This window comes from Aegilops tauschii, chromosome 3, assembly GCF_002575655.3.
Source record: "Aegilops tauschii subsp. strangulata cultivar AL8/78 chromosome 3, Aet v6.0, whole genome shotgun sequence".
Classification (NCBI taxonomy): domain Eukaryota; kingdom Viridiplantae; phylum Streptophyta; class Magnoliopsida; order Poales; family Poaceae; genus Aegilops; species Aegilops tauschii.
In genome coordinates this window covers 18,540,129-18,595,262 of record NC_053037.3, presented here as the reverse complement: position 1 = coordinate 18,595,262, position 55,134 = coordinate 18,540,129, and the positions used below count along the sequence as shown (strand labels likewise).

Below are 55,134 nucleotides of genomic sequence, written 5' to 3'. Positions count from 1 at the left end.
GAGCTGGAAAAGCTACGTAAGGCCACCTATTCTGCACAACTCCAAACAAGCAGAAACTTGACGTGGATCTTTTATGGAATATATAAGAAATATTGGAGCCAATAACAACTAGAGGGGGGCCACCAGGTGGGCACAGCCGACCTTGGCGCGCCAGGCCCCCCAGGCGTGCCCTGGTGGGTTGTGGCCTCCTCGGCCCACCTCCGGTGCCCATCTTCTGGTACATAAGTCATTTTGACCTAGAAAAATAAATAATAAGAAGTCTTTAGGGATGGAGCGCCGCCATCTCGAGGTGGAACTTGGGCAGGAGCACTTTTGCCCTCCGGCAGAGCGATTCCGCCGGGGGAACTTCCCTCCGTGAGGGGGAAATCATCATCATCATCATCATCACCAACAACTCTCCCATCTTGGGGAGGGCAATCTCCATCAACATCTTCAACAACACCATCTCATCTCAAACCCTAGTTCATCTCTTGTATTCAATCTTGTTACCGGAACTATAGATTGGTGCTTGTGGGTGACTAGTAGTGTTGATTACATCTTGTAGTCGATTACTATATGGTTTATTTGGTGGAAGATTATATGTTCAGATCCATTATGATATTTAATACCCCTCTGATCATGAGCATGTTTATCATTTGTGAGTAGTTACTTTTGTTCTTAAGGTCACGAGAGAAATCATGTTGCAAGTAATCATGTGAACTTGATATGTGTTCGATATTTTGATAGTATGAATGTTGTTATTCCCTTAGTGGTGTCATGTGAACGTTGACTACATGACACTTCACCATATTTGGGCCTAAGGGAATGCATTGTGGAGTAGCAATTAGATGGTGGGTTGCAAGAGTGACATAAGCTTAAACCCCAGTTTATGCGCTATTCCGTAAGGGACCGATTGGATCCTAGAGTTAATGCTATGGTTAGAATTTATTCTTAATACTTTTCTCGTATTTTACGGATGCTTGCGGGAGGGTTAATCATAAGTAGGAGGTTTGTTCAGGTAAGAACAACCCCTAAGCACCGGTCCACCCACATATCAAATTATCAAAGTAGCGAACACAAATCAAACCAACATGATGAAATTGACTAGATGAAATTCCCGTGTACCCTCAAGAACGCTTTGCTTATCAAGAGACCGTTTTGGCCTGTACTTTGCCTCAAAAGGATTGGGCTACCTTGCTGCATACTTGTTACTATTATCGTTACTTGCTCGTTACAAATTATCTTGCTATCAAACTACTTACAATTTCAGCACTTGCAGACATTACCTTACCGAAAACTACTTGTCTTTTCCTTCTGCTCCTCGTTGGGTTCGACACTCTTACTTATCGAAAATATCTACAATTGATACCCTATACTTGTGGGTCATCAAGGCTATTTTCTGGCGCCGTTGCCGGGGATTGATGCGCCTTTGGTAAGTGGAATTCGGTAAGGAAACATTTATATAGTGTGCTGAAATTTATTGTCACTTGTTACTATGGAAAACAATCCTTTGAGGGGTTTGTTCGGGGTATCTTCACCTCTTATGGAACCACAATTAGTTACCCCTCAACCTACTGCACCTACTGAAAATATTGAATATGAAATTCCTTCGGGTATGGTAGAACAACTGCTAGCTAATCCTTATGCAGGAGATGGAACCGAACATCCTGATATGCACTTGATATATGTGGAACAAATTTGTGGATTGTTTAAGCTTGCAGGTTTACCCGGAGATGAGGTGATGAAAAAGGTTTTCCCTTAATATTTGAAGGGAAAAGCATTGGCATGGTATAGGCTATGCGATGATATTGGATCATGGAATTGGAATCGTTTGAAATTGGAGTTCCACCAAAACATTTATCCTATGCATCTAGTTCATCGTGATCAGAATTATATATATAATGTTTGGCCTCGTGAAGGAGAAAGTATCGCTCTAGCTTGGGGGAGGCTTAAGTCAATGTTATATTCATGCCCCAATCATGAGCTCTCAAGAGAAATTATTATCCAGTTTTTTATGCTTGGCTTTCTCGTAGTGATCAAACCATGCTTGATACTTCTTGTGCTGGTTCTTTTATGAAGAGGACTATTGAATTCCGGTGGGACCTTTTGGAAAGAACTAAACGCAACTCTGAAGATTGGGAACTCGACGAAGGTAAAGAGTCAGGTATTAAGCTTAAGTATGATTGTGTTAAATCTTTTATAGATACCGATGCTTTTCAAAAGTTTAGCACTAAATATGGACTTGACTCTGAGATAGTAGCCTCCTTTTGTGAATCATTTGCTACTCATGTTGAACTCCCCAAAGAGAAGTGGTTTAAATATCACCCACCTATTAAAGAAGAAATTAAAGAACCGGTACCCGTTAAAGAAGAAACTATACTTTATATTGTTGATCCAGTTGTTCCCTCTGCTTATATTGAGAACCCACCTTTTCCTGTTAGGATAAAGGAACATGCTAAAGTTTCAACTGTGGTTAACAAAAGCTATATTAGAACACCTAAACCTGATGAACAAATTAAAGTAGAACCTAGCATTTGGTTAAAGATCTCTTGGAAGAAGATATTGATGGGCATGTTATTTACTTTTGTGAGGAAGCTGCTAGAATTGCTAAACCTGATAGAAAAGATAAACACAGACCTGTTATTGGCATGCCTGTTATTTCAGTTAAAATAGGAGATCACTGTTATCATGGTTTATGTGACATGGGTGCTAGTGTGAGTGCTATTCCTTACACTTTATATCAAGAAATTATGAAAGACATAGCACCTGCTGAGATAGAAGAAATAGATGTTACTATTAAACTTGCTAATATAGACACCATATCACCAATTGGGATTGTTAGAGATGTTGAAGTCTTGTGTGGGAAAATAAAATACCCTACTGATTTTCTTGTTCTTGGTTCCCCACAAGGTGACTTCTGTCCCATTATCTTTGGTAGACCTTTCTTGAACACAGTTAATGCTAAGATAGATTATAAGAAACAAACTGTCCAGCTCTTCATGAAAAGATAGACCAATTAATAGTTAGCTTTGGTGATGAGTCTCATGAGTTTAATTTTTCCAAGTTTAGTAGAAATCTTCATGAAAAGGAATTGGCTAGTAAGGATGAATTAATTGGTCTTGCTTCTATTGTCATGTCACATACTGATCCTTTAGAACAATACTTGCTAGACCATGAAAATGATTTACATATGCATGAAAGAAATGAAATAGATAAGATTTTCTTTGAACAACGTCCTCTGCTTAAACACAATTTGCCTATTGAAACTCTTGGAGGTCCTCCTCCACCTAAAGGTGATCCTGTGTTTGAATTAAAACAATTGCCAGGCACTTTGAAATATGTTATCTTGATGAAAAGAAAATATATCCTGTTATTATCAGTGCTAACCTTTCCGAACATGAAGAAGAAAGATTGTTGAAAGTTCTAAGGAAGCACCGGGCTGCTATTGGATATACTCTCGACGATTTAAAGGGCACTAGTCCCACTCTATGTTAGCACAAAATTAATATGGAACCTGATGCTAAACCCGTTGTAGATCACCAACGTCGGTTAAATCCGAAGATGAAAGAAGTGGTAAGAACGGAAATATTAAAACTTCTGGAAGCAGGTATAATTTATCCTATAGCTGATAGTAGATGGGTAAGTCATGTTCATTGTGTCCCTAAGAAAGGAGGTATAACTGTTGTTCCTAATGATAAGAATGAACTTATTCCACAAAGAATTGTTACAGGCTATAGAATGGTAATTGATTTTAGAAAATTAAACAAAGCAACTAGAAAATATCATTACCGTCTGCCTTTTATTGATCAAATGCTTGAAAGATTATCTAAGCACACACAGTTTTCTTCCTTGATGGATATTCTGGCTTTTCACAAATACCTGTTTCTCAACCTGATCAAGAAAAGACCACTTTTACTTGTCCTTTTGGAACCTATGCTTATAGACGTATGCCTTTTGGTTTATGTAATGCACCTGCTACCTTTCAAAGATGCATGATGGCTATATTCTCTGACTTTTGTGAAAACATTGTTGAGGTTTTCATGTATGAATTCTCTTTCTATGGGAAGTCTTTTGATGATTGTTTAAGCAATCTTGATCGAGTTTTGCAGAGATGTGAACAAACAAATCTTGTCTTGAATTGGGAGAAGTGCCACTTTATGGTTAATGAAGGCATTGTCTTGGGTCATAAAATTTCTGAAAGAGGTATTGAAGTGGACCAAGCTAAGGTTGATGCAATTGAGAAAATGCCATGTCCTAAGGACATCAAAGGTATTCGTAGTTTCCTAGGTCATGCTGGTTTCTATAGGAGATTTATCAAAGACTATTCTAAAATTTCTAGGCCTCTTACTAATCTTTTACAAAAGGATATTCCTTTTGTTTTTGATGATGATTGTCTTGAAGCCTTTGAAACACTCAAGAAAGCCTTAATTTCTGCACCTATTGTTCAACCACCTGATTGGAACTTGCCTTTTGAAATTATGTGTGATGCTAGTGATTATGCTGTTGGTGCTGTTCTAGGACAAAGAGTTGATAAGAAATTGAATGTTATTCATTATGCTAGTAAAACTCTAGACAGTGCGCAAAGAAATTATGCTACTACTGAAAAAGAATTCTTAGCAGTGGTGTTTGCTTGTGATAAATTTACATCTTATATTGTTGATTCCAAAGTAACTGTTGACACAGACCATGCTGCTGTTAAATATCTTATGGAAAAGAAAGATGCTAAACCTAGACTTATTCATTGGGTTCTCTTGTTACAAGAATTTGATTTAGATATCATTGATAGGAAAGGAGATGAGAACCCCGTAGCTGATAACTTGTCTAGGCTTGAAAATGTGCTTGACGACCCACTACCTATTGATGATAGTTTTCCTGATGAGAAGTTAGCTGCAATAAATGTTGCTAATGGTACTCCTTAGTATGCTTACTATGCTAATTACATTGTTGCTAAATATTTTCCACCTAGCTTTACATACCAACAAAAGAAAAAAAATTCTTCTATGATTTAAGACATTACTTTTGGGATGACCCACATCTTTATAAAGAAGGAGTAGATGGTATTATTAGACATTGTGTACCTGAGCATGAACAGGATCAAATCCTATGGAAATGTCACTCCGAGGCTTATGGAGGGCATCACGCTGGAGATAGAACTGCTCACAAGGTACTGCAATCTGGATTTTATTGGCCTACTCTCTTCAAGGATGCCCGTAAGTTTGTCTCATCTTGCGACGAATGACAAAGAATTGGTAATATCGGTAAGCGTCAAAAAATGCCTATGAATTATTCACTTGTTGTTGAACCATTTCATGTTTGGGGATTTGATTACATGGGACCTTTTCCTTCCTCTAATGGGTATACACATATTTTGGTTGTTGTTGATTATGTTACTAAATGGGTAGAAGCTAGTCCAACCAGTAGTGCTGATCACAACACCTCTATTAAAATGCTTAAGGAAGTTATTTTCCCAAGGTATGGAGTCCCTAGATATTTAATGACTGATGGTGGTTCACACTTTATTCATGGTGCTTTCCGTAAAATGCTTGCTAAGTATGATGTTAATCATAGAATTGCATCACCCTATCATCCTCAGTCTAGTGGTCAAGTTGAACTTAGCAATAGACAAACAAAATTAGTTTTGCAAAAGACTGTCAATAGGTCCAGGAAGAATTGGTCTAAGAAATTAGATGATGTACTTTGGGCTTATAGAACAGCATATAAAAATCCTATGGGTATGTCTCCTTATAAAATGGTTTATGGAAAAGCTTGTCATTTGCCTCTTGAGTTAGAACATAAAGCATTTTGGGCAGTGAAAGAGTTGAACTATGATTTCAAACTTGTTGGTGAAAACAGGTTATTTGATATTAGCTCATTAGATGAATGGAGAACCCAAGCATATGAAAATGCAAAGTTATTCGAAGAAAAAGTTAAAAGATGGCATGACAAAAGAATCCAAAAGCGTGAGTTTAAAGTCGGAGAATATGTTCTTTTGTACAACTCTCGTTTTAGTTTTTTTGCAGGAAAGCTCCTCTCAAAATGGGAAGGCCCATATGTCATCGAGGAGGTTTACCGGTCTGGTGCCATGAAAATAAATAATTCTGAAGGTACTAACCCGAAGGTTGTCAATGGACAACAAATAAAGCATTATATCTTAGGTACGCCTATTAATGTTGAAAGTAATATTATCCAAACTCTGACACTGGAAGAACATATAAAAGAGTCCTTCAGGAACAATCCAGAATCGTGAAAATAAGGAGGTACGTGATACGGTAAGTAAACGGAATTTTGGAAATAAAGAAACTCCCAGGAAGCGTCCCCTGGTGGGCACAAGACATTAGGGCGCGCCAGGCTTGCCTGGCGCGCCCAGGTGGGTTGTGCCCACCTGGGACACCTTCCGTACTCCGTTTTTCTTCCATGTACTTGTCCTCCAAGATATAAAATCTATATATACTTCCCGAACCTGTTAACCATCGTATCGCGGAGAAAATGCTCTGTTCTCTTTTTCCTTGCTATTTTCTGTCAGATCCCATCTACCATGGCTGCTTCAAGCTCCTCCAAGGACAAGTTCTTCAAGAACGTCATCAACCCATATTTGCGGGGGGTGGTGCAGCACCCTCAGGTCATTGAGATGCATGAGGGGGTGCTTCACCTTTGCAATGTGCCCTGCCCCAAGGGTACGGGAACCATGGAGTCTAGGATTGAAGCTTTGGAGCAAGATGTCTTCCGGTGCAAGGGGATGGTGGAGCGTGGACTCCATGCCAATCACCTCATGATCACGGACTTCTCCCGTGATCTCAAGGTGGATGGCAAGCCCATGAAGGACATCGTCTTCACCTTCAACGAGCAAATCAACTTTCTCCAAAGCCAGATCTATGACCTCCAGAACCATGTCTTTGAATATGAGGCGAGGTTTTAAGGTATGAGTTTGGCTGCTAGTTGCAGGACCCGTGAGATTCACTCTTCCTCTTACGATGGTGGACCACTGCCATGGAAATCCGAGGACAAGACCTCTTCTTCTTCACCACCACCATCTTCTTCACCACCAAAGGAGAACTGAGTATTGGGTATGGGCACTCCCCTTGGCTTCCGCCAAGCTTGGGGGAGGTGCCCCGGTATCGTATCATCCCACTATCCTTTTGCTTTTACTTATCTTAGTTTGATCTTTTGGCTTTAGATGAAATAAAGTTTAGTTCGATCCTTTCTTATTTGAGAGTTTGCTTAGTGATCTATCATTGTAATCATGTGCAAGTTATATAATAAAGCTTAGTTTGAGTTTTTGCTTTCTTTACTTTCATGTTGCAAATAAATAAAAGAAATAAGAAATAAAGAAAAAGAGAAGGGAAATAAATAAAAGAAAGGAAATAAATCAATAAGATCATATACTAATCCTATGGTAGGTGATGGCACCACATAAGGAAAAGTATAAGTAGGAAATTTTATTAAAGATTGACAAATATAGCATTAGTCAATGATGCAACTCATGAAAGAATTAATAAGGGAAGAGAAGATTCACATATAAATATACTATCCTAGAAATCTTTTGTGATTGTGAGCCCTCATCAAAATATTATATCCCAAAATTGTTGACGTTGGACAAGGAAGACAACTTAATGGTTTATGTTTGTTTATATTCACATAGAAGCCATATTGTCATAGATCCTTCAACATGTGGTGCTTGCCCCCTATCTTTGCTAGCCAAAAATTCCGCACTAAGTAGAGATACTACTTGTGCATCCAAAAACCCTTAAACCCAAATCTTTTTCAAGTGTCCACCATACCTACCTAGGGATTGAGCAAGATCCCTCAAGTAAGTTGTCATCGGTGCAAAAAGGCAATAAAAATTGCTTCTAAATATGTAGATCATTTAGTGTAAGAGAAAACTGAGCGTTGTACGAACTTGGATGACAAAGAATAAAAGCGACAAACTGCATAATAAAGGTTGTCATCTTAAGGGGCAATACAACGTGACGTTCTCTTGCACTAAGGGATTGAGCATGCAAACAAATAAGCGCATGGCAATCTCTGCTTCCCTCTGCGAAGGCCCTATCCTTTACTTTTATGTATTTACCTTTATGCAAAGAGTCAAAGTTTTCCTTCTATTCCTTTTTATTTTCTCTTTTGGCAAGCATCATGTGGTGAGGAAAGATCTAGACACATATGTCCAGTTGAATATAGATAGCATGCGTTATTATTGTTGACATCACCCTTGAGGTGAGCATGTTGGGAGGTGAAACTATAAGCCCCTATCTTTCTATGTGTCCGGTTGAAACGTTTTGCTCATGGGTACAAGGTGAGTGTTAGCAATCATAGAAGACTATATGATGGTTGAGTATGTGGACTTGCCTAAAGGCTCTGACATGTGACCGTTCCTGAAAAGATGATGAATTGTAGTTGCAAAGTTGACTGAGAACATAGTTTGTTGGTTTCTAATAGAGTTTTTGCTTCATACTTTGATTATGTGATGAACTGTTACTTATTCATGAGAAGTATATGATAAAAAATTCTATGATAAAAGTCCTATGTTTAATTTTGTTGTTGTTATAATAATCAACATGATGCTTCTATGTCCGTATTTTGTTTTTATCGACACCTCTCTCTCAAAGCATGTGGACATGTTTTTCGATTTCGGTTTTCACTTGAGGACAAGCGGGGTCTAAGCTTGGGGGAGTTGATACGTCCATTTTGCATCATGTTTTCTTACTGTTATTTATAATGTTTTTATCCATAATAATGCTTTTTGGAGTAATTCTAATGCTTTTTCTCTCATAATTTACAAGGTACACACAAAGAGGGAGAATTTCGGCAGCTGGAAAGCCGGACCTGGAAAAGCTATGTCAGGCCACCTATTCTGCACAACTCCAAACAAGCTGAAACTTGACGGGGATTTTTTATGGAATATATAAGAAATATTGGAGCCAATAACAACCAAAGGGGGGCCACCAGGTGGGCACAACCCACCTGGGCGCGCCAGGCCCCCCAAGTGCGCCCTGGTGGGTTGTGGCCTCCTCGGCCCACCTCCGGTGCCCATCTTCTGGTACATAAGTCATTTTGACCTAGAAAAAATTAGAAGAAGGTTTTAGGGATGGAGCGCCGCCGTCTCGAGGCGGAACTTGGGCAGGAGCACTTTTGCCCTCCGGCGGAGCGATTCCGCCGGGGGAGCTTCCCTCCCGGAGGGGGAAATCATCGTCATCATCATCACCAACAACTCTCCCATCTTGGGGAGGGCAATCTCCATCAACATCTTCAACAGCACCATCTCATCTCAAACCCTAGTTCATCTCTTGTATTCAATCTTGTTACCGGGACTATAGATTGGTGCTTGTGGGTGACTAGTAGTGTTGATTACATCTTGTAGTTGAATACTATATGGTTTATTTGGTGGAAGATTATATGTTCAGATCCATTATGCTATTTAATACCCCTCTGATCATGAGCATGTTTATCATTTGTGAGTACTTACTTTTGTTCTTGAGGTCACGTGAGAAATCATGTTGCAAGTAATCATGTGAACTTGATATGTGTTCGGTATTTTGATAGTATATATGTATGTTGTTATTCCCTTAGTGGTGTCATGTGAACATCGACTACATGACACTTCACCATATTTCGGCCTAAGTAAATGCATTGTGGAGTAGCAATTAGATGGTGGGTTGCGAGAGTGACAGAATCTTAAATCCCAGTTTATGCGCTATTCCGTAAGGGACCGATTGGATCCTAGAGTTTAATGCTATGGTTAGAATTTATTCTTAATACTTTTCCTGTAGTTGTTGATGCTTGCGGGAGGGTTAATCATAAGTAGGAGGTTTGTTCAAGTAAGAACAACACCTAAGCACTGGTCCACCCACATATCAAATTATCAAAGTAGCGAACACAAATCAAACCAACATGATGAAAGTGACTAGATGAAATTCCCGTCTACCCTCAAGAACGCTTTGCTTATCATAAGAGACCATTTTGGCCTCGTTGGGTTCGACACTCTTACTTATCGAAAAGAGCTACAATTGACCCCCTATACTTGTGGGTCATCAGTACTTTTGATGGTTATCTCAATTAGGGACAATTAGCGTTTTTGAGAAACAGTGCTAATTTTGTTGTTACATGCAACCATTACAGGCACACTGCTTTCAATCTAAGATCCAAAAGAAATACAAAGAAACTTAAAGACATCTTCTTTGCAAGATAGATAAAGTACTCCTAAGACCAAAATGCCCCTACCTACAAGACTGCACTGTCTTTTAGAAAATTAATTGGAAAATTATGCCACCAGGATAGATCATGATGCCAAGAGCAGCATCAACAACATCAAGTACGTTGAGGCAGGGGTGATGATGGAAGAACATGGGGCAACAGAGTTGGGCAGGTAAGGGTAGGAGTTTGGCGGCGGCATCTTGCACTCATCGCTGTTGAAGTAGATCTTGGGCGGGAAGGCCCACCCTTGGCTGAAGGGGAAGGTCTTGTTGTCCTTGCGCATGAGCACCTCCGACTCCACGTTGCCAAACGGGCTAGCCTCCATGAGCATGTCGTTGTAGAGCTTGAGGCCGTAGAACATGCCGATGTTGTTGATGTTCCCATAGGGGAGTAGGGGCTTGTACTGGAAGCTGAAGACCTTGGTGACATTGTTGAGGTTGGGGTGTTGCACGACGAGTGTCCATTGTGTGTAGTTCATTCGGTAGTTGAAGTTGGTGACGGCGATCTTGGCGCACCAGTAGTCCTTGTAGTTGAGCTAGACGTGTCGGTGCATGTAGATGGGGCACATGTGGTTGGTGCAATGCAGCAGCTACGCGATGTCCTTCTTGGGCGTGCTCATGCCGGGGGTCAGCGCCCGCTTGGAGTCACCGGCGATACGCCCGTCGCAGTGGCTCTTGCCGCCGGCATGCGCTGATTGCAGCTCGTCGTACTTGATACACATCACCAACATGGCAAGTTTGGTTGTCTCCGCATGGCCTTCCGTCGATGTAGCCCTCTACATTCTGCGTCGCACCACCATTCTAGGAGGTACCCACTCCCCCCCCCCAAAACAGATTACAGCCGGGTTTGGTAAATCCTTTGGATGGTTATCTCAATTACAGACAATTAGCATTTTTGAGAAATAGTGCTAATCTTGTTCATACATGCGACCACTATAGGTACACTGCTTTCGATTTAAAATCCGAAAATAAAAATACAAAGAATGTTGCATCTAGTTAAGGATTTGTAGGATCGAAAGTATGTCTAGAGGGGGGGGGGATTAGACTACTTGACCAAATAAAAATCTAGCCTTTTCCCAATTTTAATTCTTGGCAGATTTTAGCAACTTAGCACAAGTCAAGCAATCAACCTACACATGCAATTCTAAGAGTGTGGCAGCGGAATGTAAAACAATTGCATATGAAGGTAAATGGAGGAGTTTGAGGGAGCAAACACAATGTTGACACGGAGATTTTTTATCCGTGGTTCCGATAGGTGGTGCTATCGTACATCCACGTTGATGGAGACTTCAACCCACGAAGGCTAACGGTTGCGCGAGTCCACGGAGGGCTCCACCCATGAAGGGTCCACGAAGAAGCAACCTTGTCTATCCACCATGGCCGTCGCCCATGAAGGACTTGCCTCACTCGGGTAGATCTTCACGAAGTAGGCGATCTCCTTGCCCTTACAAACTTCTTGGTTCAACTCCACAATCTTGACGGAGGCTCCCAAGTAACACCTGGCCAATCTAGGAGACACCACTCTCCAAGAGGTAACAAATGGTGTGTTGTTGATGAACTCCTTGCTCTTGTGCTTCAAATGATAGTCTCCCCAACACTCAACTCTCTCTCATAGGATTGGATTTGGTGGAAAGATGATTTGATTGGAAAGCAACTTGGGGAAGGCTAGAGATCAATAATTATGTGGTTGGAATGGAATATCTTGACCTCAACACAAGTGTAGGTGGTTCTCTCTCAGAAAATATATGTTTGAAATGTAAGCATGTTCTGATGGCTCTCTCCACGGATGAAGAGTGGGTGGAGGGGTATATATAGCCTCCATACAAAATCTAACCGTTACACATAATTTACCGAACTCGGTGGGACCGAATCGTGAAACTCGGTCAGACCGATTTAGTTCATAATGTGACCGTTAGGCATTTCGGTGGGACCGACACGTCAACTCGGTGAGACGGATTTCATTAGGGTTATGGCATAACGTAATCTCGGTGAGACCGATTACACAAACTCGGTGAGACCGATTTTGGTAATAGACAAACAGATAGTTGGTCAGGCAAACTCGGTGGGACCGATTCGCTCATCTCGGTTGGACTGAAATGTTACGAAAGGGAAACAAAGTGTTTGCATTGCAATCTCGGTGGGACCGATCGCTCATCTCGGTTTGACCGAAACGTTACAAAGGGAAACAGAGAGATTACAATCCTATCTTGGTGAGGCCGAAAAGACTAGGGTTTCTGGCAGTGGCTATGTCAACTGAATTCGGTGGCGCCGGATAGAAAGTTTCGGTGGGGCCGAGTTTGACTTTTGGTTTGGGACATATGTGGATGTGAGAAAGTAGTTGCGGGTTTTTGGAGCATATCACTAAGCATTTTGAGCAAGAAACTCATTAAGCAACACCTCACCCCCTCTTGATAGTATTGGCTTTTCCTATGGACTCAATGTGATCTTGGATCACTTAAAATGAAAAATGCAGAGTCCCGAGCTTTGGGCTTGAACCAATCCTTTGTCCTTAGCATTTTGAGGGGTCCACTTTTCTCATCCATGCCATGCCAGTCATTGAGCTTTCCTGAAATGTTTATCTTGAAATAGCATTAGCTCAATGAGCTATATGTTTTTAGGAATTACCAAAACCACCCAGGGATAGTTGCACTTTCAGGATTACACTGGAATCATGTGAAGATATCTTCTTTGCAAGATAGATAAAGTACTCGCAAGACAAAAATGCTCCTACCTACCAGACTACATTGTCTTTTACAAAATTAATTGGAAAATTATGCCACCAGGGATAGATCATGATGCCAGGAGCAACAACAACATCAAGCACGTCGAGGCAGCGGTGATGATGGAAGAACACGGCAGAGCGGAGTTGGGCAGGTAGTAGGAGTCTGGCGGCAACATCTTGCACTCATCGCCTTTGAAGTAGATCTTGCATGGGAACATCCATCCCTGGCTGAAAGTGAAGGTGTTGTCGTCCTTGCGCATGAGCACCTATGACTGCACATTGCCAAATGGGCGGGCCTCCATGAGCAGGTCGTTGTAGAGCTTGAGGCCGTAGAACTTGCCGGTGTCATTGATGTTAACGTAGGGTAGTAGGGGCTTGTACTGGAAGCTGAAGACCTCGGTGACGTTGTTGAGGTTGGGGTGTTGTGCGACGAGCGTGCACTACGTGTAGTTCATGCGTGGTAGTTGAAGTTGGTGACGACGATCTTGACACACCAGTAGTCCTTGTAGTTGAGTTTGACGTGCCAGTGCACGCGGATGGGGCACATGTGGTTGGTGCAATGCAGCAGCTGCACGCCGTCCTTCTTTGGCGTGTTCACGCTAGGGGTCAGCACTCGCTTGGAGTCGCCGGCGATGCACTTGTCGCTGTTTCTCTTGCCGCCACCATGCGCCATGGCAAGTGTGGCTATCTCCGCATGGCCTACCGTCGGTGTTGGCCTCCACATTCTGCGTCGCACCGCCATTCTAGGAGGTACCCCCCTAATAGATTAGAGCGGGGATTGCTAAGTACTTTTGATGGTTTTCTCAATTAGGGACAATTAGCATTTTTTTAGAAATAGTGGTAATTTTGATCGTACATGCAACCAATACAGGTACATTGCTTTCGATCTAAGATCCAAAAATAAAAAAATACAAAGAAACTTGCATCTAATTAAGGATTACAATGGAATCAGTTGAAGATATCTTCTTTGGAAGATAGATAATGTACTTGCAAGACCAAAATGCCCCTCCCTACTAGACTGCATTGTCTTTTACAAAATTAATGTGAAACTTATGCCACCTGGATAGATCATGATGCCAGTAGCAACAGCAACAACATCAAGCACGTCGAGGAAACGGTGATGATGGAAGAACGCAGCGGAGCGGAGTTGGGCAGGTAAGGGTAGGAGTCCGGCGGCGGCATCTTGCACTCATCGCCGTTGAAGTAGATCTTGCGCGGGAATGCCCACCCTTGGCTTAGGGTGAAGGTGGCATCGTCCTTTCGGATGAGCAACTCCGACTGCACGTTGCCGAAGGGGCCGGCCTCCATGAGCAGGTTGTTGCAGATCTTGAGGCCGTAGAACATGGCGGTGTCGTTGATGTTGCCGTAGGGCAGGAGGGGCTTGTACTGGAAGCTGAAGACCTTGGTGACGTTGTTGAGGTTGGGGTGTCGCGCGACGAGCGTCCACTGTGTGTAGTTCATGCGGTAGTTGAAGTTGGTGACGGCGATCTTGGCGTGCCAGTAGTCCTTATAGTTGAGCTTGACGTGCCAGTGCGCGTGGATGGGCCACATGTGGTTGGTGCACTGCAGCAGTTGTGCGCCGTCCTTCTTGGGCCTGTTCACGCCGGGGGTCAACGCGCGCTTGGAGTCGCCAGCGATGCACCCATCGCTGTGGCTCTTGCCGCCGCGCCCGCTGGTGCTTTTATGGGGGGTGCACCCGCACGCGCACCGGGCGCACGGCACGATGGTGCTGTTGTAGAAGGAGGAGAAGGAGACGCAGCAGGTCGAGTACCTTGACACCAGCTGCTCCGAGTAGGTGCACGTCACCGTCCACGTCATCAGCGCCTGAGTCTTGCGGCGGTGGTCGGCGCTCCAGTACACGGTGGAGGGGACGACGGTGGCCGGGCCGTAGGTGTAGCCTAGCCCTGGGCCCATGAGCGTGAAGTTCTTGGGCAGCTTAACCGTCTTGTTGGTGGTGCCCGCGAGCCCCACGGAGACCTGGAACGCGGAGAGCGAGCCGGCGGGGTCCTGGCCGTAGGCAGAGACGCCGCCGCCGCGACAACAGTTGGCGATCTGCTGGTTGTAGGGCATGCCGGGGAGGAGGCCGATGGCGGACGGAGGGCGTGTGTGTTGGAAATATGTGCAATTTACCGAATGATTTTAATAACAGAAATACTAGATGAAGCATGACTAATATAGTAGAAATAAAACAAGTCACGCGATCTGACAGAGAGAAGGTAAATAGCATCTGCATATATGAATTGTAGCCAAACATATCTAGAGTAGATAGTAGAGCAAGGTGCATCTATGAAGTAGAACCTAACATATGTAGGGCAAACACTAGAACATGGAACTGAGGCAAGACCTCGAACAGAAAGAAGAAGAACACATACGGGATAGCAGCAGAAGAAGCACTAGACTTGGGGTCGGTGTCCTCGCCAGCCATGTTGTTGAGGAGGTTGTCAATGTCGGGGAAGAAGTCGTCTGTCGGGGAAGTAGTCGTCGAAGTCCGGGGCGTCCGTGACGAAGAATTTAGTAGTCGCGCGGAGCGCTCCCCAAAAACCTTATTACCCTTCTCCTGTACAGGAGTTAAAGAGGTGCGGCTTCGGAGGTCTACTGCCCCGACTCGCGGTGCACGCCGCAAGCCGGGATGAGGAAGACAGCAGTAGCTCATAGATTGGAACCGGTGGCGAGAGGAAGAGGAAGTTCTGGTGCGTTTCTCTGAGAGGAGCGACCTCCCTTTTATAGGCGCAAGAGAAGGAGGCGAGAGGGCAGCGACGGGAGGTGAAACGAAGAGAGGGAGGCGAAGTGAACAACCAGCAACCGAAGGGATGTGCCGTTCGCATTCAGTCTCCACTATAGCAAAAACCTTTTCAACTTCTGTGTGACCTTTTGTATACCAGTCGTGTGTGGCAAAAATTTAGACATCGGCTCGGCTCATTCCCACAACCCGCGGCGCGTCATTTGGTTCGGTTCTTAAAGGGCGAGATCCTAAAGGAATCACGAGGATGTGCGAGATGTAGTGGCTGGAGCGCCCATCCTCCATACAGGAGACCCAGGTTTTTGATCCCTGGTTGGTGCCCTTTTTCTTCCCTCTTTTCTCTCTTTATGCACCAAAGCTCTCCTCCTCCCCAGCATGGGTCCATGGGACGGCCCACGTTTTATTATTTTAATTTGTTTTTTCTTTTTTAAATTAATTCAGAATTTTTCAAAATTCAAACTTTAAAAATTTATGAGTTTTGAAAAAAGTTCATGAAATCATAAAATGTTCAAGAATTAAAAAAGGTTTAGGAAATAATGAAATGTTCGCGGATTCAAAAAATGTTGACGATTTCAAAAAGCTATTTCAATATTATAAAAAATTCATGATTTTTAAAAATATATTCAGCAAATATAAAACCTTCATGATTTTGAAAATGATCATTTATTCAACAAGTTCGTGAATTGGAAGAAAATGTCTATGTAATTTTAAAAAATGTTCACAAAAACTCAAAAACATCGCGAATTTCAAAATTTGTTGCCCAATTTTAAAAAGTTTACCGATTCAAAAATCGTTCGCTGAGTAAAAAACTGTCCATGCATTTCACAAAAAGATAAGTGGACATTAATCGATACAATTTGATCACATGGACACAACAGCCATCATTAACGAGGACGGGAAAAAAAGATAAGTGACAACATGATGGGCCACCGTGTTAAAATAGAAAAGCAGAGGACACTCATATGTCGGGGTATTAAGTCATACATATTTGGCTAGGGCGTAATACTTTTGTCTCCCGTCAACGCACGGGCATATTTGCTAGTTTGGATATAAAAATATTCACTTTTTTACTGCGGTCCAAAAAACATTGTGACGTTTGACTTTTTCCTACAAAAACTTGCGCACATATTACACAGAACTTGCATGGTTTCATAATATGCAAGTATAATTGCATATGAATTGCATAGTACTTGTGTGTATGTGTGTACAGTAATACCTCTCCACATAGCATATCATGTCAATGGTGTCGTCTCTTCTCTCTCTCTTTCTCTCTCTCTCTCTCTCTCTCTCTCTCTCTCTCTCTCTCTCTCTCTCTCTCGCTCTCTCTCTCTCTCACACACACACACAAAAGAGAAGAAAACTAAACAAAAGGGGTGACTATTTGACAAGCACCTAATTGATTTTGGCGTTCATTCAAACCTCTCTCTACCATCTGATCTAGATCCAAACGCCCAGCTGCACGAGAGTGTGGGTTGGGTATTTGTTATTCAGCTATGATCCTTGCTGAGAAGATGGAGATTATTGTTCATGTTAAACTAGCAAGGAGGCCCTCGCAAATGCGAGGGCATCATCTTTAACTATTCGCATATGTCTAAGAACTAATATTACATCAGAGAAATAAATTTATTGTGTCATGGTTATTCATATTATATGATATACGAATTTGTATGTTCCTATAACAACCGCAAATATTATGAGAAACAAAATATCACATGTACACGTGACATCTTTAATGACGTTGAATTTGTGGGTGAATCACATGATATTAGATTAATACCTAGATTTAAAATTCATCACATGTTTTTTATTACTATATATAGTTTCTTATATAATGTTTTTAACGGTGAGTTTCTTAATTATTTGATGTTAGATCGGTACACGGCTTTAGCATCCGATCATTGGTTGTCAGTACTACATCCGCATTGATGAAAGTCTATATGTTCGGATCCAAATAATTATGAGGTTCCAATAGAGTAATGGTGCTGGTGCGGACTTTTGAATTGATATAAATACGAACTTCCTTGATAAAATGAATAAAAAAATATTTCCATTAACAGATAGGATAAACATAACAGTTAGAAATTGCATTTTAATTACCTCTAATTTTTTATACATGAAAATAGTCTCCCCTAAGCAGAAGTTGGCAATTATTTTGTATGAATATTATTCTAGAAATTTAAGATAATTAATAAAGAAAATAGGTTTAACACAAATTTAGTAATATATTTTTTTCAACGGTTTCAGTACGTAGTATTACACATGGATATATAGTCAAAGTTATAGGACTTTGAATATAAAGTTTGTAGAATAGTGTCATTTAGTATCTGCATTTTCAGTAAATATCTCCCTGTTCTGCCCCACTCTTCAATCGAATATCGTGCGGTCACCTTTGTATGTAGTTATTGGTAGATAGTACTTGAATTCATATGGACACCTAACTGAGTATTCATTTTTAATGCATTACGTGCATGCATGTACTTATGATTGATGTAGGCATGATGTTAATCTCATCCATGTGATTACATGGTCTTCTCGGATAGAATGTTGTACCTTATATGTATATACGTGACAAATGATAATTTTATCATATCATGGTAAGGAAAGATTGTTCATCTCAGTCATTACAATTAAGTCCAACCATGATCAAATGGCTTATATCATAGAAAAATCATATGAATCCATGAGCCATATTTTTTGTAAGGTTAGGTGCAAAGTATTTTTTTAATGTAACACGTGAAACTATACTATTCTCCTGAACTGATATTTCCTGCATTTTCCTTCTGGTGCAACCAAACAACACTATGGTGGAATCATGTGTTTTCGATTCCTGTGGAAATAAAGATAGCATGTCATCTATCACGAATACTATAGGAAAATATATGTCATTTGGTTTACATGATAGGAACTTTTTTATCAGGTCGGAGCTAATGTATTTTTTTAGTTTGGAATGCGAAGGATAGGAGTTAATCCTATGTAGTAATAGGAATCCATTCTTGCAAACCAAAGGGTTTTAGAGGAATTTGTTTTGCATGAATCCTACACTACAAAATTCCTAGAAAATCCTATAAGCCAAAGGTCAACTTATTCGGTTCACGTGAAAACAATGCTAATGAGCTGGCTCCACCCAATTCCACATTTGTTAAAAGGAAAACTTGTTCCATCAAATTAACCTCTAAATATCATTCTTTATTTCAAGAAAAACTTTATTCATTTGTATGACTAAAACTACATGTTCTAAAGAATAGAAGAGTGGAAAAATTAATATAGAGTGAGAATTATCTCTCAATTACATTCGTAGCTCTTCGGTTATAATCTTCTCGTCTATCTGTAATTACATGAATTGGAATGATCGTATGTATGGTTCTTACTGCCAACTTCAGCAATCGGCGTTTCTTGGTCGACAAGAAATAAGAAAGTGTAATCTATATCTATGCCCAATATAAAAATCATGAGTTAGGATGTGATATTTGTCATATTAGCCATCCGAAATCAATAATCCATTTCTCTATATCTCAATATAATATGATTGTGAACAAAGTAGATCTCCTTGAAATTATACTTATTTTCTCGTAATTACTCCTGTATTTTAGATTGTTTTATGAGCTTACATATTTGGAAAAAACTGTTCATGTCCTTACTCTGAAGTTGTACATGCGTGTACGAATGTTTCAGGAAAAGTTAGTAGTTTTAGGTGAAATTGTACGGTGGTTATCAAATTCTTGTCCTTGTAATATTTTTATTTGATGTTTTTATTTTTTTAAAGCGTTCAAGACCAACCTCTAAAATAGGTAGGCAAATTTTCTAGCTTTGGCTTATATTATCAAAGTCAACAAAAGATTGTTTGATTTTGGCAATGTTAAATATTTCAATAATAAGATACGTTTGACATTTATTAAGATATGTGTATGAATGGCGGCCATGGCAACTTCGTCGCACTTCTCGCTGATGTCGTCATCCGTGATTGCTGCCACACTCAAATTGTTTGGATAATAATCTTCATCTTCACTGCCCACACGCCATAGTTGGCATCAGTCAGCATCAGATATTGAATGTGGATGTTGCGATGCGATATTACGTTTGTGCCGTCCATTCCTCCACCAAGCTGATTTGCCGTCCTTGGTCACCTTGTCGTCGTTCTTGTTTGCCTTGGAGCTACCATTGCCGGACTTGTAGTTGACCGACTCCCCGGACTCCCCGTCGTTACTCACCATCCTAGATCATCGTGACTCATACTGTTGATTTTTAGATCGCTAGATCGATTCACCCAGAAGCCAGAAGCTGCACGTGCGTACATGCAAAGCTATCACGCAAGCACACAGGTTAGCATTTTAATTGATGAATTATACCCACAGCTATAGGTGATTTTATTTTTTCTGTATTCAGCCGTGGGTGCTTAAGCTCCCGTGAGCATACGTCGGTAGCTAGCTACTTTTTTTTTTCCTTTTTTGATGGAAGTTGACCACCTACAACGCCCACGATATGCTATATTTTCTTTTTGAGGGGCGACATGCCATATTGAGCGTGCACTTCGCGCTGCTTTTGTTTATTTTTTTCCTACGGGAAGCTGCTTTCTTCTTTCTTAATAAGTACTGGAGGAGCCTCTTTTGTTGTCACGTAAGCATAATTAAAAGAACGAAAATACTAATGCCCATACGTGTGGCAGTTTTGTAACTCGCCCACAGGCGTGTCTCACCGTCCAGTCGAGTTTACACGAATCTTGACACATTGAGGCGGATTTGGCATGCCACGTAGGACGGGGCTTGCCGTGGAATTAACATGTTAGATGTCCTAGGTGTAAGGACTAAGCCATGAGGCCAGCGCATCTATGTAGTAGCTTGAGAGGGGTTGATTGGGATGAGAGACGCAGGGCGGTCCAACGCACGAGACAAGGGTTTAGACAACTTCGGGCCCCGGGAAACATCATCCGGTAATAACCCTATATGCTGTTTGTGGCTAGGTCTCATTATGCTTATGAGAGAGTCGCCGGTAAACCGGCTCTTTGAGTCTAGCCCTAGAGATTGTTTCTTGTTGCTCTTTTTTCTTTGGGGTGCCCTGCCCCTCCTTATATAAGTTAGAGGAGCGGGTTACATGTGGAGTCCTAGTAGGACTAGGACTAGTCTATCTTCTCTTACAAGTTAATTACAAGTCCGGGTCTTGCTTCCTCGTAAAGAAAATATTCGTCATCCCTTTCCTTTTAATCCGGCCCATCATAACGTGAGCCGGCCTTCTGGGTTTTAGGCCTTGTTGTCCATCTGACCCGCCCGCCGGGTTACTAATGAGTCGCCAAGATCGGCCAGGTTATCTGTGAATCGCCAAGCTCCGGGCGAGTTACTAGTGAGCCGCCAATTCCGGCCGGGTCATACCGCGGGATATATCCCCGACATTAGCCCCCAGTTTAATTTGGATTTATCCATGTTAAACTAATCTGCAATATAAACACAAGAACAAATTTGACAGGTTGTGTTCCGGGTTAAATATTCTTTGTAAGCCGGCACTTGATCATCCTTAAGTCCTTGTCATCTTCCTTCTTGTTATGTGTCCATAATCTCATAGCAAATCTCTTTAGCAGATGTATTCAAATTTTGCCAATGCAAAAAATCCAGATACTTCCTTTGAAAAATCCGGGTCAACAGGCCAGCTTCAGAGTCAATTTGCTGACATTGGTCTCTTGTTGAGAAATATTGTAAAAGATAATCCACTTGAGTCGGCTTTCAATACTCTGACTTGACAAAAATACTGGTTTTCAAATATTCAACTTATATTCAGCCGGCTTAAAGATATAAAACTTGCCGGTTTATGAGTACCAAAATTGCCGGGTTTTAAATAGATGATGCCAAGTCATAATTGTCGCCGACGCCGGTTTATGATTTTTGCAGACACCAGGTCAATCTGATTTACTCAAAACTGAGAATTTGAAAATATTTCTCCCTTATGTCCATATTACCTGTAGCCCCCAAAGGCCGGTTTAATCAGCATGAATAAGCCGGGACTTATCACCATGGCTTTAAATAAAATCCAGTTGTGTAGCCCCCATGAGTCGGCTATAGTCATAGTAGTGTAGCCGGGCCATCCTAGAATTGTCTTGAATTTTTTGACAGGAGCAATTGGCAGTCCCCAAGGGCCGGCTCATTACGATGTGATGAGCCGGGTCTTCAATGAGGTGAGCAAAAAATGACTTTGCATTAGCCCCCAAGTGCCATGGTGCATGTTGGCAGTGACATGGGACTTGCATATTTGATGTAATATCAATTTGAATAATGTAGCCCCCAAGTGCTGGGTCGTAAGTCTGCAGCGACTCGGGACTATTCTTTCCATTGTAGAATAAATCATATCCATTGATAAAAATAATAGCCATTGCGCCAAAGCGACTTTGAATACCTCATCAGCTGATAAGTCAATCCGGAGCTTAAATACTCGGCGGCTCTTGGCCGATGGCGATTTAATACGCCTTCATTGTAAGCCGGAATTTGTACAACCCGGCGGCTTATAGCCTTTGAGAAAATCAAGAATTGATAATCCTTTTGAGACACCAATTTCAATCTGGGATATTGAATTTTCACTGCCGGTTTATGTGACCTGTGCAGTAAGGGTGACAACCCAATCTTTGATACGCGCATGATTCCAATGGCGCAATTAAAAACATGCCGGCGGCTTAAAGTCCATAGCCAGGGCCAGTTTAAACATAATAATGTATAAACAATATCATACCTGTGATATTGAAATGTACTGACGGCTTATGATACCTGTGCAGTAAGTGTGATAACCCAATCCTTAGAAGCCAATGCTTCAACATAGATGATGATTGTCATAAGCCGGCGACTTATCATCGAAAATCAAGCCGGGTTTAAATAGAAACCACTCATATACACTTTAGATTTGTTCAAAAGAGCTTTCAAATAAAATCTCAAAAAATATTTGCAAAAAAGAGACTTCAAAAATTTTGAGGCTTCTGATTCGAATACGATCAGAAAACCGTCCCAAAGGGGTTAAGCTAAGATTCGAATACGATCATATAGCTCCCAGTGGCTTTGGCGCTGCCGATCAAGAGGGTACCGACAGCTATGTTCTCTTTGGTTCGAATACGACCTATGTTTGAACAGGAAGCCCCCAAATGACCTTGAGAGTTGTTTTAACGACGCTGATTCGAATACGATCCACGTCGGTTCCCAAAGGGGGTTGAGCTATGGTTCAAATATGACCAAGAAACTCCCCAATGGGCTCGGCAGTGTGCCGATCAAAAGGGTATCGACAGCTATGTTCTCTTTGGTTCGAATACGACCTATGTTTGAACAGGAAGCCCCCTAGTGATCATGAGAATATTTAACGACTCCGATTCGAATACGATCAGGGTCACACCAAAAGGGTTAAGCTAAATTCGAATACGATCAGCTCCCGATGGTCATTAAAGCAGGGTACCTATATTTGAGTTGTGCTTTGTAACAGACTCTCTTTCGTCCCTTTAATTTTCCTGAGAACTCGAACTTTGCGAGAGACAACCTCTTTTTAAACCGGAAATTTGTAAACCGGATATTAAGAGCTTCAAAGCTTTATAAGATACAAATTTACCTTGAGTCGGACGTTTGAACCGGATTTGAGAGCTTCAAAACCTTGCGGGAGAAAGATATCTCTTGAACCGGATTTTAAACCGGAATCTTTATTTGAACCGACAATTTTCTGACGGCCTTTAAAGTTTCATCAATATGGTAGCAGCCTCCGGAACCGGGTTATCATTCCCTCCAACGACCCGGGGTTCCCGAGTCATGTCACTGTAGCCCCCGAGTGTCAAGATGACTCGAGGAGTTGGCTTGAGATTTTCCATATTTAACCGTGATATAAACCGGCATAACTTGTATATCACTGGTGTTGATAGCACGATGTGTATCCACAGAAGGATGAGGTGACTGCGGCGGGTTATAAATGATCCCGTATGAGCCGTGTCAGCAACTCGCCCAATGGTTCCTTCCAACTGACTGTTTGAAGTTTAACCAAACTGTAGCGATGGCGACTTGTGCGCATGTCCATTGAGCCATCCAGGTGCAGACGGCGGCTGATAACATATGATAATTTGCTCCAATTTGTTGGAAGAAAACCGGGCTTCCCAAGTAGTGACCTGCTCATACTCAATACGCAGCTCATGCAGATAGGTGCGGCTCGGTGTGTTGATGTAGACCAGGCCGCGAGAGGCGGACGGAAAAGACGACCTCAGCATCAGAGGCGGCTCAGACAGATGAACCGGCCGCGGTGTTATAAACCGGCGCGGTCGGGCAAGTTAACCACGTCGTTTTGATGTAGTGAACAATTGTCCCGCATCAACAATATTGCAGACCAAGACAAAGATAAACTGCTCTTTGACAAAATAATATGTACCAATAAAATATATTTTAGATGGATATCACCTGATGTGCCAGGCCGGAAATAATCCGCCATGAGGTTGATGATCGCTAGGTGAAGTTGAAGTCGCTCACGGGTGAACCGGCCACGGCGTGGTAAACTGGTGTGGACGGGTGAGTCGGCCGTGACCTTTGTAAGCCGGCGCGGACAGCGAGTCGGCCACGGCGTTGTAAGCTGGCGCAGACACGTGAACCGGCCGCGAGGACGGACGGGCGAGTCGTCCGTGACATTTGTAAGCCGGCGCGGACACGTGAACCGGCCGCGAGGGCGGACGGGTGAGTCGTCCGTGGCGTCGTAAGATGGAGCGGACGGGCGAGTCGGCCGGTGCGTTTGATGTAAACCGGACCGCGATACGCGTGTCCGTGAAGCTGCGCGGCACAACCGAACATGCCTCCGTGGTGTAATACCACCCCTTTTTCTTTTAATAGCCGTCTTGCATAAAAATATTACAGGCCAGCGTAATTTGTTCTTTTAAAGAATAAAAAACGTATCAATAAAAAATTAATTGTACAGATTTCACCTGATTCGCCTGGACGATAGATGATCCGTATATAACATCTATATATATATATATCCTCCAGTAATTTCAATGATGATTTAAGCCCTTTTTGGCCGGCTTGTCCATACTGGAATATTTGCATTGATGCTTCTAATGTAACACTAGCCGCACCTTTTCTTTTTCTTTTCCCCAGGAGATGAGATGTGGGCCTTGAATACACGCACACGCAATCTTGGTGCTACTGGATTCTGGCCGATTCGCCGGTGACTACTGACCTCATGCACCAAGGCCACATGCACTGACGCGGGCCCAAAATTGATTTCTTTTCGGATTCGATCGTCTGCCAGGTAACATATGACGGCGTACAAGAGCCGGAGCCAGCGAGGGGCTTGGCGACTTGAAGGTCGAAGCGGACTTGGTGTCGAGGCCAAGGTCGTTGAATCATGGGTAATCCGGCAACAGCAGCGAAACCCACGGGGCGGAAACAGAGGCGCCTCAAGGCCGGGCGGCTCACAAGACTTGAAGCGGGCCGACCGTAGCAGCGACTCGGCACACCGGCGAGGGCGACTTGGAGGCCGCAAGGGTTGCAACGGCTCACAATCCGGCCATAGCAGAGGCGGACTCGTTCAGACGGCGACGACAGCTCAGAGGCGGGAGCAAGGCCGTGACCTAGCGGGTCGAGGCACAGCTGCAGTAGGGACGAAAACCGCGGAGATGGCAGAATCCGAGTCTAATCCGAGTCTTCCTCCACATCGTGGTTGGTTTAATTAATCCGTGTCCGGGTCGTCGCTGGTCTGGAGACCCATGTTGATCTGATCCTGTATCTGTAGTAGTCCTTGATCTCTGTGTTGGGATCGGAACACGCCTTGACGTGATGGCTTGATGGATTAGTAGATGTAGTGCTCAACTATCATTGAAGGATTTATAAATATGAAATATAGTACGTTAGTAGGTAGTGCCTCCACGTGAGTAGTACTAGTAGATTAACATGCCTTTGGTTTTCACACGATGGGAATATCACAAACATCCACGAATCGATGCCTCGGGACCTGTGGCATGTCCGATCAGCAAAATAGATGTATAGTAGAAACCGTCTCGGCGACTTGATGGTCGATAGTGTTGCAGCGGAAATTAATCAGTTTAGATGGATCGCCTCGTCGCGCATGGCAGTGCACACAGATGTAATCCTAACTCTCATCTTGATCCAATCTCGTATATGACGTCCCGACTATTCGTCAACAACATGGATCCTTCCATGCCAGCGGCAGAAAATTTCACAGAAACCACATGGAACCTGTTTGCTTGATGTGGAGCTTTCAGTTCCGGCTCTTCATGATCCGGATGATCGCGAACTTCTCGAACCCTAGGAGAGATCCCTCCAAGAACTCATCACCACCGTGCGCCACGGCCCCACGGTGGGCGCCAACTGTCGTGGAATTAACACGTCAGATGTCCTATGTGTAAGGACATAGCCATGAGGCCAGCCCATCTATGTAGTAGCTTGAGAGGGGTTGATTGGGATGAGAGACGCAGGGCGGTCCAACGCACGAGACAAGGGTTTAGACAACTTCGGGCCCCGGAAAACATCATCCGGTAACAACCCTACATGCTGTTTGTGGCTAGGTCTCATTATGCTTATGAGAGAGTCGCCGGTAAACCGGCTCTTTGAGTCTAGCCCTAGAGATTGTTTCTTGTTGCTCTTTTTTCTTTGGGGTGCCCTGCCCCTCCTTATATAAGTTAGAGGGGCGGGTTACATGTGGAGTGCTAGTAGGACTAGGATTAGTCTATCTTCTCTTACAAGTTAATTACAAGTCCGGGTCTTGCTTCCTCGTAAAGGAAATATTCGTCATCCCTTTCCTTTTAATCCGGCCCATCATAACGTGAGCCGACCTTTTGGGTTTTAGGCCTTGTTGTCCATCTGACCCGCCCGCCGGGTTACTAATGAGTCGCCAAGATCGGCCAGGTTATCTGTGAATCGCCAAGCTCCGGGCGGGTTACTAGTGAGCCGCCAATTCCGGCCGGGTCATACCGCGGGGTATATCCCCGACAGGGCTGGTGTGTGGGTGTTGGAGAGTTCGCCCACACGCCCCGCAGCACGCGGTTTGCCAGCTACGCTGTATGGGCGAACTAGTTTCTGCCCACACAACCACCACCTAGTCCACGCGCGTGTGGGCGAACTGCTTTTCGCCCACACGACAATTGTACGTTGTTGGATGGCAACTGCCGTTACCCGTACGTTGCAACTACGATTCGTTGCTACACGGCAACTGCAGTTGCGCGTACGTGGCAACCAGATAAACACACATGGCAACTGTGATTAATCATACATGGCAACTATGGTTGGACCACACGTGATAACTAGGTCAAGACACATGGCAACTACTGTTTGACCATATGTGGAAGTAGTTAATCACGCACGGCAACTATGGCTTGATTACATGCGGCAACCACCATAAATTAGACATGTCAACTATAGTTAATCAAAACAGATAGAGTTGACATGCTTTTACAACTACATTTGCCATCCAAGATAACTAAATCTGCCATCCCGGATGGCAACTAAATCGTCATCCGCAGGGTATCTAACGTAGTTGTGGTAGAACGTGTGGGCATTTTTGCTTCATGCCACACACGCGGGGATGGAGATGAGTTGTAATTGTTGGGCGTGTGGCGCAAAGTAGCTACGCCCACACGTGTGGGCAACTCTAATGTTCACCCATACACAGCCCGTGTGGGCTGCCTCCTGCTCACGGCACACACGATATGTGGGCGAATGTATAGTATACCACACATGTGGGCGTTATCGGCATCTTTAAAAGAAACATTTTATCTGCTGGACAATCCTTTGTTTTAGGGATATCTGCCGAACAATCAAGAGTCCAAGTCACGAAGGTTTTAGATCATAGCTGTTGTGGGTCCGCTTTTAGTTATAAGTATCTAAGGGTCGTACTTTACAGATTAATGAAGGGTCCATCAAATTAACGGTCAGATGTTTCTGATTAATGCGGGATTTTCTAGCTATTTCTCTAATTTTGACCCGTATTTTCCTTTTAATATATAATAGATAGATACGTGTTGAGTAATGAATGATTAGGAAAAAAAAGAAGAGAGAGGGCACTTACAAGTTACAAGGCATATTTGATCGACCGTAAAACTTGATCCGTAGCAGTGAATGAAAATCTTCTTGCGCACGTCGTATAAAAAGAAGCGCGTGCATCACGCGGCAATGAGCTCGTCGTTGTTATCCGACCAATGCATGTGCTAGCTAATAAAACAACTGACAGATAAGAGACTTGGAACCCCACCTTTGTTGCAGTAATTCTGCCCTCTGTTGCTATTTGCAGGTCGCCGGGGCTGTTCGGTTTATGACGCGCGCTGTGTGATGTCTCTTTTTCGTGCATAACTTTTTTTAACGGTGTTTTCGTGCATAACTTGCTAGTAGGTTGGTCGATTGGCCTCCACTCAACAGACGGAAGCGCAGTGCGGCTTGGATTCATAACGAAAAATCTGTAAACGCGTTGGCGATATTTGAGAGCTAATCCTATCCTATATCCTCTGTTTTGTAAGTTTCCAAGTAGTTGATCCATTTTGAGCACATGCAAGCCCTCACGTCAAATATCATCTATTGGAGATGTTCTAAGTAGTTGATCTATTTTGAGCACATTTAAACCCTCCGCTTCATCAACCATATGCAATCATTTACATTCCACTTTCTAGCACATGCAAACCTCCACGTCAAACATATGCAAGCCCTCCCCGTCATCTTTTTTTTTTCACCAACAAATTATTCCATCTCGATCCATACTCCATAGACAGAGCATATTGCATTAAAGCTAATAATTAATGAGCTGTCCGTTAAGTAATTATCTGGCAGTATAGTGCAAAGGAATCTTGGTAGTATCATCCGTCCATCAACAAACAGACCCGCCCCTCTCCAAAGCAGTGTGCGTAACAAGCCATGTGGACGCGCATAGCCCTGTCCTGCAACAAACTGCTCCTCGCTCAGCTTTTGAGCAGTGTGGGTAAGAAATGTCGAGGAGCACAGTCCACCTCGAGTTCCACGAGTGAATAATTGAATCAGTGTTAGTTGTTGTAGCAATAGCAAAAATGGATGCTATATAAACCCTCCTAGCTGGGTAAGTAATCAACACACAAACACAACACCAGCCTCATAGCAAGAGAGAGAAAGCAATGGCTGACAAGTCTTCCCCGATGATGACAATCCCCACCGACGCTGAGCTAATCCAGGCGCAAGCTGACCTTTGGCGCCACTGCCTCAGCTACCTCACACCAATGGCGCTCAGGTGCGCCATCCAGCTCGGCATCCCTACCGCGATCCACCGCCTCGGCGGTGCCGCGTCGTTGCCTGACCTAGTCACCGCGCTGTCCCTCCCACCATCAAAGGCGCCGTTCCTCAGCCGTCTCTTGCAGCTGCTGTCCACGACGGGGGTGCTGGCATCAAACGAGGCTAGGATCTACAGCCTCGTCCCGCTGTCCTACCTTCTCGTGGATGGTATACTCGTTGATGGAGATGCTAGCCAGGCAGCTCTTGTGCTCTGCTTGACCTCGCGGTATCACATGGAGGCGGCTATGGGGTTGGCCGACTGGTTCAAAAAGGATATCGCTCAACCCGTGCCATCGCCGTTCGAGGACGTGCATGGCGCGACACTCTTCGAGGAGAGTATGACCGTCCTCGACCCTGAGAGTGACAAGTTATTCAATGAAGCTTTAGCTGCCCATGACCATATGGGAATCGGCACAATATTGCGGGAATGCCATGGCTTATTCAATGGCTTGCAGTCGCTCACCGACTGTTGTGGTGGTGATGGAACGACAGCTAGGGCCATTGTTAAGGCCTTCCCTCACATAAAGTGCAACGTGTTGGACCTTCCAAGGGTGATCAATAAAGCTCCAAGCGATGGCCTCGTTAACTATATCGCTGGTGACATGTTCCATTCCATCCCACCTGCTCAAGTTGTAATGCTCAAGGTACAAACTGGTATCTCTCTACCATGTTTCATTTTTTTGCCTGCATTCTGTACCGCATAGATATTGCAAACTTGCGTCACTAGTAGGCACGTTTTTTCAGGTGTCATTATTATTTAAATGAAACTAACTACAAATGCTTATGCATAATTGCACAAAGTTCATAAACTGTTTGTCCTTGAAAATACATTGCTTGACTGTAAAGATATTTGTGCATGCCAGCTTGTTCTACACTTCTGGAGCGACGAGGATTGCATCAATATCCTAACTCAATGCAAGAAGGCCATTCCTTCTCGAGAAGTGGGAGGAAAAGTTATTATCATGGACATTGTGGTTGACTCTTCTTCAGGACCGTTATTCGAAACCCAAATGCTGATGGATATGGTAATGATGGTATGTACCAGGGGACGACAACGTGATGAAAATGACTGGAGTGCCATCTTTATGAAGGCAGGGTTTAGTGACTACAAAATTGTCAAGAAGCTTGGAGCTCGAGGTGTCATCGAGGTCTATCCATAAGTTCGTGTTGCGAATGGTGTGATTGTGACCATCTAGTATAAATCGGCGTGGTACAATAAATAAATAAATAAGCGAGGCGTGTGGTGCGTTACTATCTAATGGAGAATGCAATGTAATAAAAGTTGATAGCTAAAACTTTAAGGGCTACCACATCGCACATGTGGTAAGCAATCCAAGTTGGATGAAACGTTTGGGGCGTGGTCGCGACAAAACTAGTATGTATTTTTTTTAGGAAGTATGTGCATGAAAGTTGGTATCGAGAAGTGTTGAGGCACTCGGTGTGTATCTACGTACGTGCCATGTTTGTATACTCCAACATGAGGAGATATTATGCTTACCATATCTGTCTATTTGACGATTGGTAAATCCACAAACATGAAAAATTAAGCCCTCGGCCAGTTAGAACTCGCGATCCTAACACATAGGATGGGTGCAGAGGACATTCCACTGCGTTGAGCAGCTTCCTAAGCGCTACTAGTTAAATACATATCTATATCAAGGTAGAAAAATGAATTTAGAATTCAATAAAAAATTTCATTCGAGATGTTTGATATTTCATGTTTACCTTGTAACAGGGATCCCCCCCCCCCCCCCCCCCCCCCATCAGCAGAAAAACACGGTGCCAGTGATCCCCGGCAGCAAGAGAAACAAGAACATGTGGTAGTCTAGCAACTAATAGAAAAGACGTGCCGCCGTCATCACCCCTCCCAAGCTAGAGTTGAGAAAACTTGTTGTAGCAGACAATCGGGAATTCGCCATCCTAAGGCCCCATAGGACTAGCGCATCAAAACATCAACCGCCGTCGATGAAGAGATACGTAGATCGGAAGGATCCAACTTGAAGATACACGCAAACACAACCACCGACCGAATCATGAGAGTTTCATTGGAGCTACACCTCCACACGCCCTCTGATGATGCTAGACGAACCACCGGAACGGGGGGAACCTTATTCCATCTTCAAGGAGCTGCCATTGTCTCGTCTTCCCGAGCAGAATACAAACCCTAACAAAACCAAAAGAATTGTCTAAAAATGGAGCCCTCCTACCGGCGAAGGCCAGGATCCACCGTGCCCCCATGGCCCTAGGGCTACCGGAGATGAGGTGGACCGGCGGCGGCGCCGGTGGGAGACGAAGGAACCCAGCTTTTTTGGAGGAGGCGGCGGCAGCTGCATAAGCAACTACATATATATATATTCGCATGTCTTCTATTTTTAAGAAAAAGGGTTCCCCCCCGCTTTGTATTACAAAGCAACCAGCCGATACAACCAACGATAGGGGCTGGGGCGGAAGCAGCACAAACATGCCCAAAAGAAAGGAAAGAGAAAAAAGAAAAGAAACAAATGCCGATAACGGTGGATCGGCAAAAACGATGAAGCCTCGTGACCGCTGCGTCCACCGGAGATCGCCCACCAAGCTCCGAGACTCCGAAGTGCCGGTACCCAACAACACCTCCAAGAAGGGACGCGACGATGACGACGCTGCTGCCAAGGGTTTCCCCCGGTACACGGCGAGGAGAGAGGACGTGTAGCCCCGACGCCCTCCAGGAAGGTCCGGCGGCACCCTCAGGCACCACCGCGTCGGTGTCGGCCAAGCCAACAGAGATTTCTCCCGATCCTAGCCTCTACCTCAGGCACTTCGGAGCTCGCCGCCAGACCGACCACCACCCAGCTCCAACACGGACACGAAGCTCCCCACGTTGTCTCACCACGGCACCACGAAGAAGAGGAGCCGGACTAGGGCAATAGCACCGTCGGCATACGGGAGGGCCCTGATACGTCTCCAAGGTATCTATAATTTATGAAGTATTCATGCTATTATATTATCCATCTTGGATGTTTAATGGGCTTTACTATGCATGGGACTAACCTATTGACCCAGAGCCCAGTGCCAGTTTCTGTTTTTTCCCTTGTTTCAGTGTTTCGCGGAAAAGGAATATCAAACGGAGTCCAAACGGAATGAAACCTTCGGAAAAGTTATTTTTGGAAAGAAAGCAATACAGGAGACTTGGAGTGCACGTCAGGAGATCAACGAGGAGGGCACGAGGCAGGGGGCGCGCCCACCCCCCTGGGCGCACCCTCCACCCTCGTGGGCCCCTCGTGGCTCCCCTTACCGACTTCTTTCGCCTATATATCTCCATATACCACTAGTAGAAAAAGGGTCAAATGTCAAGCACATTAGTGCCGGTTTGCTTTTGAGCCGGCACTAATGTGTGCATTAGTGCCGGTTCCAACGGCTAGCCAGCCGCTTTCATTAGTACCGGTTCGTGGCCGACCTTTAGCACCGGTTCGTGCCACGGACCGGTACTAAAGTGAGTGGTGGCAGGATGTTGTCAGTCCGGGGCCCCTCCAGCACCTTTAGTACCCTTCGTCCACCCGAGCTCGCTCTGTTCTTCCCCTTTCCCCTCTCCTCTCTATTCTTCCCCTCTTCCTCTCGAGCTCATCACACATTGTGCCCAAAATTTGTCAAGATTTGAAGGCCCCCATCCATTCAAATGATCACAAAGGTTAGCAACTTTGTCCTTTCATCTCTCATTGCTAGATTAGCTCTTGCAATGCTTTGTATAGTGACTAATTTATGAGTTTAGTAATTTGGTAGAAAATATATGTGCTAGTATTTGATTTATATGCAATTTGTGGTCAAAACTAACACTTAGTTTGCATATGTAGGTGTGGTTTACTTAGTGCCTTCTAAATCTCCGTCTTAACCACAATCGATCGCCCGCACCGTTCCGTCGCCGGCACCACCTTGTGGTGAGCCTCTTGTTCATGAATGTTTTACATTACCAAATTGATGTTTGTGTGATTTGGATATATAGTTACTCGTATAATTATCTTACCCGTACGTTGTTTGTTATACATAGTGTCATGGTTTTGATATCCGTCCCCGTCGGCCCTCGTCCTTGTTATGATTCGGATGTGGTATATTCTCTTTTAAAACTAGTTGTTGCATTTCGTGTTTATGACAAATTATGCCCATCAAGTTGACATAGATATTTTTGTCTAGGAGGTTTGTGAACCGGAAATTCCAACCGACCCTATTGTCGAGAGGTTAAATTTAGTTGAAAGAGAAAACGAGTATTTGAAAGAAAAATTGAAAAGAATTGAGGGGGAGAAGATGGAATTGGAGTTGCATGTTGCCGATGTCGTCGATGATCACAAGATCAAGATGGAGAAAATGCGCTGGAAGATTAGAAAGATTAGAAAATATGCCATTGATAGTGAGGCTTGGTATCATTATGCTGTTGGATCAATTGTTACCTTAGTTGCGATCTTGATCGCATTTGTTGTTGCATTTAAACTTTTTAGTTAGAGTGTTATTTGTTTGTTGCATTTAAGTCTTGTATAAACTTTATGTATGAACTTTATGTATGAACTTTATGTATGAACTTGTATTAATTTGGTCTATTCGGTGTTGTGTAATGAAGATGAGCCGACAATGGATGTACGATGACCGATGCTCTCCCGAGTTCATTAATGGCGTGCAAACTTTTCTGCTTGCGGCTGAGGCAAACAAGCGGGCGGATGGTTTTATGCCTTGTCCATGTTTAGTCTGTAAGAATGATCACAATTACTCTACGTCAAGAACCATTCACGTCCACCTGTTTGAGTCCAGTTTCATGCCCCACTATAATGTTTGGACCAAACACGGAGAAAGAGGGGTTATGATGGAAGACAATGAAGAAGAAGAGGACGACGACAGCTATCCTGGCCATGGGTTCCCTGAATACAATGGTACAATAATGGGGGAAGAAGCTGAGCCGGCAATGCGGGATGAAGCTGAAGAAGAGGCATCAGATGAGCCCGCTGATGATCTAGGTCGGGCCATTGCCGATGCAAAGAGAAACTGCGCAAGTGAAAAGGTTAAGAAGAAGTTGCAGCGCATGTTAGAGGATCACAAGAAATTGTTGTACCCGAATTGCGAAGCTGACAAGAAAAAGTTGGGCACCACACTGCAATTGCTGCAATGGAAGGCAGAGAATGGTGTATCTGACAAGGGATTTGGAAAGTTGCTGGTAATGATAAAGAATATGCTTCCAAAGGACAACAAATTGCCCGAGAGTACGTACGAAGCAAAGAAGGTTGTCTGCCCTCTAGGGTTAGAGGTGCAGAAGATACATGCATGCCCTAATGACTGCATCCTTTACCGCGGTGAGTACGAGGATTTGAACGCTTGCCCGGTATGCGGTGCATTGCGCTATAAGATCAGGCGCGATGACCCTGGTGATGTCGAGGGCGAGCGCCCCAGGAAGAAGATTCCTGCCAAGGTGATGTGGTATGCTCCTATAATACCACGGTTGAAACGTTTGTTCCAAAACAAAGAGCATGCCAAGGCGATGCGATGGCACATAGAAGACCGTAAGAAAGACGGAAAGTTGAGAGTACCCGCTGACGGGTCGCAGCGGAGAAAAATTGAGAGAAAGTACGGGAAGGAGTTTGCATATGACGCAAGGAACGTATGGTTTGGTCTAAGCGCAGATGGCATTAATCCTTTTGGGGAGCAGAGCAGCAACCATAGCACCTGGCCTGTGACTCTATGTTTGTATAACCTTCCTCCTTGGTTGTGCATGAAGCGGAAGTTCATTATGATGCCAGTGCTCATCCAAGGCCCTAAGCAACCCGACAACGACATTGATGTGTACCTAAGGCCATTAGTTGAAGAACTCTTACAGCTGTGGAATGGAACAGGTGTACGTGCGTGGGATGAGCACATGGGGGAAGAATTTGACCTAAAGGCCTTGCTGTTCGTGACCATCAATGATTGGCCTGCTCTCAGTAACCTTTCAGGACAGACAAACAAGGGATACCGCGCATGCACGCACTGTTTGGATGATACCGACAGTATATATTTGGACAATTGTAGAAAGAATGTGTACCTGGGACATCGTCGATTTCTTCCGAGCAAGCATCCCGTAAGAAAGAAAGGCAAGCATTTCAAAGGTGAGGCGGATCACTGGACGAAGCCTCGCCACTGTACTGGTGCTGATGTACATGATATGGTCAAGGATTTGAAGGTAGTCTTTGGAAAGGGTCCTGGCGGACAACCTGTTCCGTATGACGCTGACGGACGCGCACCCATGTGGAAGAAGAAATCTATATTTTGGGACCTGCCCTATTGGAAAGATCTAGAGGTCCGCTCTGCAATCGACGTGATGCACGTGACGAAGAATCTTTGCGTGACCCTGCTTGGCTTCTTGGGCGTGTATGGGCGTGATGTATTTACTATTTCGGAAGAGGTTTCAATTGATTATGATGAGAACAAAGTTGCTACTTATGATGATTATTGTGATGAAACTTATGCTATAAAAAGTAGTGATGATTATATTTATAAAAGTTGTCATGATTATGATTACCTTTTTTATGAACATTACTCCTTTAATGTGGAAACAATTTATAGTATTCGAGTCTCTTATGATACTCCCACTATTCCGAATGAGAAGAATTTTGCTTATGTGGAGAGTAGTAAAATTTCTATGCAAGTAGATCATGAAAAGAATGCTTTAGGTGCTGGTTATATTGTTGAATTCATTCATGATTCTACTGAAAATTATTATGAGGGAGGAACATATGCTTGTAGGAATTGCAATAATATCAAGTTTCCTCTCTATGTGCTTAAAATTTTAAAGTTATGCTTGTTTTGCCTTCCTATGCTAGCTGATTATTGTTCCCATAAGTTGTTTGCTCACAAAATCCCTATGCATAGGAAGTGGGTTAGACTTAAATGTGCTTGCCATGTGTTTCATGATTCTCTCTTTATGTTTCAATTCTTATCTCTTATGTGAGCATCATTGAAATCATCATGCCTAGCTGGGGGCGTTAAACGATAGCGCTTGTTGGGAGGCAACCCAATTTTGTTTTAGTTTCTTGCTTTTTGGTTCTGTTTAGGAATAAATAATCTATCTAGCCTCTGGTTAGATGTGGTTTTATGTTTTAATTAGTGTTTGTGCCAAGTAAGACCTATAGGATCTTCTTGGATGATAGTTATTTGATCTTGCTGAAAATTCCAGAAACTTTCTGTTCACTAAAACAATTGTTTAAAATCACCAGAATGTGATAAAATACTGATTCCAATTGCAGTAGATCAATAAACAAATTATCTAGGTCTTACTATTTTGGTTGATATTTATGAGTTCCAGAAGTTTGCGTTAGTTACAGATTATTACAGACTGTTCTGTTTTTGACAGATTCTGTTTTTCGTGTGTTGTTTGCTTATTTTGATGAATCTATGGCTAGTAAAATAGTTTATAAACCATAGAGAAGTTGGAATACAGTAGGTTTAACACCAATATAAATAAAGAATGAGTTCAATACAGTACCTTGAAGTGGTGTGTTGTTTTCTTCCGCTAACGGAGCTCACGAGTTTTCTGTTGAGTTTTGTGTTGTGAAGTTTTCAAGTTTTGGGTAAAGATTCGATGGACTATGGAATAAGGAGTGGCAAGAGCCTAAGCTTGGGGATGCCCAAGGCACCCAAAGGTACAATTTAAGGATAACCTAGCGTCTAAGCTTGGGATGCCCCGGAAGGCATCCCCTCTTTCGTCTTCGTTCATCGGTAACTTTACTTGGAGCTATATTTTTATTCACCACATGATATGTGTTTTGCTTGGAGCGTCATTTTATTTTCTTTAGATTTGCTTGCTGTTTGAATAAAATACCAAGATCTGAAATTCTTAAATGAGAGAGAGAGTCTTCACAAAGCTACATAATTATTTAACTACTCATTAATCTTCACTTATATCTTTTTGGAGTAGTTTGTCATTTACTCGTGTGCTTCACTTATATCCTATGAGTAAATGGTTGAATGAATTGAATATCATAAATCTGAAATTATATTTGTTTCATATGCTTATCCCATGGGGAGTAATGACTTTACATATAAGAAGTAGAGGTGGTAAATTTATTGAAGGTTAGCAAACGTCGTATTGGTCACTTGAACAATTCATGAAAGAATATTGAAGGAAGCGAGATTTCACATATAATACTATCTTGGACATCTTCTATGATTGTGAGCCCCATTAATTATTTTCAAACCTGAGCAAATTAGTTGAAGTTGGACAAGGAAGACAACATAATGAGTTATGCTTGGGTATATTTGTATAGAAGTTATATTGTTATGGATCCTCTAACATGTGGTGCTTGCTATTTAGAATCCTTTGCTAGCCAAAATATCTGTACTAAGCGGGAATACTGCTTGTGCATCCAAATTCCTTGAACCAAGTTTCTTCCATGAGTGTCCACCATATCTACCTATATGCGGTATTTACCTACCGTTCCAAGTAAATTTGCATGTGCCAAACTCTAAACCTTCAAATAATAATCTGTTTTGTATGCCCGAATCGCTCATGTAGCGACTAGGGGCTGTCAGTATCTTCCATGCTAGGTGGGTTATTCTCACGATGAGTGGACTCCGTTCATCATTCACGAGAAAATGGCTGGTAACTGGGATGCCTAGTCCTATGATCAAAAGATCAAAAACAAATTCGCAAATAATTTAAACAAAACTCCCCCAGGATTGTTGATAGTTGGACGGCACCCGTTGTTTGGTACAAGCCGTGGAGTGTGAATGTTGGTGGAGGGGGAGTAAAAATCTTCACCTTTCTGCGTGGGAACCGCCTATAATGTATGTAGTATGGAAGATATTGGGAACTCTTGGTCGTTATGTTGACAATGAAAGCATACCTCTCAAAATTATTTTCATCTCTCTTTTTGCTTCGAGCTTTGGCACCTCTGCAAATCCCTGCTTCCCTCTGCGAAGGGCCTATCTTTTACTTTTATGCAAGAGTTAGTAGTATTCCTTCTCATTCCAGCCCACTCTTTAGTTGGCAATCATGTGTTGGGGAAAGATCTAAGCATATATGGCCATTCAAATATATTTGAGCATGAATTATTACTGTTGACATTACCCTTGAGGTAAAAGGTTGGGAGGCGAAACATTAAGCCCCTATCTTTCTCTGTGTTCGATGAATACTATTTGTTCTAAAAATATGCTTTGAGTGGTAGCAATCATGGAAGACTATATGATAGTTGAGTATGTGGGATTTGCTAAATGAAAGCTCTGACATAGACTCTTCCTGAAAATAAGATGAATTGTAATTGTTTGATGACTAATAACACGGTTTGTTAGTTTTCAAGAAAGTTTATGATCTATACTTTAACATGTGAATAGCTTGTTACTTGATCATGAGAAGTTTTATGAGATGAGCTACTATTATGACATATAATGATGCTAGAAAAGGTGATTGAAATTATCATTGATCAAACTTATGCACCTGCTAGCATTCACACTTCATAAATTATTTCTTTTATCATTTACCTACTCGAGGACGAGCAGGAATTAAGCTTGGGGATGCTGATACGTCTCCAATGTATCTATAATTTATGAAGTAGTCATGCTATTATATTATTCATCTTGGATGTTTAATGGGCTTTACTATGCACTTTTATATTACTTTTGGGACTAACCTATTGATCCGGAGCCCAGTGCCAGTTTTTGTTTTTTCCCTTGTTTTAGTATTTCGCGGAAAAGGAATATCAAACGGAGTCCAAACGGAATGAAACCTCCGGAAAAGCTATTTTTGGAAAGAAAGCAATACAGGAGACTTGGAGTGCACGTCAGGAGATCAATGAGGAGGGCACGAGGCAGGGGGCGCGCCCACCCCCTGGGTGCGCCCTCCACCCTCGTGGGCCCCTCGTGGCTCCCCTTACCGACTTCTTTCGCCTATATATCTCCATATACCCTAAAACCATCGGGGAACAGAAGAGATCGGGAGTTTCGCCGCCGCAAGCCTCTGTAGCCACCAAAAACCAATCGGGACCCTGTTTCGGCACCCTGCCGGAGGGGGAGGGATCCCTCACCGGTGGCCATCTTCATCATCCCGGCGCTCTCCATGACGAGGAGGGAGTAGTTCACCCTCGGGGCTGAGTGTATGTACCAGTAGCTATGTGGTTGATCTCTCTCTCTCTCTCGTGTTCTTGAGGTGATACGATCTTGATGTATCGCGAGCTTTGCTATTATAGTTGGATATTATGATGTTTCTCCCCCTCTACTCTCTTGTAATGGATTAAGTTTTTCCTTTGAAGTTATCTTATCGGATTGAGTCTTTAAGGATTTGAGAACACTTGATGTATGTCATGCCGTGCTTATCTGTGGTGACAATGGGATATCACGTGATCCACTCGATGTATGTTTTGGTGATCAACTTGCGGGTTTCGCCCATGACCTATGCATAGGGGTTGGCACACGTTTTCGTCTTGACTCTCCGGTAGAAACTTTGGGGCATTCTTTGAAGTACTTTGTGTTGGTTGAATAGATGAATATGAGATTGTGTGATGCATATCGTATAATCATGCCTACGGATACTTGAGGTGACATTGGAGTATCTAGGTGACATTAGGGTTTTGGTTGATATGTGTCTTAAGGTGTTATTCTAGTACGAACTCTTGAATACATCGATCCGAAAGAATAACTTTGAGGTGGTTTCGTACCTACCATAATCTCTTCGTTTGTTCTCCGCTATTAGTGACTTTGGAGTGACTCTTTGTTGCATGTTGAGGGATAGTTATATGATCCAATTATGTTATTATTGTTGAGAGAACTTGCACTAGTGAAAGTATGAACCCTAGGCCTTGCTTCCTAGCATTGCAATACCGTTTACGCTCATTTTTTATCATTAGTTACCTTGCTGTTTTTATATTTTCAGATTATAAAAACCTATATCTACCATCCATATTGCATTTGTATCACCATCTCTTCGCCGAACTAGTGCACCTATACAATTTATCATTGTATTGGGTGTGTTGGGGACACAAGAGACTCTTTGTTATTTGGTTGCAGGGTTGCTTGAGAGAGACCATCTTCATCCTACGCCTCCCACGGATTGATAAACCTTAGGTCATCCACTTGAGGGAAATTTGCTACTGTCCTACAAACCTCTGCACTTGGAGGCCCAACAACGTCTACAAGAAGAAGGTTGCGTAGTAGACATCAGGCCCCACCTCCACCGTCCACGATGGTAGCCGACCGGACGCCATGGCAGGAGCCTACCGGGCCCATGGCCCCACAGGCCCGGCCGGGCCCTCAAAGGCCCGGACAGCTCCCGCCTCCGCGCAGCAGCTGGCACGCCGCCGGCGTCGCTGTCCCAGTCCAAGCCGCTCCCCTACCTCCCCGTACAGAGGGCGTCGCGGTCGCGCCGGAGCCGACCTGCAAGGACCCAGAAGGGACCCTACGGGCTCAGATCGGGGCCGGGGACGCGCCACCGGCCGGCCAGCACCACTAGACCACCCCGCCGCCAAGAGGCGGCACCACCACGGCGAGCACCGCCGGCCTCCACACCAGGACGCCGGACCGCCACCGCCGAGGCGCACCACTGCCGGCCATCACCGCCCGAGCAGGGGAGGACCGTGCGCGGGAAAGGGCAAGCCCACCGCTGCCAGCATCTCGCGGCCGAAGGCCGGCGGCGCGCGCTGACGGCGGTGGGAGGAGGGAGGGGCGCGGGGAGGGGCTGGAGGCGCGTGGTGGAAGGGCCCCCGGCCGCCTCGCTCGGGGAGGCGGCGCAGGGGTACGGGGGCGTGGAGGGGGGGGGGGGGGGGGTGTCTTCTATTTTTTACCAGCTCAACGTCTTAGCATGTCATCATAGGAAAAGTAAATCTAAAGGTGAAGGTACAAACCGGTGAAGGATCCACTTCTCGTCCCATTGTGAAGATTGGTGCAGCCAATCCTGGTATAATATTGTGAATGTTTGCTGAGATTGGAGCGGCACATGAAGCTGCAGTGGCGTAGTCCATGGACCACCCTGTTAATTTGGCCCATTACTTCACTATATAGTTTATGCTAATTAACAAAAAAAATTATCTTTGCTTGCATCGGCCAAGGCCAAAGCCCAAAATACAAGGACTGCAGCTGATCCGATCGCTAGGCTTTCTCGTTTGCTTCGTATTCTGTATGCTCCCAGCCTCCTAGAAAAACTCGCCTCGTTTCCTTCATATCCTATATGATTACTCGAACCGACGCACGGCCGGCGACCTAGCGAGGCACAAAGATGAAGGCAGCACAAGACAGTGATTAACGGCCGGTGGCGGGGACGTAGAGGCAGATTGGAGGAGTGTGCTAGGGCCTGCGGCACCTAGGCGCACTAGTAGAAAAAGGATCAAATGTCAAGCACATTAGTGCCGGTTTGCTTTTGAGCCGGCACTAATGTGTGCATTAGTGCCGGTTCCAATGGCTAGCCAGCCGCTTTCATTAGTACCGGTTTGTGGCCGACCTTTAGCACCGGTTCGTGCCACGGACCGGTACTAAAGTGAGTGGTGGCAAGATGTTGTCAGTCCGGGGCCCCTCCAGCACCTTTAGTATCCTTCGTCCACCCGAGCTCGCTCTGTTCTTCCCCTTTCCCCTCTCCTCTCTATTCTTCCCCTCTTCCTCTCGAGCTCATCACACATTTTGCCCAAAATTTGTCAAGATTTGAAGGCCCCCATCCATTCAAATGATCACAAAGGTTAGCAACTTTGTCCTTTCATCTCTCATTGCTAGATTAGCTCTTGCAATGCTTTGTATGGTGATTAATTTATGAGTTTAGTAATTTGGTAGAAAATATATGTGCTAGTATTTGATTTATATGCAATTTGTGGTCAAAACTAACACTTAGTTTGCATATGTAGGTGTGGTTTACTTAGTGCCTTCTAAATCTCCGTCGTAACCACAGTCGATCGCCCGCACCGTTCCGTCGCCGGCACCACCTTGTGGTGAGCCTCTTGTTCATGAATGTTTTACATTACCAAATTGATGTTTGTGTGATTTGGATATATAGTTACTCGTATAATTATCTTACCCGTACGTTGTTTGTTATACATAGTGCCATGGTTTTGATATCCGTCCCCGTCGGCCCTCATCCTTGTTATGATTCGGATGTGGTATATTCTCTTTTAAAACTAGTTGTTGCATTTCGTGTTTATGAAAAATTATGTCCATCAAGTTGACATAGATATTTTTGTCTAGGAGGTTTGTGAACTGGAAATTCCAACCGACCATATTGTCGAGAGGTTAAATTTAGTTGAAAGAGAAAACGAGTATTTGAAAGAAAAATTGAAAAGAATTGAGGGGGAGAACATGGAATTGGAGTTGCATGTTGCCGATGTCGTCGATGATCACAAGATCAAGATGGAGAAAATGCGCTTGAAGATTAGAAAGATTAGAAAATATGCCATTGATAGTGATGCTTGGTATCATTATGCTGTTGGATCAATTGTTACCTTAGTTGCGATCTTGATCGCATTTGTTGTTGCATTTAAATTCTTTTGTTAGAGTTATTTGTTTGTTGCATTTAAGTCTTGTATGAACTTTATGTATGAACTTGTATTAATTTGGTCTATTTGGTGTTGTGTAATGAAGATGAGCCGACAATGGATGTACGATGACCGATGCTCTCCCGAGTTCATTAATGGCGTGCAAATTTTTCTGGTTGCGGCTGAGGCAAACAGGCGGGCAGATGGTTTTATGCCTTGTCCATGTTTAGTCTGTAAGAATGATCACAATTACTCTACGTCAAGAACCATTCACGTCCACCTGTTTAAGTCCGGGTTCATGTGTTGGGGAACGTAGCAGAAATTCAAAATTTTCTACGCATCACCAAGATCAATCTATGGAGTAATCTAGCAACGAGGGGAAGGGGAGTGCATCTACATACCCTTGTAGATCGCGAGCGGAAGCGTTCAAGAGAACGGGGTTGATGGAGTCGTACTCGGTAACACTTAGCAACCGAACCGGTATCTAATACCCTGGTGCTGCTAGGAGTACTAGTAAAGTACACATTCATATAATGTATATCCAATATACTTCTGTCGACCTTGCCTGCCTTCTCATCTACCAAGTATCTGGGGTAGTACTGCTTCAGTGACCGTTCCTCTCATTACAGAAGCACTCATTCTCGGGTTTGGGTTCAACCTTGGGATTCTCCACTAGAGCAGCAAATGATTTGCCGTTTCATGAAGTATCCCTTTTGCCCTTGCCCTTCTAGAAACTAGTGGTTTTACTAACCATCAACAATTGATGCTCCTTCTTGATTTCTACTTTCGCGGTGTCAAACATCACGAATAGCTCAAGGATCATCATAACTATCCCTGATATATTATAGTTCATCACGAAGCTCTACTAGCTTGGTGGCAGTGACTATGGAGAACCATCACTATCTCATCTAGGAGATTAACTACCACTCGATTCAAGCGATTGTGGTACTCAGACAATCTGAGCACATGCTCAACGATTGAGCTTTTCTCCCTTAGTTTGCAGGCTTAAGAAACTTGTCAGAGGTCTCATACCTCTTGACGTGGGCACTAGTCTGAAATCCCAATTTCAGTCTCCGGAACATCTCATATGTTCTGCGACGTTTCAAAACCGTCTTTGGTGCCACAATTCTAAACCGTTAGCATTACTCACTGAACTATCACGTAGTCATCAAAACGTGTGTGTCAGATGTTTCGCAACACCTACAGACGACGCTGAGGTTCAGCACACCGAGCGGTGCATTAAGGACATAAGCCTTCTGTGCAGCAATGAGGACAATCCTCAGTTTACGGACCCAGTCCGCATAATTGCTACTACCAACTTTCAACTAAATTTTCTCTAGGAACGTGTCTTAAACAGTAGAACTAAAGCGTATGACATAATTTGCAAAGATCTTTTGACTATGTTCATGATAATGAAGTTTATCTGATTATTGAACTCCCACTCAGATAGACATCCCTCTAGTCATCTAAGTGATTCATGATCCGAGTCAAACTAGGCCGTGTCCGATCATCACGTGAGACGGACTAGTCATCATCGGTGAACATCTCCATGTTGATCGTATCTGCTATGCGACTCATGTTCGACCTTTCGATCTCTTGTGTTCCGAAGCCATGTCTGTACATGCTAGGCTCGTCAAGTCAATCTAAGTGTTTCGCATGTGTTCCGAGGCCATGTCTGTACATGCTAGGCTCGTCAACACCCGTTGTATTCGAACGTTAGAATCTATCACACCCGATCATCACGTGGTGCTTCGAAACAACGAACCTTCGCAACGGTGCACAATTAGGGGGAACACGTCTCTTGAAATTTTAGTGAGGGATCATCTTATTTATGCTACCGTTGTTCTAAGCAAATAAGATGTAAACATGACAAACATCACATGCAAATCATAAAGTGACATGATATGGCCAATATCATCTTGCGCCTTTTGATCTCCATCTTCGAGGCGCGGCATGATCACCTTTGTCACCGGCATGACACCATGATCTCCATCATCATGATCTCCATCATCGTGTCTTCATGAAGTTGTCTCGCCAACTATTACTTCTACTACTATGGCTAACAGTTAGCAATAAAGTAAAGTAATTACATGGCGTTTTCATTGACACGCAGGTCATACAATAAATTAAGACAACTCCTATGGCTCCTGCTGGTTGTCATACTCATCGACATGCAAGTCGTGATTCCTATTACAAGAACATGATCAATCTCATACATCACATATATCATTCATCACATCCATTTGGCCATATCACATCACATAGCATACCCTGCAAAAACAAGTTAGACGTCCTCTAATTGTTGTTGCATGTTTTACGTGGCTGCTATGGGTTTCTAGCAAGAACGTTTCTTACCTACGCAAAACCACAACGTGATATGCCAATTTCTATTTACCCTTCATAAGGACCCTTTTCATCGAATCCGTTCCGACTAAAGTGGGAGAGACAGACACCCGCTAGCCACCTTATGCAATTAGTGCATGTCAGTCGGTGGAACCTGTCTCACGTAAGTGTACGTGTAAGGTCGGTCCGGGCCGCTTCATCCCACAATGCCGCCGAAACAAGATAAGACTAGTAGCGGCAAGAAGAATTGACAACATCGACGCCCACAACTACTTTGTGTTCTACTCGTGCATAGAAACTACGCATAGACCTAGCTCATGATGCCACTGTTGGGGAACGTAGCAGAAATTCAAAATTTTCTACGCATCACCAAGATCAATCTATGGAGTAATCTAGCAACGAGGGGAAGGGGAGTGCATCTACATACCCTTTTAGATCGCGAGCGGAAGCGTTCAAGAGAACGGGGTTGATGGAGTCATACTCGTCGTGATCCAAATCTCCGATGATCCTAGCGCCGAACGGACGGCACCTCCGCGTTCAACACACGTACGGAGCAGCGACGTCTCCTCCTTCTTGATCCAGCAAGGGGGGAGGAGAGGTTGATGGAGATCCAGTAGCACGACGGCGTGGTGGAAGTAGCGGGATCCCGGCAGGGCTTCGCCAAGCGCAAGCGGGGAGGAAGAGGTGTCACGGGAGGGAGAGGGAGGCGCCAGGGCTTAGGTGTTGCTGCCCTCCCTTCCCCCCACTATATATAGGGCCAAGGGAGAGGGGGGGGCAGCCTTGGCCCTTCCTCCAAGGAAGGGTGCGGCCAGGGAGGAGTCCTTCCCCCCCAAGGCACCTCGGAGGTGCCTTCCCCCTTTAGGACTCTCCCTTTTTTTTTCTTATCTCTTGGCGCATGGGCCTCTTGGGGCTGGTGCCCTTGGCCCATATAGGCCAAGGCGCACCCCCTACAGCCCATGTGCCCCCCCGGGGCTGGTGGACCCCCTTGGTGGACCCCCGGACCCCTTTTGGCACTCCCGGTACAATACCGATAAAGTGCGAAACTTTTCCGGCGACCAAAATAAGACTTCCCATATATAAATCTTTACCTTCGGACCATTCCGGAACTCCTCGTGACGTCCGGGATCTCATCCGGGACTCCGAACAACTTTCGGGTTACCGCATACTAATATCTCTATAACCCTAGCGTCACCGAACCTTAAGTGTGTAGACCCTACGGGTTCGGGAACCATGCAGACATGACCGAGACGTTCTCCGGTCAATAACCAACAGCGGGATCTGGATACCCATGTTGGCTCCCACATGTTCCACGATGATCTCATCGGATGAACCACGATGTCGAGGATTCAATCAATCCCGTATACAATTCCCTTTGTCTATCGGTATGTTACTTGCCCGAGATTCGATCGTCGGTATCCCTATACCCTGTTCAATCTCGTTACCGGCAAGACTCTTTACTCGTTCCGTAACTCACATCATCCCGTGATCAACTCCTTGGTCACATTGTGCACATTATGATGATGTCCTACCGAGTGGGCCCAGAGATACCTCTACGTTTACACGGAGTGACAAATCCCAGTCTCGATTCGTGCCAACCCAACAGACACTTTCGGAGATACCTGTAGTGCACCTTTATAGTCACCCAATTACGTTGTGACGTTTGGTACACCCAAAGCATTCCTACGGTATCCGGGAGTTGCACAATCTCATGGTCTAAGGAAATGATACTTGACATTAGAAAAGCTCTTAGCAAACGAACTACACGATCTTGTGCTAGGCTTAGGATTGGGTCTTGTCCATCACATCATTCTCCTAATGATGTGATCCCGTTATCAACGACATCCAATGTCCATGGTCAGGAAACCGTAACCATCTATTGATCAACGAGCTAGTCTCCTAGAGGCTTACTAGGGACATGGTGTTGTCTATGTATCCACACATGTATCTGAGTTTCCTATCAATACAATTCTAGCATGGATAATAAACGATTATCATGAACAAGGAAATATAATAATAACCAATTTATTATTGCCTCTAGGGCATATTTCCAACATCATGCCCCACTATAATGTTTGGACCAAGCACGGAGAAAGAGGGGTTGTGAAGGAACACAATGAAGAAGAAGAGGACGACGACAGCTATCCTGGCCATGGGTTTCCTGAATACGATGATACAACAATGGGTGAAGAAGCTGAGCTGGCAATGCGGGAAGAAGCTGAAGAAGAGGCATCAGATGAGCCCGCTGATGATCTAGGTCGGGCCATTGCCGATGCAAAAAAAAACTGCGCAAGTGATTTGGAGAAGAAGAAGTTGCAGCGCATGTTAGAGGATCACAAGAAATTTTTGTACCCAAATTGCGAAGCTGACAAGAAAAAGTTGGGCACCACACTGGAATTGCTGCAATGGAAGGCAGAGAATGGTGTATCTGACAAGGGATTTGGAAAGTTGCTGGTAATGATAAAGAATATGCTTCCAAAGGACAACGAATTGCCCGAGAGTACGTACGAAGCAAAGAAGGTTGTCTGCCCTCTAGGGTTAGAGGTGCAGAAGATACATGCATGCCCTAATGACTGGATCCTCGACCGCGGTGAGTACGAAGATTTGAGCGCTTGCCCGGTATGCGGTGCATTGCGCTATAAGATCAGGCGTGATGACCCTTGAGATGTCGAGGGCGAGCGCCCCAGGAAGAAGATTCCTGCCAAGGTGATGTGGTATGCTCCTATAATACCACGGTTGAAACGTTTGTTCCAAAACAAAGAGCATGCCAAGGCGATGCGATGGCACAGAGAAGACCGTAAGAAAGACGGAAAGTTGAGATTACCCGCTGACGGGTCGCAACGAAGAAAAATTGAGAGAAAGTACGGGAAGGAGTTTGCAGATGACGCAAGGAACGTATGGTTTGGTCTAAGCGCAGATGGCATTAATCCTTTTGGGGAGCAGAGCAGCAACCATAGCACCTGGCCTGTGACTCTATGTTTGTATAACCTTCCTCCTTGGTTGTGCATGAAGTGGAAGTTCATTATGATGCCAGTGCTCATCCAAGGCCCTAAGCAACCCGGCAACGACATTGATGTGTACCTAAGGCCATTAGTTGAAGAACTCTTACAGCTGTGGAATGGAACAGGTGTACGTGCGTGGGATGAGCACATGGGGGAAGAATTTGACCTAAAGGCGTTGCTGTTCGTGACCATCAATGATTGATCTGCTCTCAGTAACCTTTCAGGACAGAAAACAAGGGATACCGCGGATGCACGCACTGTTTGGATGATACCGACAATATATATTTGGAGAATTGTAGGAAGAATGTGTACCTGGGACATCGTCGATTTCTTCCGAGCAGGCATCCCGTAAGAAAGAAAGGCAAGCATTTCAAAGGTGAGGCGGATCACCGGACGAAGCCTCGGCACCGTACTGGTGCTGATGTACATGATATGGTCAAGGATTTGAAGGTAATCTTTGGAAAGGGTCCTGGCGGACAACCTATTCGAAAGGACGCTGACGGACGCGCACCCATGTGGAAGAAGAAATCTATATTCTGGGACCTGCCCTATTGGAAAGACCTAGAGGTCCGCTCTGCAATCGACGTGATGCACGTGACGAAGAATCTTTGCGTGACCCTTCTTGGCTTCTTGGGCGTGTATGGGAAGACAAAAGATACACCTGAGGCACGGGAGGACCGGCAACATATGCATGGAAAAGACGACATACATCAGGGGCATGCCAGCTACGCTCTTACCAAAGAAGAGAAGGAAATCTTGTTTGAATGCATGCTCAGTATTAAGGTACCGTCTGGCTTCTCGTCGAATATAAAGGGAATAATAAACATGGCAGAGAAAAAGTTCCAGAACCTAAAGTCTCATGGCTGCCACGTGATTATGACGCAACTGCTAGGCCAGAAGGAAGCATCTCCAAGGGCCATGAAAATGAGGAGGTCATTGAGTTTTGTATTGACTTTATTCCTGACCTTAAGCCGATTGGTGTTCCTGAATCGCGGCATAAGGGCAGACTAGATGGAAAAGGCACGCTAGGAGGGAATCAAAAAATATGTATGGACGGACATTCTCTCACTGAAGCACACTACACAGTTATACAGAATTCCGCCTTGGTGGCTCCGTATATGGACGAACATAAGAATTTTCTACGCTCCAAACACCCGGAGCGGTCTGATGACTGGATTACACGTGAACAAACCAGGAGTTTCGCCGGCTGGTTGTAGACACGTACCATGCATGACGCCTCTATTGAAGATGACCTGTACTCGCTGTCCCAGTTACCATCTTCGAATATAATGACTTTCAAAGGGTACGAGATAAATGGTAATACATTTTACACGATCGCCCAAGATAAGAAGAGCACCAACCAAAACAGTGGTGTCCACTTTGATGCAACAACCAAGACGGGAAAGGAAACATATTATGGTTACATAGAGGAGATATGGGAACTTGACTATGGACGTGATTTGAAGGTCCCTTTGTTTCGGTGCAAATGGGTCAATATAACACGATATGGGGTAACGGAAGACCCGCAGTATGGAATGACAACAGTAGATCTCAACAATCTTGCGTATGCAGACGAACCATTCGTCCTAGCTAATGATGTGGCACAGGTTTTCTATGTGAAGGATATGTCTACCAAGCCGAGAAAAAGAAAAGATAAGGAAGCGAATGCATCATACGATGAGCCAAAGCGCCACATAGTTCTTTCTGGGAAGAGAAACATCGTGGGAGTGGATGACAAGACAGACATGTCAGAAGATTATGAGAAGTTTGATGAAATTGCTCCATTCACAGTTAATATTGACCCGAGCATCCAGTTAAATGATGAAGATTTTCCATGGCTACGGCGCAAAGGGACATACGCGAAGAAAAAGTTTTACACCCAAAGATCTGGGATGTGATCGGCTTCACTATCATCACTTTCTTCTGTGTTTCACACCCAGGAGGGAATCTCTGTAATAGTTAGGGTAGTTATGTGTTTTGGCATTTGAAACGCGAAGAAATTTTATGTGCAAAGAAATTCTTTCATGCATTTACTGATTTTTTCAGCTAAATGACCCTGAAATTGAAAAGCATTTCAAATGCTCAGAAAGGTTGAAAGTTGGCATGGTATCATAATTTCACCCACATAGCATGTGCAAAAAAGTAGAGAGGGTTACCGCAAAAATTGGATGCACTTCGTGTATAAAATGGACAATCTCTTTCGAAGTATCAGGGTTTCGGATGAAAACTCATCCGTTACAAAGGGATTTCATTTTTTAAATAACCTAAGCATTACCAAATTGAATATAATGATAAAACACACTAATATTAAACATAAGAAAAAAGAATCACTGAAAATCTATTTTCAAAGTTAAGTTATTCACAAACTAGTGATTCACACAAATTTCAAATAATTCAAAATGTAAACTATTCAAATTTGTAAACTACCGGCACTAACCGAAAGTTTGTAATTTTTTGTACCTAAAGCAAAAATATTCCCAAAGAAACTCTAAATACAGCAAAAAACAACTCAAAAATAAATAAACCAAAAATAAATAAAGCAAAAAAATAAGAAAATAAAAAAGCCCACCTACTGGGCCAAAGCGGCCTGCATACGACTAGAAACCCAACCTGTAGTTGGGCCAGGATGCAGGCCCGCAAGCCCAGTAGGCCCACAGGCAGAGTAGGAGAGGTAGGCCCAGAAGGCCTGCTATTAAGAGGAGCTCAATGCAGTGCACGCGTCGGGGCTTATAAACTGGTCCTGGCGCTCCTCAACTAGCGAGGTGGGACTAAACTTCTGCGCCCCTCGCCTGGCAGCGCACACCCTTTAGTACCGGATGGTGGCACCAACCGGTACTAAAGGGTGGGCCTTTAGTACCGGTTGGTGCCACCAACCGGTACTAGCGCTTCCCGCCGCTTGGCCTGGCCAAAATCGACCTTTAGTACCGGTTGGTGGCTCCAACCGGTACTAAAGGACCATCCTATATAAGAAACACTTACGAAAATTTCGTCAGTTTCCTCCCAGTTCTCTCCGCTTCATCGCCGCCGCCCTGTCCCGCGCCATCGCCGCCACCGTCGCGCCGTCCCTCGTCGCCTCCACGCCGCCCCGTCCTCGTCGCGCCGTCCGCGTCGCCGGCCCGTCCCCATCCCGCACCGGCCCGCGTCCCTGTCCCCGCACCGGCCCGCGTCGCCGTCGCCGTCGCCTCGACCTCGCCCGCGCTGTGAGCCTCTGTCCCCCCTCTCCTCTCCCTCCAATCCAAGCCGCCGCGCGCGCCGCCGTCGCCGTCACCGTCGCCTGCACACACAACACATACACACACATACACACACACACACACCATACACACACATACACAATTCTTGTTCTGTTTTTAGTTTTTAGTTTTTCTGTTATTAGTTATTAGTTATTAGTTTTTTCAGTTTTTCTGTATTAATGTTATAGAAATGTTAGTTATATAGAAATGTTAGTTATATATAGAAATGTAGTTTTTTCTGTATTAATGTTATAGAAATGTTTGTTATATAGAAATGTTAAAGAAAAATTAGTTATACAATTTTAGTTATAGAAATGTTAGAAATGTTTGTTTTAGATATGGTCGATGTTTTTTTAGTTTATTATATTTTTAGTTATAAAATTTAGAATTTGCATATAAGAAATCACAATCCAATCATTTAAAAAATATTACTTTACTTTTGCGGCATATAGTATTTGTTGTCGACGATGCCCGGCCCGCATCCTCGCCATCGACCCGTTCGCGATGACGTCCTGCTTCAGAGGACCCATGTCTGGGATTGGGCTCTGCCGGGCTGACACTGGGAGGTGCTACCGGAGATATGATCCTGTGATGGTTCCTTGTCTTTTGGTGTCCACCGCCCGCGCCCCAGGAACCGCGAGTGGCCTAGATTCTTCTATAGTATTCGATCTTTATTAGCTACCTAGCCAGTGATGTATTCGAGATTATATATTATTTGAGACGATGTATTCGAGATTATATATTATTCGAGACGATGTATTCGAGATTATATATTATTCGAGACGATGTATTCGAGATTATATATTATTCGAGACGATGCATATTATGTACTATATGATTCAGTTTTTCCTTATTGATTGCATCCATGCATTGTAATTTGAATACTAAATTGTTTTATATTTCTTCTGTATTAGTTAAATAAAAGCTATGGCAGACAATATCGACAGAGAGGGAGAAGAGGCCCTGTTCGAGATCATACGCAGCCCTAGCAGGCCAGATGATCTGAATGAAGCAAATGACGGCTCCCAATATCTGAACAATACTGGGGAGGGTGATGATAAGATATTCGATCTCGACGACCGAGCTGATGAAGTCATGAACTATGATTATGATTATGATGACGCAGACAATGATTATGATGACGAATACAATGTTGATCTTGAAATAACAAAGACTACCGGCGAGGTATATTTATATAAGCAGGCATCTAGTGATCATCACATGTTTTTTTAATTGATGATATATTAACAAATCGATCTTTCTTCTTTCAGCCCTCCGGATCGAGCAAATCTGCTTCTACAGACAGCAGGACAAAGCGCGGCCCGAGCAAAAAGTTGAAGGAGGGTGTAAAGTACAACATCGATTCCATCAAAGCTAGTGGAGAACCCCTCACGCCTAAGAACATTGCGAGCAAATTCGTTCGTCAGTGCGGAGTTCTTGTGAAGGACCAACTCCCGATCTCCATTCAAGAATGGAAAGAGCCAAAAACTGAACGCCCAGATGTTACTTGGGTCGACGACAGAGCAAAACAAAAGCTTTGGGAATCTCTGATGGAACATTTCACCCTACCAGATTATTTCACTGATGCAGATGTGCAGAAAGTCAAGGACGCTGCTCTTAAGAAGATGGCAATTACATTCAACACCCACAAGAAAACTGTATGGACCAACTACCTCGCTGCAGGAAGGAAGACTCCAGAATTCAAGGGAACACTGGAGAAGCAAAGAGAACACTGGCCCGCTTTCGTGAAATTCAAGGAATCAGAATTATCTAAGGAACGGTCGACAAAAAACAAGGCCAATGCTGCAAAAAAGACGCAGTTCCATAGGCTGGGTCCAGGTGGCTACGCGGTGGCAGTGCCTAAGTGGGATAAGTCTGAGCAAGAGATGGAGGATGCAGGGGTCACTCCGGTTACTAGGAGCTGGCCCCCCAGGTGCAGAACTTGGTTCTATGCGCATGGGGGGGGGGGCGTTGGACCCGAAGACAGGCCTGGTTTCGAAGAAGGCAAGTCTAAAAGGAGCAGAACAGAAGTTACTTGACGCAATAGAAGATGCTCGAAAGGGGGTGTTCACGCCCAATAGAGAGAACGACGAGCTTACGCGCGCCCTGGGAAATCCTGAACACCCGGGAAGAACACGAGGCAAGGGCGTTATTCCCTGGTATGAGGGCTTTTCGGAATGGAACGACGACTACTGGACCCGTGCAAGAAAGAAGATGGAGGAGGAGAAGAAGAGGAAGCTGGAGGAGGAGCAGAGGAAGCAGGACGCGGAACGCCTTCAAGGCCTAGAAGCAAGGCACGCGGACTTGGCACTCAAATTCCAGCAGTAGCAGCAGCAGATCGACTCACTTAGCCAGGAAAGGGGGTTTCAGCAGTGGCAACAGCAAGCGGATGATCATCCAGCATTGGATAGCACCGTCCCATCCATGCCGAGAAGCAGCGTTGGTTCCGCCCCGGGCGACGCACTGCTGGATACATACCCTATGGATGACATCATTGAGAACACTAACTGTGAGCTACACTTCAAAATGAAGAACATATCCATGAAGGTGGCGAACGCCCTTGCTTTTACAATTATCCCCGAAGCAACCTTCCATTGCGCCCCGATTCCAGCGGGCTATGCTCGTGTCTTGGTTGATGAGGTGGTGGGCCCATATTCAGGGCTAGAGCTTGACATTCCTGGAGGTGACGACGAGCAAACACTGGGAGAGGCCATACATCGTATCATCCTATGGAAAAAGGATTGCATCATCTTTCGAAGTCCACCGACACCGCGTCTGCCGACTCCTCCTCGAAGTCCGCCACCGTGTCAGCAGACTCCCGCTCCTCCAAGTCCACGGACGCGTGAGCAGACTCCTGCTTCAAGTCCGGCACAGCATCAGGCCACTCCTCCTGTTTCAAGTCTGACACCGTGTCAGGCCACACCTCCTGCTTCAAGTCCGGCATAGCGTCAGGTCACATCTCCTGCTTCAAGTCCGACACCGTGTTCAGGCCACACCTCCTGCTTCAAGTCCGGCACAGCGTCAGGCCACTCCTCCTGCTCCAACTAAGCCACGTCAGCCGTCTCCGCCGCCTAAGCAATCGCAGAAGAGACACGCCGCAGCTATGGTGCGTAGCGGTACGAGTCGAGGTAGTACGGAAAGTACAAGCGGAGACAAGCGATATAAATATGGTCCAAGCAGCCTCGCTCCTCTTCCTCAGAGGCCTTACGACATGACCGAGGAGCAAAACGATGCAATAGTGCGGGCCGAAGTGGACGCTCATTTTCGATCGAAACCGGCAACGCCGCCGAGGGAGAAAGTGCCTGAGGAAAAGATTGACCACTTCATTCGTATGGCTAGACCACCAGCTCCCAAGCCTGTTGACTCAAACTATGAGCGCCAAATCAGGGCGGCACATCGAGCACGACTACAGAAAGAAGCAAGCTCGAGCTCGAGCCAACAAGCAACTGTCAAAAAATGTGGGAAAACCGTTCCCCAGCTGGGAGAACAGGCGGCGCAATCGAACCCCCCCCCCCCCCCCCCCGCTTGTTGTGCCAACAACACATGAGAGTACGCGCGCCCAATATTATTGTGGGCAAACCGTTTACGTTCCCGAGCTGGGCGATGTGGTAATAACCGAGGAACATATAATGCAGGCTGAAATGCTCAAGATCACTGTTGGACAACTCCTCGATATCGAGCCCATGCCTCCGCTTAGAGAGGAGGAAATAATACGGAAATATGTCCGCGGCGAACCTTTGGTCGAGCCCGAGGAGGTCAAGAACCTCCCAACGAGAATGTATGAATTGCATGATTGGTACATGAAAATTACCAAGATTTCCAATCGAGAGTCCCTCATGGTGCAAGTCGAGGAAGATCATTACTTCCATAAGAAAGCTCTGGCCGTTGAGTATTCAGAACTATTTCAGTTATTCAATGAAGATGCACTCGACAAATCAATCGTCAGTTGCTATTGTCTGTAAGTGATTTCTTTCTGTAATTTAAGTCTCAAGCTAGCTCTAGTGCTCATTGATTGATCATTAATTACCTGTAATTATATATCCTCACTATATATTCTTTTCTGTGGTATTATGCAGGATGAAGATGTATGAAATGAAAAAAGCTGGACGCTATGGCATTGGGTTCATTGACCCAAATACCGTTAATGAATACACATGGAAATTGGAATGGTGTAGACAAGATGTAGAGAAAAACATGGTAGAGTTCTTGAAGCGCCTCAATAGCAATGAAGATATACTACTTCCTTACAACTTCGAGTGAGTC

General features: G+C 44.3%; 2 protein-coding genes across 2 annotated transcripts; one reads left to right on the top strand and one right to left on the bottom strand.

Annotated features, from left to right (window-relative positions):
- Positions 1-13,956: 13,956 nt before the first annotated feature.
- Positions 13,957-14,994, bottom strand: LOC109739084 (COBRA-like protein 5; the record flags this gene model as incomplete). The annotated part of the gene is made up of 1 exon (XM_020298164.1): positions 13,957-14,994. A coding segment is annotated over one exon (1,038 nt), but the record flags the coding sequence as incomplete, so codon positions are not given.
- Positions 14,995-28,647: 13,653 nt separating this feature from the next.
- On the top strand, positions 28,648-30,312 carry LOC109739083 (flavonoid O-methyltransferase-like protein Os11g0303600). Its single transcript, XM_020298163.4, has 2 exons — positions 28,648-29,507; positions 29,727-30,312. Exons 1-2 carry the CDS (start codon positions 28,710-28,712, stop codon positions 30,021-30,023), a joined length of 1,095 nt encoding a protein of 364 aa, XP_020153752.1. The 5' UTR covers positions 28,648-28,709; the 3' UTR covers positions 30,024-30,312.
- Positions 30,313-55,134: the final 24,822 nt, after the last annotated feature.

Coding starts and splice junctions, on each gene's coding strand:
- LOC109739083 (XM_020298163.4), top strand. CDS start 28,710: ATGGCTGACAAGTCTTCCCCGATGATGACAATCCCCACCGACGCTGAG. Junction 29,508..29,726: donor CTCAAGTTGTAATGCTCAAG/GTACAAACTGGT, acceptor TGTGCATGCCAG/CTTGTTCTACACTTCTGGAG.